The sequence below is a fragment of the Sparus aurata genome, chromosome 17 (genome assembly GCF_900880675.1).
Source record: "Sparus aurata chromosome 17, fSpaAur1.1, whole genome shotgun sequence".
Taxonomy (NCBI): domain Eukaryota; kingdom Metazoa; phylum Chordata; class Actinopteri; order Spariformes; family Sparidae; genus Sparus; species Sparus aurata.
The window spans coordinates 34,968,578-35,040,666 of NC_044203.1; the positions used below are offsets into that span (position 1 = coordinate 34,968,578).

Here is a 72,089-nt window from a genome sequence, read left to right on the forward strand (position 1 = left end):
AACTCATCCTGAAAACAATCTAGATCAATAAATATGTACTTTTGATGGTGTGTGGAACTGAACCTTTAACATCAGACCGTTGGTGCGTCAGGTAGATTAAGCTTCTGGACACACTTGTACATGGTTGTATTCAGGAAGTGTTATGTGTTCAGGTAGATGTTGTGAACTGGGTGCTACTTTTGTAGGTAAATTGTTGTTGTTTCTTATTAGGTTTAGATTATTTATGGTAACCTGATAGCTGCATTATATCGTATATTGCTCTTCAATTTGCGTTCCATTTAAAGCAGACTCATACAAGTTTTTTTGGTTAATGTTTTATTATGGAGTGAATGGTACTGCACAACATAATGGCTATAGAATAATGACACCATCAGCTTTTAGATTGGTTCCTTATAAAACCTTTCTCCCACAATGCAATTTTGCCTGCCACGGGGCATGAAAATCTCCCAGGAAATGAACCGGTGATTCAGTCAGGCTGGCGCCCTGGCACCATTTTCTATCTGCTTTCATGTCTCCATTTACGACTAAGAGAAAGAACAAATTCCCAATTTGCAAAACAACTCAGTTGTCTCTCCAACCGTGAAAGACTCTGCATGACCGTCAGGAGCAATTCAAGGTTCAGCATTGCCAAATGACACGTCAACATGTGGACAGGCCGAGCTGGAGATCGTGCCGCCAATCCTGTGATTAGAAGACAACCCTGTCCACCACTCTTTGTTTGTGTTTCCACCTGTCCCATTTTATGTCTTCAAATACAGACCAAAAACCATAAAACTGTTGTTTTGCTGAAACACTTTTCCTGCCTCGATTTGTCACTGATCCGTCTGGGTTTGGTACATATAATTGTTTTTGTGCCATGCCCTGTTTTTTTCCCTAGGTCGGGATCAATGTAATTGGAATTTTGATCCCACCAGAGAAAACAGACAGGGAATCGCCCGAAAAAAAAAACAATTTGGTTTAATCCTCTTTGGAGTGTCACGTACCAAATTTCATGGCAATCCATCCGACGCTTTCAGGATGTTTCACTTTGTAGTGTAGGATCGACTGACGCTGCTGTCCATCGAACCACACGGCTGCTGACTTCACAATTCACCTTTATTTCTCACAGGTAAAACTTTTTTTTACAAAAGCTTTGTGGGAATTCTGTCTCCCTTTGTTAATGGTTAAATATAAACTCACTGCACACGTCCAGTGTTATCCTGCAGCCCACTGGGTTTATATTGATTCCTGCCAGCAAGTGGTGCTACAACCACAAATTCAAAGGGATCCTTAACATTTAACAAACATTTGCCAATTTGTTTCAATTAGCTTTAAGTGTTTTGTTAGAGGGAAGTCTTTAGTTAATCATTAAGACAAGGCCAGTTTTCGTCTTTAGCTGTCTGCACACACAAACAAACACATACACACACACACACACACACAATATTAAAATACCCCTTTATAAACGAACGTCCAACCTGTTTAAATCACATTGTTTTGTGTTTTGTTTCTTTAAACTGAAGGTTTCAGGTTGACCTCTTACACGATTGTATTTCTAAATGCCTCTGTGTTTTTTCCCCCTTTGTACCTGTAATTAACTTATTTTATTTGAGCTTTTTTAAAATCTAGGCTGCAAAAATAAGGAAAGTCCATGTTTATGAACCATTCATTACCATTGTATCCTTAATGTACATCACTGCGCTTCATTATTTCATTGCAAAGCTGACGGAAACAAACATTTAACACAATCAGAAAACAAAGTTAGTTGATGTGAGTGTTAAAAGAAATAACAACAACATGTTTTTGAGTTTGGCGGTGGGGTGATTGTTTAACTATGAATCACAGGCTTCTATCTTCAGTCATTACGCACAAAAATAAATAAAATCCACCCACCTCCAAACCCATGCGATCCACTTTCCAGACTTGTTTTTATGCCGGCTTTTACAAAAAGGAACAAACAGACGAAAAACAAGTTTGAATGGCGGTGATTCAGCGCTGAATGCGGAGAAGTTAATTGACTCATCTTCTCCTGAAATTGTAACCTTGAGCGACAAAAGCACAGCAGGTGATTTCACCAAAACACCTTCAACAAGAGACAGCTGATCGGCGCAGTCAGCTGCTGAAGGAGGCAGAATCACCAGCTCACAGTGAGGACACACACATTGAAAATCCTACTTTTGCTGCCATCTAGTGGCTGAAATCTTCTCACTCCAGCGTTGCCCTCACTGCATAATAGAAAATGACATCACTGTTGAGTGAGGTCATACTGTACTTGGCAACGGACTCGAGCGTTTAAACATAAAGAGCAAGATGTTTCACCGCCTCTCTGCGTGACTGATGTGAACCCGTGCCAAGAAGCCAGGAAGAAGATCACTTACTGATAAAGACGATCAATACTGTGACTCACAACATGCAGCGAAAGGCTTTTTAACTGTATTGTTACTGACATGACAGAAATGTGTGTGACGCAATGAGTAAACCCACTCTGTTTGAGTACTAAGATGCTTTCACATCTGAAGGCTGCATCCTTGACTGACATTAAAGTTTTTGATTCGAGAGGCGACACGGAGCGACGATTAAAGAATTCTAAAGATGATTCAAAAAGGGGGGAAATTGCTCCCCTCCTGCGTGGGTTCATCACAGGTTTGTTTCTAACGAGGAACCACCTGCGTGTGTTATACAGAGCTGGATGAAGTGAGGAAATACAGGAACGTCTCTCCTCACTTCTTCAGAACCGCCTCATGCTGTTTTTGCCCTGCAAGCAGCTCACTGCTCACAGATTCCTCACAGAAACCCAAAAAGATGCTTTAACACAGGGAGCAATGTAGGAGGCTGCCCCTGTAATCATCACATTATAAATACATGTAAGTATTATTGTCAGTGTTGGAGAAGCTCCTTTTCAAGCGTAACTTGTAAAACTACATGTAGTTCAGCCTGGCAGTAGTTCGAACACACTGCATTTCTACCCCTGGAGAAATGTAGTTTGTAAAACTACTGCTAAAAAAAGTAGCTTTAGCAACTACTTATACTCATTATACTCATTTAACTCAGTGTTAAATAAATCAGAAACAAAAAATTCACATGCCAGAAGAAATATGCCTCTCAACTCGAGAGGAAAAAGTCGAAAAAAGTCTTAATTATTGTTGTTTTTGTCTTGCAGGGCTCACATGTGAACACGTAAGTCGTGTCTGTAGATGCATCTATATCCAACATGTACATGCTCAAATATGGCCGTGGTTGGGCTGGCGCGTTCTGAGTGCATCGGGGGTAACAGGAGGGCTGTCCATGACATACTTGTGCCATATGAGCTCTGCCTTCCTTGGCACAAAGACCCGCCCACTCTGTGAAGTATTTGAGTGCTGCCAGGGCAAGCCAATCAGAGGCAGTGTTGGCTTGGCATGTCATGACATGTTTCATGCCTTTTTTCAAAGAAAAATTAAAATAAAATGTATATTATATAGGTCTTTTTTAAATAAAAGATATTTCATGATATTGGTCAAACTTGTAATTGTAAATTGAATAGTTAAATTACAAAAAATGACCCCAAAAGTAGTTGAATTACTTGATGCAGCACAACATATGAATGTAGTTTAACTACCAGCAAGTTACAGCAAATTGTAGTTAAGCTATGTAGTTCAACTACATGTAGTTTACGTCTCCCCAACACTGATTATTGTGTTACAGCCGCATTATAAACAAAGATGAGAGTTCAGCGCCGGAGGAAATCAACTGTCTTGCATAGTGGTGCCCAGAGAACAATCGACTGAAAGGAGGTAACGACACACACCCGTCTGCAGCAGTGGAGCTCAGGAGGAGCAGGTGAACAGTTAAAGGTAGGAAGATCTTCCTCTGGGATGGTTTGTGCACGACCTGGGAAAGAAAGCGCTCTACCTGTACCATCCACAGAGCATCAGTGACGTGAGATCTATGGAAGACAACACCCACCTCAGCCACAGTCTGTTCATCCTGCTGCCATCCAGCAAAAGATACACAAGTACTCACTGCTGCACCTCCAGACTACAGAGCAGCTTCGTTCCCAAGGCTGCGAGGCTCCTGAACTCAACACGGCCTCAACCCTCCATATAATAGATGTAGCAGGACTCAAGGACTCCTACATTATTAAATCTACCTTGTACCTTTTGTTATAATCTGTCTCAAGGCCGTTTGAATAACGAGAACACGTTGCATCTCGCTGTTGTTGAAGCCAGTCTGGAACTCAAGAGTCATCAGAATAATGAATCCGGCGGAACAACAGCTCCTTGTACAGAAATAAAGGACGAGGAAAACATCGATGCTGCGCCACAATTATGTTGCAGCTGAGGGTCCCGCCTGGACCGTGACGAGGCAGTTCTGTAACTCGATCGGTCTGAAAAGATATTTGTGATCAAAGCCAAAAGAGGGAAGGCCAACTAAAGGACAGTGGACTTTCTTTTTAAAGCAGTGTAATAACTCGTACATTCCTAATCGTGCTCAGTTTGCTCAGACCTTCTCTGCCTGCAGAAGTATCCCTCACTTTTTTGGGGGGGGGAATCTTTCTACAACATGCTGCTGGAGAATGGGAGCATCTGTTTGGTTGCGTCCCACTTAGAGGCATTTGCCATTTAGAGTGGTTCCATTTCTTCAAATTTGACTCAATTAACTTCACAAATGCAAACGCAGCACAGCCAAACTGCTGATTCATTCCCATTCAGGCACTCGGGCACTATTGACACATATTGATTAGACATTACAGTAGAAGCAGCTGCTGAGGCAATATCATTATTGGCAGCTGGTGTGAGGGCTTGTGTGCAAACAGTTAATGGGCCCCCGGCCTTTAGGCGCATATCACACCTCTGTATATCATATGGAATTATGAAATGTAGTTATTCCACACATACATCTGGATGTGCTGATTGTAAACCTTTAGATTTTAAGCATTTACAGCAATTTCTCTTCTCCATTGCTGCAATTTAAATATCACTAGAAGATGAAATGTGTTAAATATTTTCAAAAAGCTGCAACCTGGATCATAACATTGCATTCATTTTGGCTCATCGATGGATGAAAAATGGAAATCAGATGGAGAAAAACATGAGTAACAATTTTTTTTTTTTTTAAAGGTGCAGCCGGATGCAAAAAAAATAAATAAAAATCTGTGAAAATCATCTTTCACTGTCAGCAACAGGTATGACGCGTCATCCTGCACGCCTGCGACCCAAAGTGATGCGTTTGTGGGCATTTTATAATTTTTTTTGTGCAAATCCCACTTCTCACTCCTGCTCCCTCGCTGAGCGTCTACACTCCTCCACCCCCTCTTCCTCTCTCTCTCTTGTGCCTTTTGTTTCCGAGGTGGAGCCTGATACCCCGACTTCTCCAAACTGAACCGCCGGCGGAGCAGACGGACGCGATAGGACCGGGACCAGCAGTCGGTGGCACAGATCTGGCACGTAGCGGATCGGGGAGGGACCGGGTTTTTTTTGCAGGGACGCTTCTTAGGAAAGAAGAGGTGGATTTTGTGGACGGGTTGATAATTTTGTTTTTTCAAACACAACACACGGCAGAGCTCCAAGAAAGATGAATTCGTTCATCCTGCTGTCGCTCCTCGCCACGGTGATCGCCGGAAAGTCACCTCGGCTGAAATTTGTCGTACACGGTAGGAAGCGCTCTGTTCTTTTTTTTTTTTTTTTTTTTTTCCCCCCCCTGGATGGTTTGTCAAGTCATTCAGCCAATTATTTGTTTTTCTCATCCGTGTTATGTGTGATGGAGTAGATGGAGTGATGGTTGGATGAGTGGATGGAGTGGAGAGTTTAGTCTCGGAGGAGATGGAGCCAGTCACCAGTGTTCACATCCTTTTTTTTTTTTTTTTTTTTTTTTTTGCAAGTGATGCACAAATATAAGCCAATAAAGCCACATCGAGGCTTCTACCTCTAGATTAATCTCTTAAAACACCGCCTCCCCTCCCCAACCCCAACCCCCCACAGCCCCTCACCGAGCGAGTAGTAAATTACGCGCTCAGGCCCCGCACACATGTCCCCTCAGACTACAACAGGATGAGCATCTGGAGGAATTATGCTGTGTGATCTCAATGTTAACAAGAGCTCATGTGCAGAATATCAACTGACTGTTTTTTCTTTGCGTTAAATTCCTCAGATTGGCTCGTTTTGGCACAAAAAAGGCACATTTGAATAATTTGGATCAGATTTGTGCAACTTGTGGCTTTTTTTTTTTCGTTCCTGTTTTGTCTTCTGGACAACTCTAGTGTTTTGATTTATCTGCTCTTTAAAAAAAAAAATGCACAACCGCTGGCTGATTGTCAGTTTTGGGGGCTCTAATCTCTAATTGACGACCACCTCGAGGCGCACGGAGCGGAATTGAACCCTCCCAGAAGCGCTCCAGAAACAACCTCTGCTCTGCCTTCTGGTGTGTGTGTGTGTGGTGGGGAACATGGCGCCAATTCTCCCCTAAACGCACCATAGCCTTTTAACACCCAGCCTGCCACCGCCGCGAAGCATTACTGTGAAATATGACTCTTGTGGGGGGGTTTGTCACTGGAGCTCCCCGCGTCCTTGCGGAGCTGCAATGCGGGACAAGGCTGCTGCTCCACACTGCAGCAGCAGTAGCAGCAGCAGCAGAGGAGAGGAGTCCGGCTCCTGGGTTGCTGTTGGAGCAGCAGCCGCCATAAAATACAGAGGTTACATGTCCAAACGCACAGGCATGAGAGGGGAGGAAGGGAGGAAGGGAGGGGGACGGCGATGAATGGAAAATTCCAAGCCGGCTCCCTAGTTATCTATTCCACTCACGCGTTTTTACACCTCACACGGTCCTCTAATGTATTCAGCAATCAGTGGAGATGGGGGCTGTGTGTCAAGTTATCTGTATCTGTATCCCTCCCCCCTCCTCTCCTCTCCTCCCCTTCCCCTCCCCTCCCCTCTCCTCCTCTCCTCTCCCGCGGATGAGCAGAGTACAAAACGCACAAGATGACGGCCCGGACGTGCGTGTCATATCAATCAAATACGTTGTTATGCAATTTTCAGGGTGAGCCTTTAAATGCCTGTCGTATGAGACACACACACACACACACACAGAGCGCGCAGGTAACAAACTGTCAGAGGAGATCCATCAGAGGCTCGGTCGGCTCTGTTCCAGCACCACGGACAGCGCCGAAGGTCCTCAGACGGTGAAATGTCCTCGCTTTAGCGGGCTGCAGCCAAATGGGGACATTTGGCACGTTCAGGCGCCTTCAAGGAACCGTTTGATGGTTGTTTTAGGACCCAGGTGAAAACAAAAAGATGCTTTATTTCAAGGGGTTAAGGGAGGACACAGAGATACTGTAGAGGTTAGAGGAGGTGTTACACTGCATTGCACTGCGCTGCACAGAAGGAACAAGACGTGAAAGGTTGTAAGTGCACACAGACATAATAAATTCTGCCTTCATGAAAGTTACACATGCAGTGGTATTTACCAGTCTAGATTGTTCTGGTCTGAGTTGCAGAGTTTTGGAGATATCAGCTGTCCAGACGTCAGCCTTCTCATCCAACTCCAAACCTCATTGTGCACGGTTTCATGTAGGAACTATTTTCTTTCTACCAATCTACACCTGAAAACCGAATCAGCGCGCAGATGTAGGTGTGAATCTACTCATGGATGGACGTAAACAATAATGGCACCTTTCTCACAGGCCCCCAGGAAGAGCACCAGGCTTTGAGGCCAACTTTCCAAGTGGCCAAACCGTGTAATTATATCCTCACGTGACGTACTGCTGCCCAAAAAGACTTTTCCCCATAGGCTTACATTGTAAAATAAGTCTGTAAAACGTTGGATACATTTTTTAGGGCCAAAATGACCAGTTTTACTGTCATAACTTGATCCAGTCCATTCAATAAAATGTTGGAAAAAGATTTAATCATTTTATCTCCATCCAAGTTAGCAGACGCTAAACCAGATGTTAGCCGACTCGATCGATGGACTCTATGAGCCACGCCTCACAACAAGGTCTGCAGATAATCCTGAGCAACCAGGTCTTGATTTCTGGAAACAGACATTTCTGTTGAGTTGTTCAAATTCAAATGTTTTTGGCACTTTGAGCACCAAAGTGTCGTCTAGCTCCATTTTATTGTAGAGAAGGCTCAATGGCTGATAACTCCAAAACTCTGCAGCTCACACACAGATCGAGACGGATAAATAGCGCCACAAGTCAGGAGAGAAATTTGCATTTTTGAATTTGGGACGAACTGTGCCTTGGGATATATTGCAGTAGTTTTAACCAGGTGTGCTTCAAATGGAAGCTGAGTGCAGGCCGACATTGGGTTGTTCTGAGACCGATACATAGTAACAGCTCCAATACAGCCTTAAATACTGGATCGGATAATATGTACCGATCTGACACCAAGTAATTGTGAGCTAGTGGAGCACGGTGTGTTTAGATCATCCTGGAGTCTGAACCGAGCCAAAAGTACTTCAGCGTTAAGTTGATTTGTCAGAGCTGTTCTCTCTGAAACCCGCTGCCTGATTCTGATAGAAACAAAGTGACGGGGAGACCGAACCCAAACTGAAAGCTGCAGGCCCGTTAGAAAAAAAAAAAAAAGAGGCTGAGCTGAAAGGCGCTTAAAAACTCAGCAGCACTAAGAGGAAGTGCAGATAATTCTGTGAGAGATCACAATCAACCTCGTTCACTATACACAGATATTTGAGGCAATTACAACACGAACAATAGTCACTTATTATTCAATGTATACACAAGCGTGTGAGAGATTGGGTATAAAGGTTGGTCAAAGTGGGAATTTGTTGTGCCTCTGCTCACTTGTAAAGGACTGCACTGGGATTAGGATTTGGCTCGGGTAGCAGAGAGTGAGAGAAAAATGAAAGTCTGCCCTACTTTACTGTACGTTATGTGTACACACATCCTTTTCACACCTCCCTTTGAATGTCTGTTGAGAGTGACGAGCATATCAAACAGCAGAGTGAGAGGCAAAGCAGGACGAACACAAAACGACAGAAAAACAGACAGTAAGGGAGAGGAAATATAAACCAGACGACAGAGGAGGGACGTCAAGACAGAGGGTGAGTGAAGGACTGTACGAGACACAACGGAACATCTCACGGCTAATTTGACGTCTGCAGCAGCATCCAGAACGTCGTTAAATTATGCCAAAGTTCAGCCAGCATGTGTCGACCTTTCCTCTGAGCTGAGGGCCTCAACACCTCGATTCAAAAACCCTACTGAACCACGCGGCCGATAGATTTTCTTGTCAACTTCATGATGGAAGACCTCGAGGTCCCACATCCACAAAACGACTGTGCATTGAACGATTCTATGTAAATGAAATCAGGATCTGCTGGCGCTCAACAGAAAACCCTCAAAAGCTTCTCGATTTAAAAACATGTTTGACTTCGCCTTCGCTGTTTTTTTCAATATCCTGAATGCTCTATTCACGTACAAATGCAAAAACATCCGTGCTTTGTGCTTTTGCTCTTACTGCAATTTTGGAATTCGTTTCTTTAAAACTGACTAATTCAAGGATTAGCTGCTCCTCAGGGGGGGTGAGGGGAACTCTGCAGCCCTCCAGTTTAATGAGGCCTTTCTCTGGAAAACAAGCTAAAAAACAAGGCTGTTTTTCTTGGTTTCTGAAAAGCTGACCTTTTTGAAAATTCAAGGATTTCATTCAGCAGCGACTGAAGGTCTGAAGAGAAGGGAAAAGGAAACACATGCTCACACATAGAGAGCGCGAGAGAAAGATGTTAGCAAATCAAATTCAAATAATACGAAGGTTACATTCCAGTTGTATGCGTGTGAACCTTCAGAAATAGTGCAAAATGAGTGTACACTCTTTTCCTCCTGTCTGCTTTTGGTAGTTTAAGGGGTTGGAAGTTATACTTTAGAGGTGCAGGTTTAGGTTTTTCTGATATTGCCGTGTTGGTGTTGTTACAGGACCATCGTTTGAATCTACAAAGAAGCAACATGTTCTTACTACCAGCTCGTCAAATACGACAGCTTGGTCTCAGTGGACTCAAGCTTCGAACTGCATCAATAGGTAGCATTCAATCTGGTCAGACTTCCGGATAAAGCTCTTGAGTCTTGTGCACAATCAGGACACAAATCACGATCTGTGTGGTGAGAGTCCAGTGTATGACCCATCCAATCACCCCAGTCCCCCCTTTCTCTGACTTTTCTTAGTTTTTTACTATACTGTGAGAGGGTTAACTACAGTGTCAAACCTTGTGGTGTAGGGTCAGTGACCAGGCTGCTGTATTTGATGCATTGGAAGTAAGAAGGGACACATTTGGTACAAAATGTGATCGCTCAGTTGCAACGATGGTCCTGGAGTTTGGTGTTGTCTGGGAAGTATTTCCTGTCTGAACGTGACAGCGTTTGCACCGCGTTGACACGTCACATCCAGGCAGTTTATACTACTAATGTGATCAAAACCAACCTGGGCATCATCCAGCCCAGCGCGAGTTTGGGTCGGGTATCCATGAACATTAATTATGATGTTCCAGGAACAACACCAGCACAGCGATATCAGCTTGTGTGTTGCATTCACAACAAACTGTGCTCGCATTTTATTGTGTTTGTGCGTTGAGGCCTGACAAACTGCTTGATTGCATTTTCTTCCTCATAAAACATTCGCAAAAGAATGAATTCTGCATTGTTTACATCCATGTTTACCTCCAACAGCAGCAGGCTTCTCCTCAGCTTCCAGTGCACGCTGCCTGTTAATCAGTGGAATAGATTGACTCCATTTGTGGGAGTTTGTACCACGTCACCACTGTGCTTGTTTGGGGGCATGTGTGTCATCATGAGTGAGCACAGGAACTAATTAAATGGGGACTCACCCATGAGAACGTCAACAGGAATAGCATAATAGCGCAATTAGGATTTAAACCGGTAAGTTGAGGAGAAATTAAATAATTGGCCGTCAGCTCCATGGTAACTTTTGCGTCACGAGGCAACGAGCTCGGCTGTCTGTCAAACATATGAAATCAAATTAAAAAGGGATGAAATGTATTTTGACATCTTTAGCAAGCCGTTTGATTGGCTGCCATTTAAGTGTGATTAGTGTCAGTCAAAGCATAATAAAAGAAATTAGATTTAGACTTGTTCTTCTCAGTTTGAGTCCATGAAGAGCTTTGTCAACTTTTGACAGGGGACTGTACTATAGTGAAGTTACTTTTATATAAGATCTCGACATAATTAGCTGCTGGTTGGGCAGTAAACGAAATGATACACTATTTTCTATTCAGCGATTGATTTTGACCTTCTTTGCGCTTGCTGTAGGTCTGTCTAACAGAAGATTAACCTTTTCTCTGTGGTTGTAGCCAGACAGGATTAAAAGAGGCACACTTTGGAGGCTATGAAGCTCTGCTTGTTAACTTCTAAAGGAAATATTTATGCCAATCTGTCGGTTTGCGTACTCAGCTAAAAGGGGTGTTCCTCTCGAGATCGTCAGACAGGGAAATTAACATATATTTTCCAACACAAGCCATCAGCCACATTGGCCTTTTCTTGTGCCTTCCTCCCTTGCTTGTGAAGTACAAGCTTCATCAATTAGACTCCCGCCAATCACAGAGGCCACAGTTTCCATAGAAACTTAGTTGGTTGGCTAGCAACCTGTAACAGTGATCAGCAGCACTTCATCCTGGCTTTGCTGTCAGACTGGATGTCTTTTTTATTTCAGGGATGAGAAGAAAATCATTACAAATGCCATGAAACGATGACCGTGTAATGGCCTGTTGTCATTATTAATACATCCGTTTATATTGAAAAATCAGCAGCAAAATGCATCATCAGTTTGGAATGAAATAGGATTTTATTTTCTGCTAAAGATGTTTTTGTTAAAAATGAGAGAGAAAATACGTCAATCAGTTGTTTGCTACTTTTATTCCTCTTTGTAAATGTCCTGGTCCTCTATATTATATTTTCTGCTACTTAGTTTTCATGCTGAATTATTTTTTTCCCATCTTTTGTCAAAGGCCTAAATAGGTAGTTGGTTTGATACAAAGCTTTTAAGCTCTTCAGAGTGTAACACTCTGAAATATCTGTTGACCAAATAAATGGAGAAATGTACTTCTAGTGCAGATACCGAGCAGAATAAAGGACTAGCTGGCGTACAGAACTCACAGAACATCTTCCACATGCTGTATTCGGTCACGACTGTAACAGGCAGTGACTTTAAAGGTGAATTTATTGATCACAAGAATGATTTCGCTGGTAGGATGAGACGGTGAGATGGAGCGCAGGCTGAGGGCTCCCTGGTTGGTGCAGGTGGAGGCTCACGGTTTACATGGGAGGCTTGTTCAGGCAGTTGAGGGTTGTGAGGGGTGGCGGAGGTGTGGGAGGCTGGGTTGATGAGGAGCTGGTTCTCAGGTATGGTCCGGTCACACTGGCGAGTGAACGCAAGAAGGCTTTCTAAATACATAAAGTCAAGAGATACTGAGAGCAATCAAGTGCCACTGGAGCTGGTGACAGTAATCTGGCACCATGCAGAGGAAAGGTCTGGGTTTAAGTGCTTGTTTAAGTTGATTATACTCAATGTGCTGCAGGTTTGTGGACCAGCACAGCTCTGACCAGAAACAAAGCCACGCCCAGCCTCACCAAGCACCTCTGAAACCTCACAGACCACAAAAACAGGTCACCACAAAGTCCAAATCAAAACAACGTCAAATTTTATATAGATAACTCAATTTGGGTAACAGGAAGGTCCCTTTTATCAGGGAAAATAGTGAGAGAAACTTCAGGAAGAGCCATCAAACAGAGGATACAAATCACGATGACAACATTTCTGACAGACGCAGATGATGAAACAAATGGAAAGAATGTGGATCCAGGAGGCCACTGAGCTGCCTCAGGTGTCGCCATATGGGAGAAACTCACGCTGCTTGGATGATCGTGGGAACAGAAACAAAAACAGGGTTAGAGAAATGCAGCAGTTATTAGAATGTCAGAGCTAAATCCTATCGGCGGGTTAACAAGAAATTAATCAAGACTGAGCCTGACTCATTTAAAGGATATTGGAAACAGATATGAGGGGCTGAGCTGATCAAATACAAAGCGCTAACTGAAAGTTAAAGCAAAGACATATCTAAGTTCCGATTCAAAAGCTTTGACAGAGTCAGATGGTCTGATATCAGCAGGGGAGATTATTCCAGAGGAAACGAGCTCAATGGAAAAGAGCTGCCGCCTGCTGACTTCTTTGTAACTCCGGGGACAGCAGGAACTCTGTATTCTGAGAGCATAATGCCCAAAATGGGATACAGGTTTAATTAGGCCAGGCAGCACCTCAAAGTCTGACCTGACATTAATAGAGCCAATGAGGTGCAGCTAAGATTAGTGTAATATGTTCAGATTGTCTGGTTTTAGTTCAGAGTCAAGCTGCAGCACTCTGAGCAGCTTCTCACACCAGCAGGAGGCTGACTGGACAACAAATACATGACAACTCAAGTCTGGAGGCGTGAATTCAGATCTGTGCTTTGCATTTTAACCATGTTGTTATATAAGCAGAAAAGGCGATATTAGTGTTTTGAAGGTTCGTGCATCAGACATGACACGACACCTACATGAAGTAGTCTCTATGAATGTTTCTGGCTGTTGTTATTAAGTGTCATTTGTTCAGTCATGTCACTTTTAATGTCATGTTGACATGTCTGAGATGTCTTTGTAATAATCAGTGCAAGTAGGGCTGATTATCAAACTTAACATTACCTTAAAACGTCATTATTCAACATGTTCTCACTTCCAAACACGTCAAATACAGCAGCACTGTCAGTGGTCTTAAGCTTAGAACTATGGAGCTTTACCTCTTTAGTGCTAGTTTTGAATATGAAGGGCTTTGCAGTCCAGTAAGCAATGATATGTAGTATGCAATCCTTTCCGAATCAAGCAAACAGTTCACATGTGACATATCCTGACATTTGGACTGTTAACAGTTTGGTAAGTTCCAGAAAAGATTGTATGTTGGGTTAAAGTCGCTACGTCTTCTTGTGTAACTTGCATCCCCTAAATTATGTGACTTGAGTGACTTCACGTATTCAAATCTGTTCTGTAAGTGTGTCACTATGGGGCGGCTGTAGCGCTGGTTCGAAACCTGGCTCCTCCTATAGCTGCATGCCGACGTGTCCTCGAGCAAGATACTGAACCCCAATTGCTCCTGATGAGCAGTTGGCACCTTGCATGGCAGCCACCGCCATCAGTGTATGAATGTGTGTGTGAATGGGTGAATCTAAAGTGTTGTGAAGCGCTTTGAGCAGTCAGTAGACTGGAAAAGCACTATTTTACCATTATTCGTGTAGCTTAAGCTACACAGTTTACATACGTTAACTTATTTAGGTAACACAACTTAAAACCATATCACCCTTGATTCTTGGTCCTGGTCTTTGGAAGGAAAGTCCTTCATATGATCCATCCAACTACCCCAACTTGGACTCTTCTTGCACTTTATAGTTCTGCACCATAATTCACAAACAGTTCACCTATTGTTACGTATTATCTTTTGACAATTACTAACATAATCAAAGAGGCAACAGTCCAACTTGGTAAGGTTTAGGTTCCAGAAGTAGGTTAGGTTTAGGAAAAGATCATAATTTGGCGCCACATTACGTACTCTTGGTCACAAACCAAACAAAACCCCCCGTCCAATGTATGGCCCATACAACCAACCAACACGACTCAAACTAAAGTGTTCCTGTGATTTCTTCAGCGTGCTAATTAAAAAATAAGGTCAACGATTCTTGGAAGTTCAACAGTCACTCTTGATGAATGTGTGATTCCTCAAACTGGTGTCACTCAACATTTCAGTTTTATCAGATTTTGGGAGATGGCAGTAATGTGGCATTTACTTTTTCCCACAGCAGTCTTAAATAGCAGCAGTGATCTTAATCTATTTTTAAACACAGTTGCAGAGTAGTTAAGTGTGAGCATCATTGGATGGATGAATCACAAATGCCAAAATGACGTTTGAGCCTTCTGGAGGTGTCCGGAGTGTAATTCAACCGAGCGTCTGTGATGGTATTTGCCCACATGATTATTTCAGTGATATTTATGCTTCCACCAGTGCCCTTTATCTCTAACACCCAATCCTGCACAGGCTCCCTGTTAAATCTAAAACCACAAAGGCCAGAGACGTCAGATCGAATGTTTTGGTAAATCAAACCAGCTCGCTGCGAGGAGTCCTGGAGCTGGCTCTTATATCGACAGCAGATTAAATGTAGATTAAAATCCAGAGGTTTGGCTCTTTGCCATCAGGGCTTCTAGACTCAAAATTGACCTGCCTGAGGAGCTTAGGGCGGATAAATCTGGATCATCTTTTTAAATAACTTGCCTGAAACTCAATTTTGCTTCCATGCATCAACCTTTTGTTATTGTGTTTGACCTCTAACATATGGATTTTTTATTACAGTACCTCGTAGCTTTGATTGCTTTTGAACTGTGTCTGTAAAAATGCTCTACTGTATTTATTCTTCCTTCTTCTCACTCTCAGGTAATTACTTAATAGTCAATATAATTAGTCAGAGCTCTGTTCTGCTAGTTAAATGTGAAATGGTTTTCTGGTTTTTCTGTCTTGTTTCCTGAAGAAATTTAATTGCGTTTGGTTCATTAACATTCATTAAAATTGTATTACCTCGGGCCACGTTTTCATTGCACCAACAAAAACATACATTTTAACAATTAAATCAACAACAATGCAATCTAACGAGGCTCACGACCGCCAGCTCGTCTCACTAATATGTTTTCTTATGATCCGCAGAGCCCTCCAGGTTCCACTTCAACAAACCTGAGAACTACATCAGCATGTACCACCAGGAGGGGAGCGACACGCTGTATGTGGGCGGCCAGGCGATGGTCTACGTGCTGATGTTCACTAACAGAGGTGTCCGCGAGTGGCAGGTACACTTTACCATTAGCTGATTTTGCTGATGTGCCCGCAGATGCTCTAAAGGGATGTTTTTTGTGGGGGTTTAATCTCTCAGTGTCAGGCTTTTGTTACAGGGGAGCTGCTCTGCTGGAGTTATGAAAGACTGCCAAGCTTTTAACTCAGTCCACTTCAAAAGTCACTTTGGCAACCGACCACAGCTCGGATGTGCTGTTTGCACACGTTAACATGAAATCAGGGAGCTAAAGGTTGAAGAGACACACCTGTAACTAGAGTCTAAGAAGAACATGCACACCTGAGGAACACTGATAAATGTTTGCTGTTAATTTGTGAGGCGTTTTTGAACATTGTAAAGAGCTCCTATAGCTATTTCCCTCTCCTTTCCAGTCTTTATGCTAAGCTAAAGTAGCCTGCTCCTGATTTCAGCTGTACACCAAACACACAGACATGACATTATTTGACTTTTAAATCAAATTCATCCCTTTTTTACCTGAAATCCTGTGAAATAAGCCGACAGTGTTCAGCAGACTCTGCTGGACAACAACAAACACAGCCGCCCTCGTTCCTGCGAGGGCAGCGCTGCGAGCCAGAGAAGGCAGCGAGAGAGATGAGACGGCTGGCCCGCCACTGACCCAGTTCAGCAGCTCAGGGTCGAGGAAGTCGGGTTGTGCATACATTAATGAAGCTACACCTATCTCTCCCTGTGTGGAAAGAAAACATAATTGACTCAGCTAATAATGTCAACATAGGCTCCAGATTACACAGTGTGTGGGCTGCAGTGTCAGCACCGACTCGCCTGACAAATTGAAGAGACTGTAAGCTTGATGTTTCATCCAAATATGACTGTGCCCTATTTTTGAGAATGATTGCAGGCTTAGTGTTGGGTTTCCCCTCCGTGGAGACAAAGAGACAGGTGGGAAAAAAAACAAACAGAGAATGGTGATGTGTTTGGCATTGAGAGACTATTTTGATGTTTGATGGTGTGTTTTTCTTACTCACACAGTTGTGGCGTCTTGTCAGGCTGAGTCATTCCCAGTGCAGGCGCAGGAGCATAAGGCATTATTCAGATCAAATCAGGCGTTGCAGGGATTGGCCGCCGCGTCGTGTGGCTGTGTGTCACTTTATGGCCTGTTTGTCATATGTAATTTGGTGAACTTTAACCTCAATGCCAATTCAGAAAATTGTGGTAAAATGCACCTCAAATCAGTTTTGTAAACCACCACTGAAAAACCGAAGAGGAGCTGCTATGTTGCTCTGCCACTAAGCTGCTGGTTGATTGTCCAGTTCAACAGATTATTAATGAATACTTAAAAATCCAGGATGCAACATTACAGCGGGTTTGAAGCTCGTACACGAGACCAAATTGTGAGTGATTACAAGCAAAACATAATGTTGAACACAAAGAAATGTCTATTGTCGTCAACCTGTAGCATTTAGCAACGCTACTAGCACGCCTACAAATGACACGTCCAACTGATGGGGGTCTCTGATGCGGGCAATGTGATTTAGCTTGCTGGTTCTAAAGCGATTGTCCGCCTCAACAGATAAAAAAAAGGCCAAATCGAGTGAATAAACATGAGACAAAACATTATACTCCATTACACTGGCCTTTCATTTAGTCCTCCACACCTAGGGTTAGGGTGTCCCGATTCTTGCTGGTTTAGAGGTGTGGGGTGAAGTGCTGGAGCTACATGGTCCTCTAGATGGAGTTTTTTTCCAAGGCAATCTTTAGACTGAGGGTTCTGGTTGTTGTTCTTTATCTGATAACTTCTCTGTTTCGTTCAGACATGTGGCAAATTATGATAATACCAGCATTGCCACAATAACGCACGCGAAATCACCACAGATGACGACGGCAAATCGCAAACTTCCTGTCACATCTGATTACATAAGCGGCATCAATGGCGACTGATGACATACGTAGATTTCCACCACAGCACACATTAGATTAAACATTGCGATGGGAGATATTTATTAATAAAGGGTCAGCACAGTCAGGACACTCAGTTATCTACGCTGAAAAGGAGAAACGATGCTTGTTTGACTGAAGGACACGACACTCAGCAGCATTATCATGAGGATAATTTCAGTCTGCCTGTCTTCACACCGCTCTTTCTATTGCTCGATCCACCTACATGTTACTCGGTGCAACAAGTTCATGGCCTTACTTATTCAGGTTGATGAAAGGAATTTTGAGAGACATGTTGAGGATGCACAGGCGTAGAAGATGAGAGATGGCCCATTTCATGAGAAAATTAGTCCTTGGGTGCCGCGAATGTCACAGAATGGATTTAAGATAACAAAGCAGATGTTTGTGGTGCGGATTGTGTTTTAGCAGCAGCAGCAGCAGCAGCAGCAGCAGGGTCACTGTTTTCATGCTCAAACAGGGGAAAGTGAAAGAAATTGGCACAAACTAACATTTCTTCCTCCTACAGATCCCGGCGGCATCCGATCAGACTGCGATTGACACCTGCAAGGCCAAGGACGCACCACTGGAGGTAGAGGTTCATCCTCACTGACTGCATCTTCATCAGTGTGTCATCATCACCGTCATCATCTTTATCTTCATCACCGTCATCTTCACTTTCACAGCAGTAGGTTTGATTCTGTGATTCGAATTAGGTTAACGCGAACGATTAAGGAAGGAAGGCGGAGGGCAAAATAACACGGTCAGATTTGCATAAAGGCACATAAATGCTAATTTATACAGATGAGTTAAAATTACACAGGAGACAGCTTCACCTCAAAACAAATAAACCGAACGCTGCGCAGATGAGTGAGCTGTTGACAAGCGCATCCCCTAATTCCACGAGATTCCATCGAGAGACTGAGGGAATACTGGCAGTCGAATATGAGATTTCAAACTGAAATGAGTCTAAGAACGTGGAAAAGCTTCAACCGTTCATTACGAACGCTCCGAGGCAAATGAATAATCTTCAGCAGCGCAGGATCCAGTGCCTGCTAATATGCTGCTTGTCACAGAAAATAAAGAAGTCCTAATGACAAAGAAAGGGCGAGAAAAGGATGTGCTTTAAATACCAAAACCATTTTTATCTGTTTTTTTTTTTTTACATAAATGAATAATTCCCACATCCATTTTGACACAGTTTTATAATTACAGGAAATTAACCAGATCGCTGGAGCTAATTTTCCATTTTTATTCCGGGTCAGAATCTGCATTTACTCGATAGCAAAAGTGGAATTCATTTTCACCTCTCTGCTTAGCCGATAGCCACACAGATTTTGTCAGCAAGAGATCGTTTCTGGATGATATGTACTGAGCCAAATGTGGAGAAAATCAGCAGCGGGTTGTAGCTGGGGGGTGATTTCGCCGTAGCTGATTGGCCAGAGTCGATATAAACGGGACACACTTCTGGCTCAAAAAGACTTTCTTCTGAGAATATCTATATCCATTTCTCTGAACATCACAGCCCAAACAAGATGACTCTTTGTGTTTTCTTTTCAAAAATTTGGGAAGTTTATTATTTTTATGTCAGTGATATTTGAGAAGCAAGTTATGATGATGTTCTGCGGCCACTATTCTCAAACTATTGGTGGTACGCAGAGGAATCCCACAGAAAATTGAATAAGTAAATTTAAAAACAGTTAATAATATAAAAATACTGCTTCAGTTTGATGCACGTCACAGGTCAGTGTGTCATCCACAATTACTGGAGTTACGAATCACATGCAAACTTTATTATCAAGTCAGAACGTCGATGTAAAGAAAAGTTGAAAAACACTCCAAACATGGCTCCAAATAGTAAACTGTACTTTACATTGATTGTAATATCAGTTTTTTGGGGGGGCTTTTATTTTTTTAAGTTGTACATGATGTATAAAGTTGTGAAACTCTGTTCTACGGGCTCAAAAGCTGCAAGTTGGAGGAAAATCCCAGCATCATGCGCCTGCTGAGCAACTCTTGCTGGCGTGAGCGGGGCATCATCTTAGAGCACAGCCACCAGTTCTCTTTAAAAGAAATTATAGGGTGTGAGGGGTAGCATTAATACCTCATGATGACTCGTCTTGAAATATTTTAGCTGAAGCTTCAGTCGATGGTGGCTTGTGTCCGAGTGCTGACAGCAGAAAAGATACAAACAGCGGCTCACAGCTCTCCTGTCTCCAGGCCAGCAGCGTCTGCCAGGCCCATCTAACGCAGTCGGGTTTAACAAAAGAGTGTTCTTCCTGTTTCAGCACATGTAATGCGATGTGTAATAAGCTTGCCGCAGGAGACGGTGTTACACAGTGTTCGAGCATACACTGATTACATTTCTTGTCCACCACCTCTGCTTTTTTTTTCATTTAATACTTATCCGGATGATGATGCTGCACGCTGCAATTAGAACATGAGAGTGTCTGTTCTGGACGGCAGCAGCAGAGTGAAAGCAGTCAGATTTCACTAGTGATGTGAGGAGACTAAGGAGAGCTGACAACATGATGATGCCAGAGGATTTGTCGTCATAACGAAAAGGGAAAAAGTGCCGAATATATGCCTATTATATTTCAGATTTAAACCCGACGCTGACAGGTAACCTGATGAGGGGAAATGAGTGTGTCGCCTGCAGCTCTTCATCAAACTGCTCACTGTGGCTTCTCCTTGATCCATATTTCACACTAATCCCCTGTCAACGAACTCCCCCCCCCCAAAAAAATAACCATTTCCATTTGTTTTGTAGATCGATGTTTGATGAATTATCGCCGTAAGTAACTACGTAACTGACGGACACATTGATCACCCGTACTGTGGCTATACTTCATAATAAAATTAAAGTTTAATGAGAAGGTGCAGCACTAGGAAAGGATTGGTTTGCATTAGCAGTAACTTGATACAGAGCTGTATAGACGGTGAGTGCCTTTTCTTGTAAATCGTATGGTGTAATAGGATACAGTAGTGTTGTGACAGGTTTGCTAACTGGCAGGAACATTTCCTCATCGTATCAGCTCGGCTCTGTCACGGCAGCGTGTCAGTTTGGGTCTATTATGGCAACCATTAGCGTGTTGTCATCAGGAAAAGGCCACTTTTGCAATTGAGCTGGTTTAGATTTTCTTCCATTTCAGTGTTGTCCACATCTCCAGAGTGATGACACAAAACATAGAGGGCACTGTTTTCCTCGCACAACCACGAGGAAAAGCCTCTAGAGGGTCAGGAAGTGGAAGATGTCGGAAAATGAGAACATCCTGATCTTCCCCAATGAAGCTAATGATGCCAGGATGTGGCACTCGAGGCAACAACTTTTTTCAATAGCGAGCCTCACGGTTTGTAGAAAACTTTACTCCGTGTGTGAGATGGAGGCCGGAGGTTATCAGTAGGCAGCAATTTAACAGACAGACTGTATTTCCAACTATCTCTGAGTCCACAATGTTCAGCTGCAGTTTGTCCAGAGCACACACGGCCTCCGAAAAGCTGAGCCCAGAGAGCAAATACACCAACATCAAACACGGTTCAGGTCGAGCGTAACAAGAGCAAACTCAATATTAATTTACGCTAATATTATTCCGCAAAATCATCACCCTAAACGTCCAATCAACGGCTGTCACAACGGGACGACCAGGTGGAGATTAGCCCAACCTGAGCTGGAGAAGTTTGCTTAAAAAGGCTACTTATCTCACTGTCTTTTGAAGAATCGCTCGACTTTATAGAGGTGTAGTATGAATAATAAATCAAACAGCAGGATGCTTTCAAGACAACAGCTGTTCACCCTATTCTGAACCCTATCACCAGATAATAACACGTACTAGATACTGGAGGATCCTCAAAACCTGTTCAATTATGTAGCTGCTTTTTTTGCCCATGCCAACTTTTTGAAAAATCCTTCTTTGTGCAATATTAGCCAGGAGTTTCACAGAATAACTGAGCAGCTGACTAGTCGACTATCAAAACCACGAGTCTACACTGTGCAATTTTTGTAGATGCATCATACATCTGAGATTTTTACCACCGTGCTGTAATAATAATGCATCATAGGAGGCTATTCAGAGCGAAGACTTCTACTGTTTCTGGGAGAAAGCAGTCGTGCTGCTGCTGCAGTCAATCAGTGGCCGGGTTCGGTCCATTTGGACTCATTTGTAAACACCCTACCAGAGCCAATCGAGGAGTCTGCTATTTCTAACTTACCCCAGTGCAATAAATTCAATACCGACTCCTTTTTGGGATTGTGAACGCCTCAATATTGGTGTATGGTGACTATGACATGGTTGCAGTTATGAAACAAACACTTGGTTAAGGTTAAGACAACACATTCTCCCAACTCGTCAAATTCTGCAGCTTGGTCACTGGCTCCAAACTGTGATTTTCCACCTACTTCCTCTGGCGTCAGTTTTTGACATAAATGGCTCTGCTGTCAAGTGAGCAACAATCTGTAATATGCAACAACCAGATCAAATATCCAGACTTTTGGACTGTAACGTTGTCAAACAGTCATGATTTGATTGAGTTCATGCACAAAAACTACTCAGTTAGGTTCAGGTACAAAATATACTTGGTTAGATGAAGAAAAGATCATATTTTGGGTTAAAATAACAACATTATGTCATGTAAATTACATAACTGAACCTGCGTAAGTGACTTAACTCATGTCAGGGCGATGTGAAGTCCAGAAGTCCAGTTTATGACCCATTCAGCCACCAGAGGGATGGTTCAAGACACGATGCCAGAGGAGCATCTACACTGTCAGAGTCAGAGGCGTAGGGCCGCTGACCAGACGCCCGTATTTGATGCGCTGGGAGCGAGAACAGGCTGAGTGAGAGACGTGAACTCTGATCGCCTACAAGAAAGTCCGATCCTCGCATCCACCCCCGCTACATAAAGGCCACACTCCTGCCTGCACTGGCTCTGAACATTGGATTTGCACATAAATGATGCGGTGTGGAATCGCTGAATATGGATATAATCCGTCGGGATGCTTGGTTTGTGTTGCAAGGAGCCTTGTTTATGAGCAGTGTTGAGCTTAACTACACAACATGATGCATAAAGTCTACCGAAGACGAAAGTAGCTTGAGGTTGACATCAGCCGTCACTAACTCTACCCTGTGTAAACTTAACTCTAATGTTCAAATCCTCCAAGATCTTTAATGTTCGACTATTTCCCTCGATACCAGAAATACAGTATACAAACTTGCATAGGCTTACACACAAATTACCCAGCCCACCCAACTGCCTACCCATCCACCTACACATCCACCTACACACACTTACACAAGCTCTGGCCCTGTTTGTTGGACTTGGCGATGTTCTTCCTCCGGCTCCAATTTTATCTAAACCTTGTTTCCATCAGAATTTGTGACTTGATTGTTTTTGTAAGAAAGCTGTTTTTAAATATTGCCCAAAAAAAAGGACAATCGCTCATGACTCAACATGAGCAGAATTTGCTCCTTCAGGGGAGTGTTCGGTATTCAATTTCACCCTCCATCCCATAATGTCTTGGAGATAGCAGTCCATTTTCCTGTACTTAATAAATAACTGATGCATATGGAGTATTGTAGTGCTGTACTGCAGGGCTAAGCCTCGCATGTGCCGTCTGCCAAAAAATGTTCCGAGCATGGATTTCCTCCAATTTTCCTTAAATTGCTCTCTGAGCAATCCGCTCTTTCTCCTCGTAATCTGCTTTGTGTTGTACTCTTGCTTTGATTTTTCATCCCTCCATTCCACCTTCCTCCCCTCTCCTGTTTTGTTTGTTTGTCCGTCCCCTGGTCTCTCTCTCCTGTGTTCTCCCTCTCTTTGTGTTGTCTCTCCCTCTCTAATCACTTTTTCACACACTCTCCACAGTTTCTCCCCTCTCGCCTCTCTGTCTGTCTGCATCTTTAATCCCTCTCCCAATCTGTGTATTTTTCTCCCTCTTGCCTCAGCCTCATTTTCTGCCTTTTTGTCCCCTTTTCTCTTTTTACCGTCTCTTTCTCTCACAGCTGGAGTGTGATAATTTCATCACCGTCATTCAGAAAGTAAACGATACGATCATAGTCTGCGGGACAAACGCTGGAAGCCCCAGGTGCTGGATGCTGGTAAGAGTTTCTTCAGATCACTTGAAATGCTTTTACATCCCGATGCAGCTGCTCCTTGAGTCGAAAACTCTCTTAAGATCGATTGTAATTAGCTTGTTATTTATTAACTCACTTATTTTTTTATCGCCTGGCCAGAAGTTATTTATTCTCACTGAGGATGTCTTCACTCAGTGCTGAATATGTGCCCTCAGTGGAGACTTTCTGAAATGTGTGTGAATTTAAACCAGGCTCAAACGTCCTCCCTCTCCTGGCAGGTGAATGACACTGTGCTGACCGACGTCCAGGGCAACGGGCAGATAGCGTCGGCCTCTGACATCTCGCCCGCCTACCCTTCCCAGAGGTCCATCAGCATTCCTGCAGGTAACAAATGCAGGAGAAAAGTTATGGGTCTAAGCTGCAAACGGGAGTTCACGAATCACTGGAAGGAAAAACAAGAAAACCTTCGAAATTGCTATGAAACCATTTTTCACAAAGGGGATTTTTGTGGGTGCTAGTGAAGCTGATAAACCTAGATAATAGGCAACTAGAGGGAGATAACAGCTGCAGTTTGCTAAGATAATTGGGTCCTGTGTGGGCTGAAGTGAAGAATTGGTAATTTAAAGCTTATTTTATTGGATGATTCATCAGATGGGTGTTCCCATTTGGATACAGAACTGACTTGTAGAGCTTCAAGGTTCCCCCTGTGTTCTCAAACCTTTTGCACACTGGACAAAAAAGCCCACAAACACCTGGTATTCGTCTTCAGTGGGAGAGGGTGCAATCAGCAGAAGTCTGATATTAATCAGCTCCAGCTCAGATCGACTGTGATGGAAAACACGGCACCCGGGTGGACACGCTAATTTTCACCCCCTTTTTTCCGTTGCAATGCTATGACGTGCGTTGACGTTCCAGACATTTGCACGGAAATACTTTGAAGCAGAGCTCAGATATCATTCAGTCGATGTTGAGTTTGAAAGAGAGAACTGAGGTAAAAGATATTAAAAAAGTGGACCTTGGCCTCCAGGCTGCTGTCTACTGTTCCTTGTTTTCAAACTCAATGAAACATCTAACTTGATACAATAGAAAGAAATAAAAAAACAGAATGAGAAACTTGTCTTCTAGTGTTCGAAAAGAAGTCACTGCCTGTTTTCAAAAAACCTGATGGTGATCATTCCAACGCCTCTCCGTGCCAGGATCTCATGATGGCATAAATCTTGCACCAAACAGAAGTTCTCAAAGTAATCAGAAATCATTAGTTCATTGAGGCGGAATAGTTTTTCCTGATTGAAGTCTAAATGAGTTCCATTTTGGTGAGATTGCGTGCCACCATCCTTAAAGTCTCAACCTTATCCTCGCCCAAGGTGTTGCTTCTTCGTATAACTTGTTTTGGAACAAAGCCATCTTTCCAGCTCTTTATATTAACTTTACTCATTTGAGTCGGGAGCAGCCGAGCAGACACTTGTGAGCTCCCAGGAGCAATCTGTCTCTTATTATCACTCTCTATTCATAACATGCAAATGAACAGGAGACGCGTTTACGTAAAGTGCCTGACAATATTCCAAAGAGCCTCGACAAGATAGATGTGTTACTACGTTTTAATAGATCATGTAGTACTTGGCTGAAACATACGTAGGCCTACTCTACCTTAAACGAGATCGAATATGTTGCGTGCTATTAGTCAAAGTAACCCCTCAATGCTAATTGGAGAAGATCTGCAATTCAAAACACATCACAGCTAGGCTTCTTTTCTCCTGTGTAATTCTTTAATGAGGTAACTTCAGGAAATCATTTCTGAGTTACAACAAAGACACTTTAAAATAAAGTTCTGCAGCTTTGAAATCCATGACAAAAAGAAAGATCTTCACAGTATTAAAGGTTGTTGAGTGAGTTGATGCAATTCACCAGATAGCTGAATCAAACTTCAATAAACTGACAATAAATAATCAGTTGCATAGGGAACATGTGGAATAACTCCCCCCCAGCTTTTTACCATCATCCCCCCAAAAAACAAGCGACAACCGAACCATCATGGCTCAGTGATGGTCGTGGAGCTGTAATGAGTTTATTCCTGTTGCCCTAGCAGATCATATACTGTATGTAATTTTGTAGCATCACCGGGGGATCGCACCACCCTGAGTGCCAAACACATAAGAGCCAGCCATCTGTTATTCTGCGCATTCACATGGAAAAAAAAAAAAAGAAATCACGATGAAACTGAGCTGTTGTCTGCATGTACAGATCCAGACAGAATTCAGGCAGAAGTTTCCACCGACTCTTTGATGCTAAGGAGATATGAAGAGGGCTGCGTGAAGGTTACTAACAGGAAACTTGTTCTCGGGATGAAACATAGTAAAATCAAAACACTTTTTCTTCCACAGATAACCAGAATACCCTTTGAAGTCCCAGTACTTTTGATCAGGCAGGCAGGTTCTTTAAAAGTGGTCTTCCATATGTATGTATATAAGCCCTGCAGGTTTTGTTTACTTCCATCGCTTCCCCAGTGTGGAGGTATATATGTGAGGAAACTCAATATCTGGCCACACTTCAGCATCCAGAGACTGCTGACTGTCTGGCGCAGCGTACCCGTCATTGTTGTTGCCAGTGGCAATCTTTTCAAGGGTCTCATTGTTTTCCTCCCAGCATCACAGCTCTCTCTGTATCCAAAGCAGCCACTGTCGGTTCATTTTACCACACAGCGACGGCGGCGAGAAAAGGCGGTCGCACATGAAGACGTGACAAATATGAGCGCCAGTGTTTTTGTGAAAACACAGGTCTGCTAATGGGATGTTTCTTTTTAAATCCAGCCCTGCTAGACTGAATAAAAGGCAGTTGTTGGGGGTGTAATTGATCAATTTCACGAGGTCGCCACATCGGACTTCAGTGCCTGGCATCCCTCCACAGGGAATGGGAGCTCTTAATTGTGTGAATGTTGAGGAGTCTGTTTGTTAAAACATCTAACGCAGATTGATTGTTTGCAGAGACTCTCAGAAATTAGCGAGAGGTTAGTTAGCACAGCGAGAAGCTCCTCGAGATGGGAGATCGATTGCCGAAGCAACAAGCCGTCTCTTCGCTGGAGTTGAGCAGCATTCTAATAACGATCTGTCCTAATTAAGGCGTCACTAGCACGATTTCAAACGCTTCCCCTCTGCATCGCTATGGAGACAGAACTCTAAGTGAACACGGTGATTGCTGGCTGCTCATCAGTGCAGACAGTAAGCCTGCCTCGATGTCTTCCTTGCTCTCGCTGTCTCTCTTTATTCTGTGTCCCTCCTGGGCCTCCTTTTTTATGTCTTCGCTCTCCCTCTCTGTGTTTAATGTTCGCTGTATCTTCCTCTCCTTCCTCACTCTCCCTTCTGTGTCACTCCAATCTCTCTGAACCTTGCACCTCCTCATTTTTTCTTACCCACTTCTCACTATATCTTCTCTCTGTCTTTTTTCCCCCTCACTGTCTCAGATGGGAGTCTGTATTCTGCTATGTCGTCGGTGACGGGTCACGCCGGCTCGATCCGGCGAACGTTCGGCTCCCAGAAACTCCTGAAGACGGAGAACATTTGGCTGCTGAGTGAGTAGGAGGAGGGGAGTCATGCAGAAACCGTAAAGGTTTACTAATGAATGTGGAGCTGGTGGGTGGTACTTTCTCTAGATCACCCACCATCGTTCCTAAGGGAAAAATAACACGTAGGTGTGTTTACTGCCATTATGTTTATGGTTTGGGTCACCTTATTTACAGCATTAAAATGCTAATCGGAAACATTGAGATCAGCCATTTACAGGCATGTGGAGTCTCATAATGCCCTCTTTCTTACATTCAGTTAAATGTTGGCAGTGTGTCCTCAAATGAGGCACTAGAAGACAGTTTCTTGACCCTCAAATGTCTCTAGATCCACAGTTTGCGGGTGCAGCCATAATCCCATCCTCGATAAAGTTCAAGGAGGAGATCTACTTCTTCTTCAGCGAGTTCAACAAGACAGCCCGAGTGGACGAGGAGCCTTACAGGGCCCGCATCGGCCGAATCTGCACGGTAAGGAACCCACTTATATGTGAACAAACCCGGGTGTTTTCCCACTAGGACATATCCAAAGATTGGTTTGCCATTTTGATTAAGGGAATTACTGAAGGGCTACCAAGTCGTTGTTGTTGTATATTTGTAGAAACATCCCAATATCAATCAATCAATTTAAATGCCCTGGTAGGAAAAAGTAAAAAATCTGGTGCGTCTGGCTGTCTCGGGCCTGAAGTCAGTGACTCAGTTGCACAAGAATGGAAGAGAAGGTGCAGCCAAAGTTTCTCAATGCTAAGATACTAGCAACAGTAGCCATGTCTGTTGTTTACATTCATTATACTAATGTTAGGTATTTTCTGATATGCGACTGAGATATGATGTAGTTTGATAGGGTGAGAGAATGACAATGATGTGCTGCAGTCACAGTAAACAGCCCGTAAGACTGTTGTTCAGCAGCTAACACAGTTAGCACAAAGCACACAGCAGTTAGCAGAAACTTCCAGGCCTGGTTGCCTTTTTCGGACTGAGGTAGATACATGATGGCTAATGTGCTTTTGTTAAAGTGAATGTGGCATTTAACAGAGCTGTTTATTCCCGTATTTATTAGAGTAAAAAAAGTCAAAAGAACTTGCTGCTAGCACATCTCCCAGCTACCGAACGAGCACGGAGGGGCTTGTGTTTTGGAGGAAAAGACCTGAAGGGAGCGAGTGGGATTTTTGTTTTGTTTTCTACAATATTACTAACCCCAGGTTTAAAGGAACAAAAGTTTGAATGCTTAGAAATGAAGAATAAATCCTAAATGTGATGAGGGAAGACGATACAGTAGACCTGTCGTCATTTATGGATCAGTTTCTGTCTACTTTATATGTTTTAAATGTCTTGTGTGTTACACTGAGCAGTATATCTGCACAGAATATTGGATTGTTGGATTTAGAAAAGCCAGGCACAGTTTTGAACCGCTGCTGCACTGCTCTGGGTAGAAACATGTTTATCTTGTTCACTTGCTAATCAGGGATGTCAAACAGATGTTTCCATATCAGCCGTCAAAGGCAAAACGCCTGCTGCATTAACCCCAATAATGAACCTCAGATCTTATAATGATACCTGAATCAAAGGAGAAGTGATAAGAGCAGAAAAGCAAGGTTTCATTTTCAGTGTGGTGTGATTAACTAGCTCAGGTATTTGCTAATTTAAGGAGCAAGAAAGCAGATCATTATTTCACCGAAATTATTCTTTCAGAGAAGTCCGGAAGGCGTTTACCTTCAACTAACTGGCTACAGCGACACACATCGCTTTCTCAGAGGCTAATAAATGAATCATTGCATCCATAAATCACCTGGATTTTCTTCACAGTTAGGAAAGTGTGCAAAGAACAGACAAATCTCTCTGGACCTCCAGCTTTACAAACTACTAAGGGAGGGAAAGGGAGCTCTTGTATCCATGTCAGGGCTCAGTGTCACAGCTTGGCAGGCGACGCAAAGTCAAATCCAATATCAATCAGAGCGAGCTGGCTGCTCTATCATGACTTTGTTTGTCAAAACCCGTATATGTCATTTTCAGGTGGATGAAGGGGGCATCAAAGCCCTGCTGGAGAACTCCTGGACCACCTTCATGAAGGCCCGGGTGATGTGCGGTGCAGGAAACACTCAGCAGCAGTACAACAACATGAAGCAGGCGGTGGTGCTGACAGCGCAGGACAAGAGGGCCGGCGTCATGTACGGCCTTTTCTCCAACGCCTGGTGAGCCGAATTTTTATACCTTCACGGTTTAATTAGCTGAAGGGAATTACAATATTTTAGCGATTTGGGAATCTAAAACAAAGAAGGAACAATGAGGCTTTGTTGTGCTGCATGAAGTAGAATCGTGCGTCTCTTGTCTCTGTGAACTCATTCAACAACAACTTGATAATTATGAAAATACAGCCATGTGACAGCAGTGCACGCTCGCCCACCTGCAATCCATAGAAGCATTATTCCATTTGAGACATTGCACTGATTTTAAAGCACGTATTCTTGTAGTATTACTAGGGTTAGTATTACTATTGGCGCCACTGTTGCAAAGACAGCACTAGCAAAAACAACCAAAATAATCGCAATTTGACCTGATCTCAGTGCTGTGAAAAAGGCTGGCAAAACACTTAATGTGTTAAGTAGGCAGGTTTTAGGTATTTACTGGGAAAGAATGCAGTATTTAACCCACGCATATCCCCTAGCTAAGGTTAAACACATGTCAGCAGAGGTAACAGGTCTTGACACAACACCGGAGTGCTCTCCATTGAGTGAACACCCATCCGTTCCCTGTTGTTTTACCTCTGTTTCTATCACTCTCCCTCTTCACCTTCTTTGCATCCCCCATCAGCAGGTTTCTACTTATTATGCAGTGCAGGGTTTCCACAGTTGTTCCAGTTGTTCTGCATTACCTGGGGTAGATAGTGACCGGGGGAAAACAATGCCTCTTCCTGTTTAGTTTCCCAACGGCAGATGCGCTTCCTTTGACGTGTAATTTGACTGTTGCGTTAATTGGAAAATCAAGCACCATAGCAGACGGAATAACTTATAGGGAACCAGTCCACATGTGGATGGTGTAATTTTCCACAGTTGTCTGTTGCCAGTTAAATATTAACTCATATGTCAAGGTAAAAATGTATTGCTTGTTCAGTTGTGTTCAAACATCAACGTGGCGTAATAACAACATCACACGCCATCACTCTGAGGAACGTTACCCATACAAACCATGCTTTTTCCCTTTGAAATTAATTCGCTTCAGGGAAATACCTGATCGTCTCACACCTTTCACACACACACACAAACAATCTTCTTGTCTGAACCAGTCAGACAAAACACTTCTGTCATCATTCTTGAATGATGCAGCTCCTTTATTTATTCATTCATTTTTATGCAGACTTTCTTGATGTAATTTTATTTCAAGGACAAGAGAAAGCAAAGTGTACAATACAAGTTGAGGATGTACAACTGCAGCACTGAGCAATCCTGGTACATTTACATTTAATATTGTCTTGTGTTCTAAAAACTTCTTCTGTCAGGCTCAGTGAAGACCGATCGTGCAAATTATACAGCGAAACGAATGTGATAACACAATAGATAATACAAAACTAAAGAATCACGCAGTAACTGACACTCATCTGCCCACACAGCAGTACACACCACATACCAGCAGCACCTCCTGACACACACATAGACACATAACACACACTCCCACACGCAAAAGTTTAGCATCATTTCAGATTCCTCAGCGTTTTCGTTTCCATTTCATTTAACTGTCACAGCAGTAACAGCAGTGGGAATGAGAAGTCTGACGAATAATTTCTCACATAATGTAAGTAGTGTTCCAGCGATATCAGCTGTCGTACATCTGATGATGCAAGTACAAAACAGATTGTGTTATCATTTCCTGAATGGCTTTGCCAAATAATGTCTCTAATTGTTTACAAAAAGAAACACCGATCACAGTTTGTCATGTCAGATGTAGTAATTGTATATATTTTGGCATGTTTTCAAACTGCAGTACACGCATGCAATTAGTTCGTCAGCTGTGTCAGCGAAGGTGTACATTTGTGTTGCGTGTTTGCGTATTTGGCAGATTCTTATTTCTGTATTTTCTCCTGTAATTGTGTGGCTTTGAAAACATTAGAATACAAACATCTAAAAGAAGGACTTCATTAATTCCCCACTGCCCTGAAGAGAAACAATTTTATAATTGTTCAACTTGTAAATGATAAATGAATGTTGCAATTTGCTTCGAGCTGACTCTTAACAAGATAAATAACAGTTCGCCCTACAGCAAAATTGAAGGTTTTTTTTGATGAATTCTACTCTGTTAGCATCAGAAAGACGGTAAAATGGCGAACTTGGTTTGCAGGACACTGATCACAGATAAACAAGATTAATAGCTGAAATAAAAAGAGTGATTCAGGTGTCCTCATACGATTCAACAGGTCGATTCCCAAAGAGATCATATGTCACTATTCCCAAAACTATGTGACCGTTGGAGCATACTAGCATCAGGCGTACCAGATTTTTGTTGTACGCTCGCCATTTGATTGGATTTAGGCGATAAAACTACCTGGTAAGGTTTAGAAAAAGACATTTCTTATGCAGCTTAACTTTCGTATATAAATACGTAACTTAAGTTAGAGTATTTCATGCACTTTGCATTGGTTAATGACATCACTAAGTTAAATAATTTAGCGGTCTCTTGGGTGAAATTCCTGTTAGTTGGACCCATCCATCCATCTTAAATTTGGATCGCAACAAGCTGCTTGCACATTCAACCTTTATGGTAATTTTTCTGATGAGGACATGTTGGTGCAGAAAGATGGAAAATCTTACTTTTAAAGATATTTGAGAATTCCAAATAATGAAGGAAAGTGACTCCTGGTAACTGGGTTAGACATGATTGTCTTTTCTTTTTAGGGGACAGAAAATTAAATTAGACATTAGCAATAAGGGGTTGCTAGGAGCAAAGATAGAGCTAACCAGTATCTACTCATTGTCCCTCATTTCATTTGGATAGATCTGACAATTGTGACCTGTTAATTCAAGAGATTTTCTTTTCTAGCTTTCTGACGAGTCTGGTGCCCCAGAACAAGCCAGGGATTAGAGATATTTACTATTTTAGGGCCCTGGGTTGGATGAGAACGCCTAGCTGTGTCCCTGAATCCCTCATAATGACTTGCCCTGCTTTTATTGTCAATGTAATTACTCTTCTCTCTGCCTTCATTCAGGGGCAGAACAGTGATCTGTGCTTACTCCATCGAAGATATTGACCAGGCTTTCTCCAATTCCAAACTGAAGGGCTACAGCAGTTCATTCATCGGCAATCGCCCCGGGATGGTAAGAAAAACCAACAAGGTTTTTCTTTTTTTTATTAATCACAGCAATCTGGAAGAAACAGCGCTGAGATATTAATGTGCGATTGTATGAGTCAGTCTTTGTTCTGGTGCAGTTCTGGAAAGAGAGTTAATAAAAGAGAAGCAATTTTGAGCTCTTTGTCCAAGGGCATTTTGTTTATTCAAGAGCCCGACCGAGTCTGAATCGATTACATCACTTCTCCTCTCAGTGCGTCCGCAAGAACTCAACAGCGGGAGGTCACAACGACATCAAGAACCTCGGGGTGATCAGATACCACCCGGAGATTGAGGATGTGATCAGGCCCGTCGGTGTGGCTCCGCTCGACCTGCCCACAGATGACCAGATCACACACGCTGTGGCGGACATTGTCCTGGCGGTCAACGATGAGCACTACAGCGTCCTCTACCTCGGAACAGGTGTGTGAATGCATGTGCAGTATACAGTTGGGTCCAAACGCCTAAGGTTCATTCTTTGAAAATGTCTTCAAAGAAAGTTTCAGAATCCCCCTTTTTGCTTTAATGACAGCATGAATTCAAGCTGGCATTGTGAACTTGCAGAATACTTTCTCAGTCGTCAAGTGCCTGTATAAATGTTCAGTGTGGTTGAGGTCAGGTGAGTGTGGTCGAAGGTCGTCTTTGGTCTTCAAGTAGTTCTTCCACAGTGTCGAGGTGTGTTCGGGCTCATTATCCTGCTGCATTATGAATCCTTCTCCACAAAAATGCAAAACAGAGTTTGAAGCATGTCCCTGAAGATTGGAGGTGGTATTTCTATCTGGTCAATTTGGAGTCAGTCCAAGTCCAGAGGAGGCAAAACAGACCCTTCTGTTACTGACATAAATCTCAAACTTGGACTCATTAGTAAATAGAACTTTGTCCAGCCACCCACTGTGACATTGTGGTACATATTGGCCCAACCCCAAGTACTTGGCCTTGATAAATGAGCTTGGACTGCTACGAGACAGCCTTCTTTTGATAGAGCTGTTGTTGATTGGCGTCCCGTGTTCTGCATCTGTGAGGAAGATGCTTTTCCATTGATGTATTGATCTTCTGATGGTGCGATCACTTTGGGTCTGCCTGATCGTGCTTTGGATACAACTGATCCAGTTTCTTTAAAGCGTTTTAGAGTTCCATGCGCTGCCCTCTCAGAAATCTTTAAACCAGCCGTGATTTGACGCTTAGAAAGGCCCTCTTTGCCTGGAATAACAATTGACTTTCTGAATGAGTATTTCCAGGTTTACTAAGATTTTCAATGTGGTCTCAGACTTTCGGATCCCATTATATATGTGGGCAACATTATCATCCGACTCTATACTGTGTGTTTAAAGGTCCACTTCGTGGGAATGGAAATATTTGAGATTGGTTCCAAACTCGCCAAGTACTGACACTTTGGGATTGTTGGTCAGGACGGCGGCCATCCCAAAGTGTCAGAGTTCAGACTGAGACTCATAGATCGACTCTCTTACACAGTGGACCTTTAAGCTGGTTTGGTCTCCACAAAAACCCTGGGCTGTATTTCTAGCAAGGAGTTCGCTTACCTTTCCTGTTTTCCTCTTGGGGCTGGCAGGGAGTGCACAGTTGATGTGTCAGAGCCTTTTTTGCATAAAACTGCTGCCTACTGCTCTAAAATGGGGTTGATAAGAAAGGTGAGACTGGAGAAAAATGAAACTGAGCTCAAGAAGACAAAAAAGCTCTCAAGAGCTGCAGAAATCATGACGATTCAAAATGAGAGCACTTTACACAAGTACAAAATACTTGATGACCAAAACTGCAAAAATTGGACTACAGTTCTTAAAAAATCCTTGAGAAGGGCAACTGAACCATACAACTCAAGATTCTACCCGTTCAGCAGCACAACGCCATGAAAAAGCAGGATGAAATGGAATAAATGAATGAGAATTAAATTAATTAATGCTCGAAGACAGTTAAGAAAATAAGCCTCGAGCTGAAGGATATGATTGAATTGCTAATACCAGCACCAAATAGTGGAAAGTGTGTTAAATTGACACAAGGTCAAAATCTATTCAGTTAAAAAAAAATCTATTCAAATGGTGCCTGGCTTTCACACGACGACTGTTTCTGTTTGATCAAAGCAGCGATGCCGAGACGCTTCTGTTGCCCGTAGCTGTTACTCCAAAAATTGCCTTGCGCCGCGGGGAGATTACTATGGCAACCATCACAAGTCATATGCTCGTGTGTGCATGAGCCTCTCGACGCGCTGAAGTTCACCGAAAGATGAGAGCGTGTCATCATATCCACCGCGGAGCAATCTCTCTGTCGCTCCGGCAGCTGATGATGAGTCCCTGTCATTTACAGAATCAGGCATTTCTGGGTTGTCTCTAATAATAACGCGCAGGAAAACAATAACGTGTTTTAAAAAGACAGGATGATGGCCTCTCGCTGTGGGCTTTACTAACTGTGTCATTAAAAGGAGGGAACGGATGGAGAGCTATGAACAGCCACGGGTCTCTGTGGTGGCCTAAAAAGAAACTGGAGCAGTTTGAGTCGCGCTGGTGTCTGAGGCCAGAGGAACAGGTTGCACTGGAGATCTGTCATTTTTTTTTATTGTTTTCTGTTTTTTTTTTAATTTTCAAGAACAGGCAATGACACGTGAAGGAACGCGGCTGTTCTTCCTGAATAATTATGCTCCTGTGCTTTGAGAAAAGAAAGCTTGGACGCCTCTGATCTTTTCTCAATCCCCGTTTGATCGCCTTCCTTTTTTTTTTTCCTCCTGTTCAATATTGCATCCGCTTCACTTGAGGACGCGAGCCATACATATTCACAGGCTCGTTCCAAGTCGAGCTCATCAGGCCGCATCGTTAATTTCAAACGTGCTCACGTATCTCTGCAAATGATTGGGAGAGGCTCTCGGCTTGAAATAATCCAATCTTTAGTGAGCGAGGCAGACGGACAGACAGCTCTTCCTGATGAATTGTTGCATTATAGCAGTTTAAACCAATCAGAGGAGCAGAAGCGGCGAGCCAGGCTCCACCTCTGGACCAGCGACAGTGAAAATCGAAGCAGATGCATTTCGGCTGGCCCTGGGACATTAGTCATCCCTGGTGATGGAAATTCCAATAAATATCCCGCACAAAGATGAGCTCAGAGCCAAAAAACCACACCGTTAATCTTTGTTCAAGAAAAGGCGATGTCTGATATTAGTGCGGTAGCCTTGAGAGCAAATAACACTGAGCGTTCGGATAATAAATATCTTTCAACCGGATGAGATCAACCTCAGAGTAGTTCCCTCTGCCGAGAACCAGTGTCGCCTAAATTCTCACATAATCTATTTAGTGCACCCTGGTGCATTTTCCCATTTGTTCTGGTTCATTTGAGTCTGGTGGGAGGCACATCCACTAAATTTTAAAGGTTGACTCAATGGAGTTATTTGGTCTACATTAAACAATCTCTGCTTTGTTGGTGATTAAAATGCGAAGCGGACCAGCTGCAGATAATCAGTATGTGACACTTGCGTAAACCCACAAGCTGAACCAAATATATTTACTTGATTTATGGCAGCCATTTTTCCTCATCATGTCTCCTCCCACCTGAGTCTGTTTGCCAGAGCTGCTGTTGCTGCTCTGCTTGGATCTCATTGGATTTCTTTGGGTGACATGAACATCCTTAATTTAAAAAGATCAAAATGGGGACTGTAAATCTTAAAAGCAAGAAACAATTGTGGGATTATTAAACTACTCTCTGCAAAATGTCAAGGTGAAATATCTGACATCAGTGCTACGTGACCAGAGCAAATAGAGAAGGGGCTGTGGCATCGGACCAATCACAATGATGTACATCTTGAAACAGGAAGCAACAGGGCGGATGGTGGGTAACAAATGCTCTTGTACGACTGCTAAACAGCACACTGAAATAGGTTTTTTAAAAAAGCTAGTCAGCCAGAGAATCTTGATCCATACTTGATTGGCACGCCTCGTTTTACAGTTTATGTTTTGTCGATCTGAAAATCCACTTCTGTGGTCTCCGTGTTCTTTGGGGCTTATAAAAATGCAGAAGTACAAGATGTAGTTCAACATGTGGGTCTTTTTCAATTGGCACTTTTGGGCAAATCAAACCAAGCTGTGCTGATTTGCTCAAAGCAGGCGTCGGTGACATTTAAAGAATGCAGCCAACCTTCCCTTCCTCCTCTCCAACAAGCCTGTACTGTGAAATTCAACTCATGTCTTTGCAGAAGACCGATGAGAAAGACAACTCCTTGTGTTCAGCTCTCAGTAGTTATGTATCTTCTAACCAAATCTCTTGAGTTTCTCTCCAGAGTTCCTGTTTATAACTTCAGTTATCTGCTTCGTTTCACTTTCAGATGTTTCCGGAGTCGTGACACTTTTATACTGGGAAACATTTTTTAAAACATGTCAGTCACTAGTCTTATAATACTGTAGTCTACAAATACTTCCCATGGTTGTTAACATTGTTGTGTGATGTCAAACAACTGATCCCTACCAAAGTCGGGGAAGATGGATGTGACCCAAGTTTACAAGTAATTCCGGCTTTTGAACGATTCAGCATTGCAGCCGCTAAAGGCCCAATTTCAAGCTGGTAGCCCTTTTGTGATGGAGGTGCAATTTACCGCTGCACGGTCTTGTACATTTATATGGAAAACGGCCCAATGGAGGGAAGTTTACCATCGTTCATTTGCATACACAAGCCACGTTGTAATGATTGAAATCTGGTAGAAAACTGGCCCTGCTGTAATCCTTTATTTACACAGTCTCGTAAAGATCGATATCAGTTTTTTTCCAAGAGAGACCCGTGCACAGGAGTAAACATGCACAGTCTCACATTGGTTCCATATGCAAGGAGACAATTTAATGTGGCATTCAGAGACATGTGACAATAAAATGAGATTTGTTGCTTATTCCATTTATAAATGAAGGAATTTCAATACCAGCACAGTCCAATTTAAAAGCCCCCTCATGACTGATTTGATTCAAATCTGAAGCCCACGAGGGAACCTGTGGCGTTTTTGACCTTTTAAAGTGCTACTGAACAGAGTGGACCCCTGTTTTGTTTGCCTCCGCCTCAGCTGATCAGAGCAAACACTCATTGGTTGCTCGGCACTTAAGCTCGAGTAGAGCGACTAGACTGTGCAATGCACAAGGGCACCTTGATGCTGGCTGTTATAAAAGTAGAGAACATTACTCATCTAATTTCCTCTCATCCAAGGCCCCTCACACACAGAGGCACCTATCTTGTTTATTCTAGTCGCAGTCTTCTGGTACTCTGATGTATCTGCAGGCTAAAGGAATTCACTTTATAGTGTTGACCTAGACGAAACTGACAGGACGGTGCCATTTAGTTTACCGAGTCCTAATTAGATAAATAGCTAACCGTATACTCTGAGTTTAAGACCTGTCTTACTAGTCTCAGTGGGACTTCACTGTAAGATGCAGGCTGACAAAGTGAAGTCTTTTGATCGCCAGCCAGCAAATAATTCAGGGGAATTTATGAATATAATAACCAGCCACTTCAATGTCTGTCATCTTGAAAACATGGCAGACAAGGATATTAACTGGAGGCGGCTGCAAAATTACTTCCTCGCTCATAATAGACTCGAAGTAATGCCGCGGTTCCGCCAGAGTGCTGCCCAGCGTCTCATGTTTCCTAAAAAAGAAACCCCACATTTAGTTCAACTTAAATCAAACTGAAATAAAGTCCTGCGTTATTTAAGTTAATCTGGTTGTGACCTGATTTTCTATAGATAACACTCAGAATATCGCTCTTTCTCTGATAGATATCATCCTCCAAACATGCTGGGGTTGAATGTCCCAGTTAATGGTTGGTATTTTAAGTCTTTTCTTGTGGGTCTGCTCAGTCCCAGTTCCACTCTCAGTCCCTTTTGGTCAGAACTGGTCTGCCAGTCCAGCTGTACACAGCTGGAAGAACAAGTGGAGAGACAGTGCTATATTTAAAGATCAGAGTAGAGTCTGGGGATGCTCAGGGACTATTCCAGTGGTAGTTTCTACTCTGCTGAGCTTGTGTCTATAAAAGGATTCTGGTTAACAAGTAAGGTCAGCAACAAGGTTGGTGAAACATTCTGTTCAAGGCAAATATACTAAACTGAGGCTCTGGTTGAGGTCTTTCCCCTTTCCTTCAGCGTTTTATATTTGTTCTTGAAAGTTGAAAATCCAAAAGTGCACGCCAACCGAGTCTTAACTTTCCCACTGAAAACACTGCTTCTGAAATGCCTCGTTACCTTACCCTGAGGTATGGTCACAAGTAACAATTATTTAGACAGTTATTCCATTAAAATATAAACTATCTTGACGCCAAAAGATGGTTCATTCACCATCGTCAGTAACAAAGAAAAGCAGCAAGAAGCTTGAGCCAGCAAATATTTGGACTGATCGATGCAGCTCTGCTTTAAGGACTCTACTTCCTGTATTGTGAACTGTAAATTTGCACAACGTGACCCTCAATCCCAAGATAGCAGCTGTGCAGAGCAAAGTAAACCATCTGAACGCACGAAATGTTTGCAGAAACATCATGAAAAGACAAAGAAAACAAACTCCGGTAGCTTTTATAATGCCACTGATATGAAAAGAGTCAGAGGTGACAACTCAGGAGAAACAGAAATTAGATCACTGATCCGCGAAGCTGAACTGCAGTCAGTTAGCTCTGCTGACACGTGCCAGCTGGAAGCAACACAATCTGCAGTCGGCTACTTAAGTCCAACAGCCCAAAGCCGTCTGTCTGTGAGCATGTTGTGTCAGGGCCCTTAAGAGTCTCTTAGATTAAAAAAAAGCAGCAAAGGAGGTATGAAAGGTTGAAGACGCTTGAGAGCCCGAGGAGCAGCTAGTCCCTGAGGCTGGCGATGGCTGAAAATGGAACAAAAGGAACACGCCGGAGTGATAGACTTCCTCTCCTTTAGTAACTTACTGACAGATTGACCACCAGAAGAAGTAAAGCTGCTCAGACCGTTTCAGTCACGGAGGGCGATACGGCAGCAAGCTCCCCTCGAGGACAGAGGAAATGTCAGAGCCTCGCACTTGTTTCAAGTCGACTTTATGTTTCAGATCAAAAGCTATTTTCTTTTTGCACAGTGTGACATTCGAGGTGGCAGCAGCTTAAAGGTTAGAGAGGCAGACCAAGGTGGGGGAAGGTAATGACTGTAACTCAGTGTTAATGTGAAGAGGTTGCACCCCAGAGAGAAGAGGAACAGATCCTGTTAGCATAAGAGGGCGAGTCTGAATCTTTAGTCCAGCAAGGAAAAATGAGTATATCAGCCTTCCGTTTGGGAGTCTTACGAGCTTTTAGATAACACATGTATGGATGTAAAAAAAGAAAAAGGTAGAGTGGGAAATGTTGACCGTAAAATAATATGAGCTCAGCAAACGCCACCTGGATATTTTAAACCAAAAAACAGATTCTCTCAGCAGATGCTGCAGGAGTTCAGCACCATCACCCTCCACCCCTCCTTCACAATGACTCCCTGCTATTTTTGTGCTGAAACACTGTTTTGATAAAAGAGCTGAAAATAGCCGTAGACGGGCCTGAAGACACATTTGAGAATAAACTGGATGAAATGGGGAGCGTTATCTTTGACTACAGAGGGGAAAAAAAAAAGATTTTGAAGTGTATGAAAAGGAGATGAGACAGTTTGAGGACGAAAGAAGTGACAGCAGAGGAACCTGCCTGCCTAATTACAAATGAGAAAAGGGCCTCATGGAGGGTGCATTCAGGAAATGAAGATGTTAGATAAGAAAGGTATCACTCCAATCACATTTTCACAGCGGGGAAGGTGAAATAATCTCCAAGCAAGAAAAGTTAGAAAGTCTTGTTGAGTCTGTTGAGTCTGTATTTGTGAAGGAAGGAGCGGTGGTCTGGAGGCGGAGAGTTTGGGTAAGTAGAGGAACACTTCATGAATATCTCTACAACCACAAAAAGGCTGAGGGTAATAATGTTGAAAGAGCGTGAGAGTGTAAACAGTCTGGGAGAGTGATGCTCACAGCTGGAATGATGCCGCCGCCAAGAAAGCACTTTTAACCAACAGGGCAGATCTGAAACAAAGGTGTACCAGCTTTCGTCGAGTCTGTGAGTCCGCTGGAGCGCTTTGTTTGGATAACAACAGGGAAATCAATTTAATTAGGCAGACTTCATTTGGACAAAATTAAAAGTTGGAGTTGTGACCAAGCCTTGGGAACCAGACGAATCTGCAGGCTCATCTTTCATTTACTCTGGCAGATACGTCTGGCCAACTTCCCGCTCAGACATATTTCCCTGCGACTCGGTTCTTCACAAATTCATCTAATATGAGGTGCGTTTGATTCGATGACCCACAAGGAAGCCTCGTCTTCTCAGCCACGTTTTGACTAAATGTTGGACTATGCTCGTGTGTCCAAAATTACCAAACTGCCAAACTAAGCAGTGCTGATCAAATCTGATTCAAGATTCTGTTTCAAATTCTCCAGCATGACATGTTTTCAGAAACACATTGTAGTGTAGAGTTGTGTAATGGACGCTCAAACATGCGTCCATGTAACATTTTGTTGATCTGATTGATTGTAGGTCTGTCCAACTGCATCCAAAGACATTTCAGACTGCACCACAAATCAAAGCTTAACTAAAAGCCTCCAGACTAATACACATTTGCGAAATAGTCTGGCGAATCCTAGGCAAGCTGTGACCATAGCCCATGAACATTTTGGCAGCTAGCTAACAGAAGCTATGCTATTGTTCCAGTTTGTGGTGGATAGCCATTTAATACGCTTGTTCATTTTACTTTTTCTGCGTTGCTTCTGTATTAAGAGCAGAAACAGATGTGCATGCAGATGCCAAATGTGACTGCAACCAAGCTGTTAGCCGCTAACAGCTAGTCATTGCAGAAAAATACCAACTAGCGATGCTCAAAAGACAGTTTGGCAACCAATTTTGTTTGTCTCCAGATGGGAAATTGAACATAAAACTTCAGTGTGTTGTGGATGAATGACCAGATTCATCTCAAATGGGACGAATGGACTTATTGATCCACTGTAATTTGAGCCTATGTGCGTCTCCGCCCCGGTCAGAGCGCTTGACTTTACCGTCAGTCAATATTCTGTGGAAAAACATCCATCTGGACATGAACAGGCTCTGGGGAGGTTTCACCCTGCACTGTTTTGTGTGCCTATTGTTATTATTTCTTGCCCTCTGTCTATCAGCAGTGAAGACCTTACAGCCCTTCCTGATCACACAATCTTTGTGAAGATGGTTTCTCCTTTTTTCCCTTTAAAAACAAGATCCTGGAATTTAATTGATGTAGAAAACGCTCTCCCACAGCAATTTTCTCCACGCAATAATAAATTAGTTCCAGAAACAGGACAAAATTTCTCACTGAGCGTCTTTTCCATCCGCTCTCTGTGCTTGCGCAGTTCTTCAGTGTAGGATAATTACCTGGCCTGAGGTTTGCTGGGTCGTAATTTGATTTAAAAAAAACCCACAAAGCACAAAACTGCAATAATGAAGGTCTTGAGACCAGACGTTGACACGGTGCTACAATTAAGTGTGACCCACCTAAAGGGTTTAATCATGTCAGTTTATATTGTGGTTTAGCGGTGCATATTCCCAAATATATATTATTAAACTATCACAAACCAGTTGACATGCAGTCAGTCTGGAACCTTTCAGGGCCTGATGTTCTGAGGCCAAGTGTTAGTGGCTGCTTTACTCGACTTCCAATCCAGACGGATAGCGTTATGGCCAGTGGGTTCAAATGATTCAACATAATGAGTCGAGAATTAATGAGAAATCGGATTTTCCGTCCTATTGTAACGTCAAATGGCACTCGTCTGATGAAGAGATGCCCGCTGGAGGCAAGAATAAAAAGCTTTAGGGAATTGAGAGCTCCATTCGTTTCAGTCAGGAGCAAAAATCAGTGTAGAAGTTCTATAATTGCAACGTAATCAAAAAGTCAGGCTACATGATTTCCATTACTTAGTGTGTTCAAGGCAACACAGTCGGCAATAATTGTGAGCTCACGATGATCCTGCAAAACCACAGATTCAAGCTGTATGTTTCTTGAAGGTGCATCTTCACCTTTTTGGTTAGAACGAACATGCTTGGAAATGTCCTGAGATTTCCTTAAAAACACTCGGTTTCGTCACCACAAACACGGCTGTAGATGGCTCCACTTCCTGTGAAAAATATACGGGTTTGGTCACAACAAACATGCCTGAAAAAGTCCAAGCTCTAATTAAAAAGAGCTAGTTTTGTTGTTGGTCTTGTTAAAAAGATCTGTTTTGGTCAATACAAACGTGCTGTAAATTTCCCAATGTGTCCTCGAAAACGCTGGGTTTAATCCCCACAAACATGCCTGGAAATGTCCTCAGGTTTCCTTAAAATATATCCAGGGGTGTCAGCCTTACACTCATCCACTTGACAGCGTTGTCCCCTCCACCTCGCAATGTGACAGTGAATTAATAAACATGTATGTGAGAGTGATTTGGCACGTTTTGTACGAATGTCAAAATGCTACGTAGCCTATGCCACGTACAACCTTTAACATATCTGTGGTTTGCAGAAACATAGACTGCAACCTGACCGGGCTGTTCAAGGAGTCCAACCTCTGAACGTCACGCTGCTATCAGCGCCCAGAGTAAAACACATTTCCTCGTCTGTATTATTGTAGCCAGTACCGTGTTTTTGGATCCATCCATTGAGGTTAAAACAAGAAAACTTAAACTGTTGCTCTATCCGGAGGAGCTCTGCCTCCACAAATGCCTGTTCAAAAAAAAAAATCTGAAATCAAGCGTGCCATTTTGCTGTCAGCCCTCCAGCCTCCTTTTAAGAGTGGAAGCTGTCCAAGTCAAATCCACATATTTATAAGAACGCTTTGGACGGCAGAACAAGGGCCGCACATCGGGAAAAGAAGAGAACAGCAGAATGCACAAATTTTTAACACATGACACCGAGGATGTTTCATGTCTTTTTCTGTATTTGGCAGATGTGTGTGTAGAGGACGCTCCACTCCGTTTACACTGTCTTCTCCTTTATTCCTACAGAACAAGGCAAAGTTCTCAAAGTTCTTCACACCAGCGAGGGGGTCTTCATCATATCTCAGTACTCCATGTTCCACAACGAGGGCCCGGTTCTAAACATGGCCATCGACTCCCAAAAGGTACGAGGAGTAAGAGACGGTGTGGTGGAGGGTGATGTAAGCTGCATGCTTCAACATTAATAATGCATCGGGGCTGGGAAGTGCAGACATATAGGCTACATAAATCACACTGTAGCTGTGCAGCATGTTGTAGCTACGAGGTAACCAAGGTCTCAATCAGACGCACAAAAGAAAAAGGAGGAGGAGAATCTTAAGTCTTTGGTAGAGAGTTAAATCTGAAACAGTTCCTTTTTTGGAAGAAAACCCAATAAAATGGCTCCAACAGCTCGTAACAAGTCTCCAGCTGCTTCAGTTGTGTAGCAGAACGCTGCAGCGCTGTTTTGCTTTGAAGCTCCCAAAATACTTTGTGGACTTACAAACTTCATGTAACTTTCCATCGACCCGGGGGCGAGAAGATAATGACCGAGTTCTCAGTTTTGGGTGGACTGTTATTTCAAGATGGTTCGATGAAACCACATTTGGTGGATTTTCATTCAAGGCAGTTTGTTTATAGTTGACATTTCTTGTGATGATTGCGTGGGACATTTCTGCTAAATTCAAAATGTGCACCTATATCTGAGAACCAATATACTTGCATGGATGGACAAGGCTGTTTAATCTTTTATTTTTGGGATTATATTAGCTCTTGTGAATTATTAAATATCTTCCAGTCATGTCACCCGTAAAGAAATACAAATTTGGGGTTTTAGTCGAGGCTTTTATTCTCCAGGTAGGTTTCAAAGCATTGAATAGGCTCCTCTCTCATAAACAGAAGACTATAGTAAACTGCTTGTAATTATTTATATGTTTTATTTCATCAAACCTGCCATGAATAATAGAACAACACTGGCTGATTTATTCCTGTAATACTGGCGCTGGTCTTATATACCCTGTTGCTTCTTCTCCTCCTTAGGGACATCTGTATGTTGGTACGGCGATGGAGGTCCAGCGGCTGCCGCTAGCCGACTGCAGTCGCTATGGCGACACTTGCAGGGAGTGCATCCTTTCCAGGGATCCATACTGCGGCTGGGACAGGGCCAGGAGGAAGTGCATCCCCATCCCGCCTGGATACAACGTCACGACTGGGTATGATTGGTTATGAGGTCACTGCTGCAGAGCTACATGTATCGCCTGGTTGTTTTTTTGTTTTTTTTAACACTAGGCCAGATCTAAGAGCAGAATTAAAGAGATATATTCTGTACTGGGATGTTCTGAACGACAGTCATCGGCTCAGAGGTGATGTAACTCGCTTTAACTGTGAAGAAACTGCAGTTCAAAGGGAAACATGACATCGCCCAAAAAAAAAAAAGAAATATTCACGTTGAACTAATAATGTGTTTCACTCAGCCTTTAAATTGCTTTGGCTTGAATGGATTTCGTGCATTTCCAATTTTAAGAGAGAATATAAAAATCAATCATGTGCTGTAATAAGCCCCCCGACTCCCCTCTCTTCCCCCCATACCGACATTGTTGAGTGATTTGTCTCTGCATGTTTTAATTTGTGAGTTAACAGTAGCTTGATGTGGAGCCATTTGTGAAACTATTTAACTCTGCTAATTTATTTTTTTCCTCTGTTATTTTCCAACAGGGCCCTCACTCAGAATCTGGACCATTCCAACTCCTCAGTTTGTGGGGAAGCTGCTGGTGAGCCCTTATCTGCTCTCTCCCACTCACAGCTGCATCTTAATTAAACCAAAATAGGAACCTTTCTGAGCAGCTACAGTAAAAAGATGATTATCATATAATTGAATGGAGTCCAAAACCCTCAGGGAGAGATTTTTTTTTTCTTGCATTATGCTTTGCCCTGTTTAAAAGCTCAAAAACCCTGTTATAACCCTGAATGATCACGACAATTACTCCTCTCCAAAGGCAGGGATATCTCCGTAAGGGATCGGATTTTAATGCTGTATTTATTTCCAGAGGTGCTAGTGGTCCTGCCCGTAGATACAGGAGCGAGTTTCCATCTGTTTCCACCTGAAAATAATACTAAAGATGATCTTTAACTGATAAGTAGCTAAAGAACTACACATTGCAAAGTTTCATAAAATCATTCCACTTAAGGGTTTGAAGAAATATTGGTTCTTAAAGGGACAGTACACCCATTACCTAGTATTTATCCATCTAGATTGTTTTGGTGTGGACATATCTGTTGTCTTTTCTCCAACATAATGGAACTAGATGGCACTCGGCTTTGGGCGCACTAAGCTCCAAAAAAAACGTCAAAAAACTCAACAGCATTCAACTCACAAGAACTCACAACCCTGTTACTACAGGATAATGCACACACCTCGCTATGAGCTGTTTCATGGAGGAACTATTGTCTTTCAGCGTCACCATGCAGAAGGAAACGTGCAATTATTCGCTTACTAATTTGATTTACTGAGCTAACTGAGCTTACTAAATCAAATCAGTTTTATTTATACAGACGAAGATAACAATCACACTGCCTGAATGGGCTTTATAATCTGTGCAGTGAACAACATCCTCTGTCCTTAGAGCCCCAAAAACCTCCGTAACAGGGAAGAAAAATAGGAAAAAATCTTTTTACCATCTCAACCAAGGAGCATGCTGTTTACATTGCTTGGTTGGAAGATGTAGTTCAGTATAACATAGTTCCTATGTGAAACTGCTCATAACAGGGTCTGTGGACTACCTTGAGCAACCTGGTCATGATTTCTTTGAAGAGACAAATGCATTGTTCTTGTGTTCAATTCCAACCTTTATTTAAGCCTCGAGAATCACAGAGGTTTCCCTCATTTGATGTTGATGACAGAGCCACAGAAAATATGCAGAGTTGAAACATTTCAAAAGACCAACACTCAGTGAAAAACATTGCACACTGAGGTGAAGTGTTTTTAGATCATCGCCTTGATTTTTTCACTTGAACTGCAAAGACTGCTTTTTTAATATGATACAATGACATAATAAATTGGTCAGACTCTCGCACCATCTGTGGCCGGTGTTGCACCAGCTGGCCCACAGTTTGGTTCAGCAGAAAAGCATTTTGAGATAGTCCTTGCCATGACCTCTCTGGCAGCAGTGTCAGAGCTCCATCCTGATGTTTACTCGTCAGTCACAGCGAGGTCGACACTTTGGCATCTTCTTTAGGGTGAAGCTTAAAATTTCCGATGCAGGCGTCTTGATTTCGGTTTCGAGTTGTTATTCTGTCATTCCAGCAATGCAAGAAACTTAGAACTGCATTGCTTCAGCGTGACTTTTTATCTTCTCTTGCAATCATCATGGCTGGATTAAGTTGCTCGGGGGGCCCTAAACCAAAATTGAGGTGCGGGCCCCTCCTGACAACTTGGCACAGGGCCCCCAACCCGACAAGGCAGGAGATACTGGAGAAGACGCTTTAGAGCCGACATCATTTCTATTGATAATGTGCCTTGTGGTGCATATTCTCAAATTAAATTGCAGCTTATCAAATAGCAGCAAATCAACTGAAACAAAATATGATAAAATGGTGACTTTGGGTACCTCGCCGGCTCTGCCAGGTTGGTAATCTAGTTTGGGCAAATATCTACAAAACAATTTGTTTTTTTTGAGCAAGGTGATTCATATGGGCTGGATGACTTTTGAGTTAACAAGTTTCACAAAGTACAGACAGTATCTGCAACAATAGTTGTCAACTTAATTAAGGCCAAATATGTTGATAATCAACCAATTGGTTTATGTACTTATTTAAATGCAAAAAGTAAAAATTCTGTTTCCAGCTTCTAAATGTAAATAAGTTCTGTTTTTTTCACTCCTCTATGACAGAAAACAAACATTTGAAGACGTCATCTTGGGCTTGATGGATATTTCAACATTTTCTGACATTTTATAGACCAGTAACTAATCCACTGATCAAAAAATAACCAACAGATTAGTGGACAATGATAATAATAGTTGGTTGCAAGCCTAGTACAATCAACATATACAATTTGAGAGGACTACTTTTGGTATAAAACTCATTGTTACTTTGTCCCGACAGCTCTGAAGCAGCGCCGAACTTCCCCCAAAGAGGTCTTTGTGCAGTCCAACACCACCGTCTTTCTGCCTTGCCCTGTTCGCTCCTTCCATGCCACCTACCGCTGGGAGAAAGATAACTGCGTCAAGAACTATCCCTGCCTCTTCTCCGGGGACTTCTGCGTCCTAGGGCCGGTCGTCGACACGCCCCTGAGGGAAGGCGTCTTCCGCTGCATGGCCACCGAGGACGGATTCAAGGTGGAGGTTATCTCCTTCAGGCTGAAGAACAACGGCAGGCTGCTAGCCGCCGCCTCTCTGGCCTCCACCTTGGGGCCGTCGCTCCTGCTTGCCGTGGCTACCCTGTGGCTCCATTAACTGCAGCTAATACTAATGCTAACCCCTCATCCTTACTGGCTCCCAATGACAGGAAAGACATGGAGCTGCTGTTAGGAGGTTAGGTTCGCAGAGCATTGAAGTACATGGCTGGGTTAAACGGTGACAACTCACCTTTTTCTATATCGATTTTTAGAGAGTCACGAATACGTCGTTACATGTTGATTGAAGGATTAAATTCTGTAGTTTTTGCATAAAGCACCATAGCTGCAGCTTTCTTAATGACACCAGAGGTGGAGAAGACATTCATTAACAGACTAAAGCGACTGAGCGTTACAGTCCATAAATTGGCTTCTTTTGCAAGTTCGATCTATTCAGCCATAATGAGGTGCTCTACGAACCTTTCCTCTCTGACACATAAAGATAAACATATCTAATGAGTGGGGCAAAAAAACACCAATACCAGGCCAATTCTTTTTACCATTTCTCTACTTATTTTGAAATTGACTTGATTGTGCTTATTTGTGAATATATAAACCTTTAATACCACTCATACATCTAAACATTCATCTCGTTGACCTCCATTGGTATAGCTCATTAGTACTTAGAAAAATGTCTGGTATTGAGATTTAAAAAGCCTTAACACTTCTGGGACATAAACTCCTAAGCACAATTTTGCAGTCGAGGGCAGAATACTGCAGACTCGGTTGGACTCGATGCTGTAATTAGTGCAGCTGAGTCTAACAAACATCGCTGGGAGGAAGTGTCAGCTTTTTGACAGGAAGTAGGCGAATGGGCAAGAGCTCCTTCTCGAACATCACTGTGTCTCAGCACCTCCTCCTCAGACGAGGCAGATTCTTGCATCTTTTTATCAGATGGTATCAGACATCGTTATTACGCCTTGTTCACAGCTTTGTCCGTTGTTTTGTTTTTTCCTTTGTACGCGCCATCTTCTTTCCTCCTCTCCAGAGCATCAGAATCAAAAAAGCCGCTTTTACAGGATGTGAAAAACTCATCGCCTACAGCTCCTTTAGAAAAGAGTTTCTCAATATTAGCAGGGCGCCTTCAGAATCGTCCAACAGGAAGGTTTTGATCTGGGCTAACACTTCAGTAAACAGGTCTGCAAACATCATGTTAGATAGGTGGTAATTATCTAACATCATATTTGAAATTACCTACCAGTTTAAAAAAGGCTGGTAATTTCTTTAACACATTTCGAGGACGCTTCCAACTGGTTTGTTCTCATCTTCTACGGATCATGCCATTTTAATTTCACACTAGTTTCTGTCAAATTGTTCACTTTAATTTACTGACCAGCAGAAGTTGGACAGAAACTAGCTGAAAATAAGTTGCGACACCTCTCTTCAATTAGTGGCCTGCTGAGGGGAAGTTTGACAGAAACTAATTGGAAGTTGAAATGACGTGATCAGCAGACATTCAGCAGAAGCAAATGTATTGTTGGAAGATAAAACAGAAGGTAATTACTATTGCGGTAATTTTGTAAGTAAAAAAATATGTTACTTGGAAATTACCACCGACTGACTGGGCAACATGCAGATCTGTTAAATGAAGTGTTACCAACTCTGGGATATAGGTGTTGAGGGGGACGAGGCTTGGAAGCTATGTGACGCAGCAGCGACCTTTTTTGATAATGGTGCAAATCCCCAGATGTCCATTAGTGTTCTTTTAGGAAACAGAACCGACAGTGAAACGAGGGGCTATTCTGCTGCAAACGACATCAAGTTTTTGGCAACCACACAATGCGTAAAAGATGTGAACAAGGTGTTACGCTAAAGCAATTTCAATAAACACATAATTACATCATCATAAAAGGGCAGATGAAGCTAAATGGAACTGCATATTGGGCTTGTGTTTTATAGTTTGCTAGGAGGAAAAAAAAAAGGCTTGTACTTAGATCCGTGAAGTTCGTTCAGTATTTTTATTGCTCTGCAGATGCTGATTTCTACCATTGCTGCCTATGTATGTGAATGTTTGTCTCAATTGTTTGGGTTTTTATGCCATAGTTATAACATGATATGTAAACATTGACTGCTTCGCCTCTTTCCCCAGGAACAGTGCAACCAGACAAGGAAATAGTCATTATTATTATTTTACTTGTATCTTAATGCTGTGAAACAAAAAGGCTTGACAGATTTCCACCAAGACGCTTCACTGACGTACAGCAGCAACCACAACCAGCGGCGGCTATAGGATTCCAGCATCACCGTTCTTTAACCTCTCATCTGATAAGACGAAATGTATCGAGAGTACGATTAAGGCTGAATGTTAAAGAGCTACAAGGTGGGAATGTAGCTGAAGTTCAACAGCACTGAAGTGCCAAAAACTAAGATCAAACCTTATGAATACTGATCAGCTGACTGAAGAAGTAGTATGCTTGTGCGCCGATGAATTATGCAGCGGATTAGCATGTTCTCCAGAGCATTGCGAATTATCATTCAGTAATGTTACATAAATCTGGCCGTGCCGAGCCTTCCACTGTGGCAGAAATGTCATTAATAGCCAATTAGACAATAGAGCTGGCTCGTCATGCGGCTTATTAAAGAATTTATTTTACACCATCAGGGATACGAGCGGCGTGTCCTCGGCTGTGAAGTGATGTCGTGTTTCTCACTCAGCTCGGTTGTGGGTTGCTGCTCGGGGATCTTCTTGCTCTCTGCATTGCACTGACGCGGGTTATTGACTGTGCCACAACAACAAAAAAAAAAAACAAAGCTGCGTTGAGCCACTTCATCCGCCTGCTGCTTCTTCTTATGGTCATCTGCTAAATCCCTCGCTCCTTACCTCGCAAAATAATACCTCCCCGGCAAATTCTGAGGACGTGTACAACCTCTTAACAACAACTCAACTCACAACTCAAAAACCCGACATGCATACTAATCATTCTTTGTGTCTCTGTGTCGCCACCTGGGTGGGAATTAACACCAGCCACCAGAGCAAAGTGTTGGTAAACACTTAGTAACGGCCATTAACAAAGTCCACGCTGCCAGAGACTTTTGGCAGGAAACTAACTCAACATGCTCAGATGTACTCGAGGCATTTCCTGTGACCTCCTTTATACTGGACCCATAACTGCTCTGTAACTGTTGTGAATTGACTCATCAACCTGTTATCACAGAGAGAAGAGGCCAATTCTAATTAGGCAAACAAAGCTTGTATCATAGGCTCTGTCGCTGTGTCCCAAGTCCAAACTCTATACTTGCAGGGAAAATGACAGCATTGGTCAAAGTTTTATCTGATAATCACTTCTCTGAGTAGCAAAGACAGAAGTAGCGTGACAATGGTACCGCTGCAAAATCAATTAAGTAAATGGTAAGCAGACTCAAAAGATAGATGTGATGGACTCTTTTGTTCAATCCATTGGATAATTCTGAAGGTACTGACGACCATTGCTCCAGAGATAAAAGTATGCAAACTTCAAAGTTACTGAAACCATCAGCTTAGTAAAGCTATCATGAAAACCAAGTTATTCAAATCTTTATTCAAATGTACAACAAGGAACTTTCAAGTGGTTACGCTTTACGACCTGCAAAAGCAAATTAGACTATCAGCAAGAAGAATGGCTGCTTCTGTAAAGTTACTATAGTTATTAAATAAGCTGAAGATCTTTTTGATGAGGATAAACTGAGGAAACAAGTTGATCTGTTGTCTGCACTAAAACAAAGTTTACTTAGTTCCACTTTTATCCACAGGAGGCGCCAGAATCAACAATAAAAGAAAGCTCCTTGTAGCAGCTTTAATTATGCATAATAAGTATATCGAGAAGTTTTTAACATACATATAATGATTCCATTCAAAATGTGTTAAATATGCTGCAGCAAGCAGTATTTTTAATTGCTGTGGAGCTGAGTGTGAAATGTTTGTAGATTAGGATTTGGATAAAAACTCTTTAATTCCAAAGTTAGTGGTAAATACAGACACCAGAAATACGAAGTGAAAGAGGAGGAAAAGTGTAAAAGACAGGGACGAGCAGACATTCTCATGAACTTTTTAGATTTATCATCTCCTTAACACAGAAATTCTGACAGTCTGACATCAACACGAACCGTCCTTGAGCGTTTGCACAATGTGCCAAAGCATCCTTTGCCCAATGTGATGCAGATCAAGGAGAAGCCTTTCTACCAAGGAGAAATATTTCTCTCAACAATATCAACAGTTACTCTATTTTATCTTTAAATCTGTTATTTAATCAATTTTGCAAAACATTTTGCTTGTCTCAGCTGTTAATAGCTGCCAGATATCTGTTGTTGGACAGAAGTGTCCATCAGCTCGACACTCCAGCCTCCATGCTGGTGATTGAGTTATTGTATTGCTGTTGTTGCACACAGAGCAGATTTGTGTTATAGTGTGGTGGATTTGGGACACAGCGTTTGTTTCACCAGGAGATCTGACCTCATATAACAGCTTGGTAAAGGTCAGACGGTTGATGCTGTGCAGAGGTGATTGCATTCCCCCTCTCCACGAGGAGCGGTGGTCCTCAGACAGCTTGAATCAGATCTTCATCATTCAGCACCACCCTATCATCCTCTTCAACTCAACAAGGCTCCGCTTTAATATCCACACTTTTTCCCTGGCCAATGTGTGGAATTTTGATTTATAGCATTTACCAACACTCGCTGTCTTCAAACATCATCTCCTCTGTGTTCAAGTCCTTGCTTTGATATGGATATTCACGCCGGGCGCTTTATCAAAAATCCAGTTATCGCTCACTCAACATCCGTCAACGTCAGCCAGTCCGGGCCAGATAGAGGCTAATCTCCATCAAAGCAAGCTCTTGATTTGCCTTCAGGAAACCATTTTTTTAGTGGATCACGCTATCTGCTGTAAACGAAATCGATGTCGAGCGAAGCGGGTCGCCGTTGTGTTTGCTCTGGGGTTTTGAGTGTTTCAAGTTCTGTACATGATGTGTGCCCACGATTATGTGTCTTGATATATCTAATTTTAAAAAGTAACATGCCAAACTCTACTATTAATGAAAAAAAAGAGAGAGATTTATATTGGTGCCATGCCAGTTTAATGCCATCTCATAACATGTATTTTTAAAAGAACAGATATCTATAGTGCAATAGATATTCATGTAACAAATCCATATTGACATGTGTTTCCCTGAACATGTGCGGTGAAAATTAATAAAATATAAGTATAAAGAAAGGATTTATTGTGTTTATTTGACATGATGATGATTAATTTACCCATCAGTAATAACAAAATTGATATTTTAATGGGATTTTAAGGAAATAATTGGATTACAGTATTTTAAAGGGTATGATTATACAAGTTAAGCCTTTTTTTAAGGGTATAACCAATTAAATGTACAAATTAAGGTGTCGCTGTAATTGTATATAGTCAATTTTGAGTTTTACCCCTTAAAAAAAGTTAATTCATGCAGAAACCCCTTTCAAAATTGTATTAATTACTAAATTGACACCTCAGGTAAATTCATCATTTGAATTCTAAACTCAAATAGTTATTGAAGATATTTTGTATTATGACCAAAATGCCAACCCAAATAACACTAATTGATGATTAATTAATTTGTCAAATATTTGAAATTTATGTGAAAATAAAGGAGGAAAGTACACTTTAAAAGGAACAGTGATGAATTTTTTTTAATTCACCCCCATGCTGATGGAAACAGGTGAAGTTTTGTAGTCTACAAAAAAATGTCTGGAGCAAAACAGCATTGCAGAGTGTCCTAACTTGACCTGTTTTAGAATTTAACCAAATAAAATAACATAAAATGGATCCAGTCAGCTTCTTCAAGTTCAAGAATGGATTTGAAAAGATGTTGTTTACATCTTTGGGCTCCTGCATCCACTTTAGACGTCATGCATGCTAAAGCTTTTAGCTCAGCAGCTACAGTGAAGATTTTGAATATCTGGTCTCCAGCTGCTTTAGTTGTTTAGCAGAATGCTGCAACGCTGTTTTGCTGTTTTACTTCAGAAATGTTTTATGGACTATGAAACCTCACCTGACTTTCCATCAGCATGGAGGTGAAATATTGACTGATTTTTCATTTTTGTGTGAACTGTTCCTTTAAATCTATTCAATTTAAGGGCGTTTGACATTTTGAAATGTTTTAAAGGGTGTATTTCTCTTCTTTTCAAATTAAAGGACACATTTAGGGGTTTCTTGTACCACAGACTTGATTTGGATAAACGTGTTTATCATATTTAAAGGAGTAAATGAGGAAATGATTAAGGGCGTATTAAAGGTTTGATGTTTCACAGTGTGACTTTAATAAAAGATAACTTTTTCATCTTATGTTTATTCAGCTGGTTTTAATCAATCAGTCTCCTCTCTTTATAAGGAGATCTGAGCGAAAGATCTGTTGTGCACATTAAAAGTTGTTTAAATGTCAAGAAGGTGCATTCAGGAGATCTGCACACAACACAAAATGGCTGACACTCAGTTGGGGGTTCCTGTCAAGATGAGCAGCACGTTTCATCACCATCTGCTGGCCAGTGTCTGGTGTATTGACCAGAATATTTAAAAGGATATACAGACTATTGAGTATTTAAAATCCACTGATGTCACCCCAGTCATAAATCCTGCCTCTGCTGGTTATATCACATGCACCAGGAGTCCTGTGTATCTGGCTGCTTCCCCTTCTGTTGCAGCCTCCTCCTTCATGATCAAGGGCATTTTACAAGTCTGGATCCAACACGAGCATCTCATCTCCACCAGTCGGCACTGAAATGACACGAGCTTAAAACCTGTCTGCTCCAAAAATTGGAGATGATGTAGAAGTAGCCAGTAGACTGATGGGACTTGAAAAGGAAAACCAGCACGTTTGGAGTGATGAATGTTTCAGAGAGGAAATATCAAGTTAATCCAACTGAGGAGTATTTAGTGAGGCTGCTGCCATCCCTCTTCATTTTCTGATGAACTGAACTGGCACCAAATTAAGTACTGATGTCTATTTGGGGAGCTGATCACATGCATAATCATGGAGGTTGAATTTTCACATCAGTGTAACGTCTCTTAAGACACTTCAGTACCACCTTTTAATGTCTTTACCAATTACTTGAACAAACAAATAATACTTTATGCTCCTTAAACATGAGGTGATAATTACACCTGTGACTGCAAACAGGAGCCACCATGAATACATAAGTGCTCAAAGAGATACGAGCAGATGATATTTATTAAATTACATGTTAAAAGCAAATCAGATTCTAAAAAAGCACTGATGTTTGGAAAAATACATTTCAGATTTGTTCTGATGTCCGACGTAGAGGAAAATGTGTCGGCACAGTGCACAGAAACGACATCCAGAACACGGTACATAAACAAGAAGCGAGCTAACATTTAAAAACATCACAGTGTGCTCAGGCTTTTCAAAGCCCCTTATAGCCGAGAACACAAAATTCCTCCCAAGGCCTCTTTTTTAAAAGAGATGTGTTGTCTGCACCTGCCGCCTGAGGGAACGAGGGTGAAGAACGGGTTGAAGGCTGAGAGAGTTTGTGGACGGCAGAAGTCTTTGTCGGCCGTGTTTATGGACATATGTGGTGTGCTGATGGAGCTCGGTTTATTGTCTCGGATGAAGCCGAGGTACTTAACGCTCCTCACCATCTCCTCTGGCTGTCTGTGTCAGAGATGAGCTCCTTCATCTCTGAGACACTGAGGAGGAGGTGAGGACACTGAGGAGGAGGTGAAACCGACACAACACTTTATGTTTAACCATTTGTTGGACCTTGTTATTGTCCGCTTGCGGCAGGAAAAACTCTGTGGATATGAGGTGACGTAGAATCAGATTCAAGCTTGCTCAGTTAACCTCACACTGTCTTATTATTATTATTATTATCATCATTATTATGTCATTATGTATTATGACTGCATTGTATTCTCTTTAGTTAACAGATTATAGTGTACTATCTTCAGCAGGATGGTGAGGCAACAACAGATTGTGGTTTCAGGGGGTGTTGCCTTAGGCTTCAACAAACTGAGCTAAGCTAGTTCCACAACTCATCACACAGACATGATTGCTGTCGAATCATCCATTCTAATCTCAGAAAGTAAATAAATGTTGTAATGTTCATTTGAAAAAGGCCGCGAAATACACTGAAACAAAGTCCTCGTTTGACAAATTAATGATTTCTTTTTCAAACCACACTAAATAATAACCAGAAGGGAGGAAACAAAAAACGTGTCCTGGACAAACCTGACTGACTTGGCCCAAGACAACTGCATGGCAGACTTCCAGACAGTCATGACTCATGAAAAGCTGAAGAAAACCTGTGACTAAGCACAGACTCAGTGAGCAACACAGAACTGAAGGCATGACAGTGTAAAAAATATGAGTCAACCAACACCAATGACTAACCAAAATGAAATAACTTTAACCTGCGCATTTATCCATCTTTTCCATGTGATCAATGACGTCAGACCATTGGCACCATTGTTGATCCTCCACTTTTGTCCAGAAAAAGATGAATCCTACTGACGCTGATGATCCTCTCTCTTCTCCTGTAGCTCCCCCAGCAGGTCAAAGCTCTACTCATCCTCAGAAATATCTCAACAACTACTGGATGGATTGGCAGAACATTTTATACAGACATTAATGGTTCTCCGATGATGAAATCTAATGACTTTGATGATCTAAATGTTGCCATTAGCGCCACCGTGACGTCCACATTTGGCGTTTTCAAGAGAAATGTTGTTCGACACCATCAGCTCTTAGTTTTTTGTTAACCACCACTGGTCTGTGATTAAATAACTGCAGAGCTAATGAGATTGCAATCAGACTCAGCTCTACTTTGTAATTAGCAGATGGTAATTCACAAATGTAAGCATGCTGATACGCTTAAAGAAGGCCATGCATGTGGTAAACCTTCCTGTAGTGCATCCTTCACAACATGTTTAGCCTTTCTACATGCTGCATAATCATCAGAAGTCAATCAATTCCTCAAGTTTCTACTCAAGAACAGAGAGGCGCTGCTGTCGAGGACCCTGAGTGGGAGTCTCTATCTTACTCTGCAAGCTCTCTGTTTGCCTCTAAATCCCCTATTCATATATTCCGGCTGGAATTGGTGCATGCATTAGCACAAGGAGCCACTATAAATATAAATCCTCTTTTCTTTTCAATTGGTTTGGCACATCCATTTTTCTGCAGTTATCAGGAACATACACACACACACACAAACAAGGTCAGTCTCTTTTCTACGCACACAAACACACATCCAACAGAGTCGTGTCACATGTCAATCTTCTCACTGTTCGCGGCGGCGGGAACGCGGCCAGAAAACGAAATTCTCAACCCGTGCCAGGAAAATAAATCAAACCATATTCCATTCTAATTGTTTCCAGATGTCATGTCTCTCAGCACAATGAGGAGTAAAGACAGTTAAATGGTAATCGGAGCGTGACAAATAAAACTATTTACAATGTGTTTTTCTGCCAATATACAATATTTTCTCAATCATATTTTTTCCAGCAGTATCTACCAGTGGAGACCGTTTGGGTTTTAATTGCCTGTGTTTTGAGATATTTGTCTCCTGGACAATTTTGATTGGAATTATTCATTTTAGTGTCACAGCACAGAGTGTAATAGACCCGCCAATCCACCAGACGATACTGTGTCAGTGTCAATGTTTCATCGTCTGTTCTCTGGTACCTGCTTATATCAAGACAGGATTCTAACTATTGAGTGGTGGACTCTGTTTTATATTTCATCTTTCTTAAGTGCATCCAAGAAGGAACTTGAGCTGCTTTTCCTCTTAGCCTGCGCAAGAACAATGAAACAGGTATTTATCAAATATGCACTTGCAGGTAGTATGCACACTAGTATGTAATCAGTGTTTCTAAGAGTTGTATCATAGGTTACTGGACTGGTTTCAGTTCCTTGAAGAAGTTTGACCTCTCATCCAAGAGGCCTCTTCAGTTCCAACTAACTGGAGGAGGACTCAGATGCAGTCAGTGAACGGTGTTGACAGGCTTTTATTTTGATGGTTTTTAGAATTCTCGTCAGAATGGGCGACAAAACAACAGGCTGTGAAAAACTAGACTCACCTGAACAGACGAGGACGAAACACAAGAAAACAAAGAACAGAAAATCACTTCCGAAGGAGGAAAAACGCACAAGGTCTACACTAATCTTAAGAATAAATAAATACACTATGAAAATTACACAAAACAAAAAACCACTCTCAAAGAGGGAAAACCAAAAGGCTGGAAACTTAACTGAGCTACACTGAATTGCAAAAAACTACAAGAACAAAAGACGCTCCAAGGGAGGAAACAAAAGGATCGTCAAACAAAACTATTTTCAAGGCTAACCAAAAAAACTATCACCAAATAAGGTCACACTTCTTAAGAGGAATTGAAAAAACATGAAAATACAAACTTGACAAGGCACGAGGTTCTTGACTTAGGCTGTGAAATACGCTGGAGATACTCAACACGACGAAATACTCTAGCAACAAGACAAGGGAAGACGAAGACTATATACACACATGAGGGAGGGGGACACAGGTGGAAACAATCAGGGAATCAGGGGAGAGGTCAGACTGGTGAGACAGGAGGAAGGGCAAGTGACCTGAAACAAGAGGAGGATTAGATTTTCAACATAAAACAGGAAGTTCGCCAGACAAAAACCCCAAGACAGGACATCCCTCACCACGGTGTGACATATTCTGACATAGTTTGTATCTGCCATGATGGCTTGTATTCTGTATTTATCTTTTGTCTTTTGATACCGATACGTTTTTGTATACTTTTTATACATTTTTCCATTTTTGGAGGAATGTTGTCACTGTTATGTCGCTGTCGATGTCGTAAATGCTGTCTGTGTGTGTAAGCAGCCAATTCTTCTTAACTGCAACCAAATCTACCCTTGGGTACAAATAAAGTTACCTTACCTTACCTTAATCTCAGTAAACTGCGACAGTCACTTGTGTTTCTCAGCAAGCTTTATTTTGAAAGTCTATATACACGCTTACTTTACAGCTAAATGAGAACACACTTTTCACGCCTACAGGTGAGGCAATACAAGATCATATCTTTAGTGTCATACCAGGTTAAAATATTCTCAACCAAAGAAATTCTGTAGTCATCAACAGAATGAAAACTGATGACATCATTTTCCTTTGATAACTCAAAGCAGTCCTTAAATTGGGCTGGTTATTTACACCTGTATCAGATGAATTCAGCCATGATGGGATGGGAACATTTGGAGCTTTGATCACAACGACCTCACACTGCGCACCATCACCTCCTGCTGACACAAGTCTTTGAATGAAAACTTATAATGGCCAGAAATGTCCTTGTTGAAATGGATTCAGCGTACCAAAAAAGAAAAAAGTGAAGTCTGACTCTCCATCACTTGATGGAAGTCTTTTAAGTAGCTGAAGTGAAACTCACACTGAGGATACATGGGCCCAGTTTGCAAACTGCAACCAGCCTGCAGTTGTCCCTTGTTTCACATTCTGTTCCCCCCTCAGATAATACAGCACTACCCTTCAAATACTAATTGGGGTTAGGGTGAGGCTAAGCATTAAAATGACTACAAGGTTTATGGATATATCAGGGCTCTGGTTAAGGCGTGGGGAATCAAATTGATGAGCGGAACAAACTTTGACACAACCCTGGACGGATTCATGTAAGACCAGTGGTTTGACCCGTACCTGTGGCATTATTAAACAGGCTCAGAGCTGGCTACTGTAAAAGCAAAAGCTCAGTTCACCAGAGTCCTATAGCGGTGTAAAACAGTGTGGAAACGGGATAAAGACAAACAGGAAATAACACTGAGATATGTGCAGATTTGCAGAGACAAAAGCAACCTCCACATTCTCAGCAGATTACGTTCACTCTGCCAGCACAGACAAACTCGCTGGCAGCTGTGCACACTCAGATCTCTGCAGAAATCCTATCTTTCTTATGCGCACCTGGCACAGCATGGATATTTTCATTCATATTTTAGGGCTTGCAAAACAGGATTTAAACAGTACCTGACTCTCTGCGTACGGCCGAGCTGTTCCAGAAGATAAGACCATCTGGAGAGTAGCCAACCACTTTTCTACATTCAGCAAATCTTCAGATCTCAGTTTCTGATGCTATAGAGTGTTAGAAATGATGTAAACACTCATCGACTCTTTTTGTAGTCATTTTCCTTTCCACCCACAAATATTTTCCACCATCTTTAATATTTTTAACAGCACCTGTCGGCACATGTTGCCGTTGATTTTGTAAACATCTACGGGTTCATTTGTTGGGTTCAAGGGAGAAATGGATCCTGACCAGTAAAAACAAATCTGTCCGCAGGGCAAGAATGTTGGCCACAGTGCAAAAAAAGGCTTCTGAAGGCAAAAATAAATTACTTCCCCTGATACTTTCCACATACCTGAGCATTGCAACACACACACATACACACAGATTTGCCACAGGCTTACTCAGCCAGTGTTGAGTCACTTCTCGTTCTCCTCTGAACACACAGCACGGGTGAAAGCAGTTGTGAAAAGTCAAACCGACAGACGTGTTGAAGCTGACTGCCCGTCTTGAGGTGAGTCCAAAGACTTTTTTTTTTCTTTCATGTCTGTTTCAAACTTGTTTTGGCTCTTAAAGTATAAAAATGATCTGGTTTGAGTTTGTTGCAGTTGGAATTTGTTGGATTTCAAAACTTTCTGGACCATCTCTGATAGATTATGAAACAAACATCACACAGTAATTATTCTTCTGTGGCTGATGATGTGACTCAAGTGAACAAACATTTGGAGGGTTTTTAAATATGGTGAAGCAGTGAAACTGTAAACTGAGATATCAGACTCTGAATAAAGGCCAATTCATCAGTCATCAGTCATCAGTGGCCCATAAATCTGTCACAAAGACTCTAAAAGTAGGAACTGTTCATCAATCTTCCAGGCATGAGGCTTAGATACAATAACAGTGATGAATAATCAAACAGACTTACATTGTTTTTTTTTTTTGTCATTTTAAAGCATCATGTCAAAATGTTTTGGGAACAACAGACTCAGATTTGAATGTTTATTTGAAAGATGCTTATCAGAAACAGGTTGTGAAAGCCTCGATTAGATTCACTGGTTGATTTAACGGGTGGTAGTAAACATTCAGGTGAAAGTGACTGATAACGTTTGCTTTTTGCAAGTCAAGATAAGATGGACTGCTGGTGGGTGAAATAAAACATGTCATCATCAATGAGGAAAACATTACATTACCCGAATTATAAGAAACAATAAATATGATGCGTCTCTCAGGTAACAGAGCTGTGCGGAATCAGTTTAACTTTATTATTTAAATCTCTCGACAAGTTTTAGCTCTGTTATGATAAAAAAAATATTATTGGCATTATTGGCATAGATTCATCTGAAGCCGACTGACAGCTGATCCAACTGATCGACTGCAGCCTTCATCAGAAACGGATGTGATACTTCTCATAACCACACGACTATTTCACACATCCATGGCACCTCCCAGGCTCTGTAAAGGTGAGTATTTACTACACAGTTATCTTACCTGTTGGCTGACAGCCCAGCCAACTTGGTTTAGGTGTCACCTTTACAGTACCGTCTATTTGCTGATGAGGGTTTCAATATTCCAGCCAAAATAACCAAAGGACAGTTGTTACCTTCCCAGCAACATTCCAACTGGCTGACAACAAGAGAGAGTTTCAAACAATGATTTCAATAATTTATTGATACCCGATAAAAAGTGTTTTCCGGCTTGGCTTGTACATCGTGCACAGATTAGTTATTAATCTCCTGTTCACACAAGTTACACCTGGAGGCTGTCACGGTTTGGAACGCACCTTGGTTTTGGGGGTCACAGTTCAGGAAGACTTTGATAAAATAGGGGAAAAAAAATCAAAAAGCATGAAGCTGGGTTTCTTCGTCATTTATATTCAACAGACAGCAAGTTCGGTTGTTTACTGTCCCAAGACTATGTCCCTACAGCCTGTAGTGCATCTGGTGATAAACTGAATGACACTGATGTCGACCTGGCTCACAGTAGTTGCCCTGTGTAGACTCTTGCTTTTATCAGCTAATTCCCTGAAAAGACCAATACCAACAATGAACATCCACTATCAAGTATTTCCTGTGCAGCCAAAGCCAGTTATAGCTTATGTGTCTGTGTCATAAAACTCCATTGTTGTGCAATAAACTTCTGAAATCCAAAAATAGCTTTGACCGGCCGATTACCATAAATGTGACCCAGAGTTTTGGGTCAGAGTTGGGTTTGTCGAGAATGATAATAACATAAGATAAGCTAACACCAGTCTCCTCTGGAAATCCGCCTGCTGAGTCGGTAGCACCTGTGAAGCTCCAGCAGTGAATGAGCTCATTTCAGGCAGGTGTGAGCAGCTGTTAGTCAGTACTGATAATGTCTGGAGCTCCACTGTGAGATGCAGATGCTTAACTTGCACTTGGTAAACTAAAGTCATTTTGAGATGCAGGTTTTAATGAGAGCGATCAGAAGTTAAGCCCAAGGCTCTTGTGGTTTCATGGGGATTTGTTTGTATCCTGAAGTCATTGCTGCTGTTCTTCCTTTTAGATTATTTCAAAGTTGTTCAATTTGAACACTGTCAATTATTTCAGACTTCTTTTGAATACGTTGTAACTTCAATCTTTAAAGGGTTGAGTTGAGCACTTTAAAGCATCTTTCGGTCCCCCGGGGAGTGTGTGTCAGCCCCCCTTTGTGTGACTGAACCACGATTTTTTTTTAATAATATAATATAATGTGACGCTTCACATTAACATTCCTGTTACAAATGGCATGATGACTTTAAAACTTTAAACACTTCTACATATTCAATTAATAAATAACTTTTCTCCAGATGATAAATCCAGAGCTCCATCAGAGCCGTCTAAAAATATTATATTATACTATACATCAGTGCTATATCAGCACAGATCACAGGAGTATGGTACATAGGTGGAGTCAAATCACTGCAACACAGGACACATTGTTCTGTGTTGAGCATTGTTCCCTTCTGGAGGTCACACATGAGACTGAACACCTAAACCTTTTTCTTTTGACGCTTTGAAATGCTGTTATTGGCTTCATACATTTTGTATTCATGGAACTGCTTCCGTAAGTAGATTTTTACAAATTCCTAAAAAAAAACAACTTTAAGTTGAAAGCAAAATCTGGGGTTCCCCATGAGTCCCATGTCATAGAGCTTTCTCTGAGTGGATATTTTGTCTTGTCATGGCAGGAAAAAATGCTCAGGTACAACAAACTTAATCAACAATGTCTCTGTTCCAAATATGTAAAGCACTAATCATGAGCCAGCATGTGTAACAATAGAACCGTGGCTCTGAAACACCAAAATGGAATTTAGATGTAGTAATCGTTACACCTGTTTCCCGTGACAAATGCAAGGAAGTACAAAATATAAATTTCCTCATGCAACTGCAACTGCAAAACAAATGACAATGGGCTATTGACATTTTGAACAACACCATGACATTGATGAACCTATTAGATACACCTGCTCTTTTCTTGCAATGAAAAATGAAAATATGTGCCGTGACAAAGGTCTGCAACAATTACAAGACTGCTGCTCTGACTGAAATTGGTTGAAAATGGAAAATTGGCTGTCGGTAGCCGGGTGGATGATTGCTCCTTGTCTGAGTGTTTCAATTAAATCTCAAATGAAAAACGGGTCAGAAGTTAATTTTTACATTTTCTGTTGGCATCAGAATAAGGAGGAAGTGTTTTCTAGGTTTTGTCCTCAAATGGGTAATCAAAGTCTTCATTTTGTTTTTCTCTGTTTGCTTTGCACCATTGCTTCGCTGTCAAATGGTCAGCATCCCGATCATGCCAGAATTAATTAAGGTAAATCTTAAGGGAATAAGCAAATATTGCAAGATAATAACTACACAACTACATGTCACTACCTTTTAAGAAGACATCACTTCCTCCAGTCTCATGTGATGTGTAACTTTAAACATAACAGCTGAAGTTAACTCATTGTCACTAAGATGCTTGGCTTATGTCGGGATATTTCTGGTCTAATAAAGTGATTTGACAGCGCGATTAGGAAGTTACATTTTCATTGAGCTTTGACTTGTCACTTCCTATTCTGAAAGAGGATTTCTGCTCCCTCTAAGGGAAATGCAGCAGCTTATTTTCTTAAAAGTGAGGAAAAAATTAGTGCTTTGAGCAGCGGAAATGATATTAAGTTGACCGTGTGGTGTTGGCAGCAGATTTTTTTTTAAGGGATGGCCGTATCCAAAACTGTATGTCTAAATACTGCCAGAGGTTCATGGGAAATTGTTACCAATCACATAAGCATGTAGAGTGTCTGCTGGTAAGAAGGATGATGTATATTTGACATAGATGTTTCATACGTAGCATGTAAACGCTGACCATCATTAAACCAGATGGAAGGACTCTCATCAATGAAACAAGTCTGCTGCCAGATTAAAACGTCGTACAGAGAGCAATAGGCACAGTGCTGCCATCGTATATCAATGAAAGGGCTTATTTCTAACAATTATTGACTGCTCTGTAAATATCAGACACAGTAATGACATCATTCATGGCATATGATAGAGATATTTTAATCATTGATAGAGCCATTTATTGTTTCTTTGATAGCCTGGTTGGGATTTTACTGCAGGTCGACCACGTCACACTATGGATCCAGGGAGTTGCTATGGACCAAACAACACCGGGTTCAGAGTACAGTCTAACTTACAGAAGTTAAGATACATTTGGTATATTGTCTTTTATTTTAGCCTCACATCTTAATTAGTTCTGGATATAATTGGGCTTATATGCTGAAATCTAACACTTGAAAATCAATGTGAAATATTTGCAAGTAGGACTCTACCATTTTTACACATAGAAATCTGTTTGTTTGGAGTGCTACTGCAAATGTGAAAGAAGTCGTAGGCCTACAGTCTGAATCCATTTGTGGTGTCAGAGGAGGATGTGAAATCTGATAAGCTGCCTCCTGGGTCAGTGTCTGTTGTTGCTGAAGTCAGAAAATGAAAATAAAATCTGTTGGTGTGGAGCCTGAAAGAAATGAGCTTACCAGGCTTCAGGTAGCCTGCTTCTCCATCTCTGCTCGAGTCTGTATTAGCTGCTAATATCAAAACACAACCAGACCTCTGACTCAATTCCTGGCAATCATGTTGCATTGTGGGTAATGAAGGCACCAGGATTTGACAAGGAATCTGAATTCATCACTATGTCTCTGGTTTCGATTATGATGCATCGATTTTGAACCGTGGTTCAAACCTTTTGCGAGTTTGACAGTGTTACAGAAGTTCAGTGCTAAATCGATGAAGAACTATAAAGACTCAACATCCATCGACTTCAACTGTCATTTTTTTTAAACTTCATTATCTTCAGCTCAGCTCAGCACGGAGTTTAAGGCCCCATATTTCACGTTACACAGGTGCTTTGTTTTATGCTACCAGTCTCAATCTAATACAGAATGGGCTTGTCATCTCCATGCAATTGTTTTAATGCACATTGAAGGCATTCCCTTGATGATTATGATGCACTTTTTCTCATTAACTCCACCACACAAAAGGTGTGCTAACTCAAGCTGAAGCTGACAACAGCTTAACAGCTTAACATCTATAGCCAAAGCTGATGGATGTCCTGCCAAGCATCATGCAGCCTGGAAATGAGGAAAACTGAGTGAAGTCTGACAGTATAGAGCCGAGCCCAACGAGCTCAGTCTATGATGTATTTAAATGGCCACAGTCTGTCCGAGGATGCTGTAGCCTGGAAAGTCAGAGTAATTCCCAGCATTCACGATAGCTTATTTTTTGATAGTAGTCTATGTCATTTGCTAAAAGTGATTTGCAAAAGTCCTTTTTCTGACATTTGTTTTTGAGCTACCATATGCTCCATCCTCAACCAACCTAATTACAAGAATATATGTTTGCCAATTATATCTGCAAAACCACAGATTAATTTAAAGTTGGCGCTTCTTTACAACTGCAACTACACACTTCTTTAGGTTTTACCGGGTTAGATTTGGGGCTGAAGAAAACATCATGGATTGGCTGAGAAAACCTATTTTGGTTGCCAAAATACATCTGGAAATGTCCCAAGGTTTTGTTCAAAAACACAGTTGGAGATCAAAAATGTCTGGTGCATGCCTCCACAAGAGCCTGTTCTTTCCAATACAGCTTCTGGTGGCACCTTTCCAGATTGTTCTATGTGACAAACCTTCTGGCTTGTCATGTTATTATTTTTATCCAGTTTATCAGTGCAGCTCGAGTTGCCTGGCTGAACTAGCTTGCAGCTGTTGCATAGGGCAGGATCAACCTATCAAACATCTAGAAACGTGATGGGAAATTGCTAAATTTGGATAATGTCCACTCTCCTTAAAAATATCCAGTTGTTTCACCCTTACAAATGTTAAAACACAGATTCAAACTGCATGTATTGTGAACATATCATCGAACGTAGCCTATGAAACGTACATATTATAGACATACCTGTGGTTTGCAGAAACAATTTGTCTTGGCAAATGGGCTGTCTCAACTTAAGGTCTTACAAAGATGTTATTAATGGTCCGCTGATGACGCTGGTCCAATGATTTAAGATTGTTTTTTCACAATGTCACCCAGTTTGCATGCTACTGATTTCATCATAGGACAGGGAGTGTATCTTTAAACAATAAGAGGCGCTGTCACACTGAAACTTTTACTTGTGGTATTTTTTCTTACTACAATTAACATGAATCATATGTCATCCTTTGGCTGCCACACCTGTTCAACTGGGTCCAAAAATAAACAATGTCATTGTGGTCAGGCATGTCAGCCCATAGATGATATCTATTTTCAATTTTCACATGCTTTGGGGGTTTCCAGTCAATTCAGTATGAACCTTTGCAGTGGGCTTAACCTGCATGTAAATAGTATTTACCAGGAAATGAGCCATATGTTTTTTATCTACATGAGTATAGATAGTCCCACGTGTAAACTGTGTGACCTAGAAATATCATAACCTGTGTGGTGACACTGAAGTGATTGCAACACATCCCTGAAGAGCATGGATTGATTGAGAGCACCTGAAACTCGCCAGCATTTTTTGTGCACATTCCTTTCACAGATAAGGCCGTTTACAAGACACAACAGAGAGGTTTGACATTAACCTGCACAGAGTCAACCAATAAATTCTCTCCATCAGATCGTGACGCTGAAACTCCTGTAGGCCAGGTTAATGTCAAACCAGCTGGAGGTCATAGAGTGACGGGAGAGACAGCTTCTTTTTTTTTTTTTTTAATAACTCGGTTTTGGATTGGATCCACTGTAGGGATTTCTCTGTCTACAAAGAATCTTATTGGACTTTATTGTCTTCAGAGGACGTACCCATGGTTGAAGGGGGGCCTATATGGCAAGATAACAGTTAAACAGACATGTGCCGATGTCAAAACATCCATAAATCAAAGCTGTGAACGTGAGACGTGACCTTTGACCAGAAAGATGCGACACTTGACAACACAAACTGAACAATGCAATTTTGATAAAAGGTGACATTCATGAGAGAAATGTAGTAAAAACTCTGGCCTTTAATCTAAAACAGTGGTCCGACATAGGCTGCATCAAAGTTTGACAATAACAGAAGGTGTGACGCTACAACCCATGTCTAAAAGCTTACTGAAAAGTAGTTTTAATATCCTCAGTGTTTTCCAAAATGGAAACACTGGACTTTCCTCAATGTTACGATCCTGTAGGTTTATGTCAGAGCCTCCAGTTCTTTAAAGAACCAGTCTTCTTCTATGCTACACTTGGACTTGCCCTTGAAAACTGCCATGGACAAAACTTTAACGTAATTTATAAAAGTGAATAAAATCTGGTTGAGAAGGAGCTGAATGTCTCCAACGTGAATACATTTTCAATACTCTTGACAACAGGCTTTGTTATTGTTGGCTGGTATTGCAGCAGCATTTTACAATATGGCCTTTCACGCAAGGGGTTTCACTAAGTCAATGTTATTGATGTTGATCTTATCTACTGTCAATTTCCAGGACCAGCTGTCCACTGTTGACCAGATTAGATAGACGAGGAAGGTGTGTGGTTTCCTCACTGAGGCTGCATCACGGCTGCTGTTTTCTCGGACAGACAGTGTTTATGTATCAAGGAAGAGAGATGACAGCCACGCAGTAAACACAGGGCGTGATCAAGTCATTCAGACAGTACAATCTTTTATTTGCCGTCTTGCAGTTATGTTAACAATGAGTCATTAAGATGAGTGTTGATCTGAGCGGAATGAGGAAAGATTAGCGGGGAAAAGATGTTTTAGATTAGATGAGATAACTTAATTGTCTCTGCAGCACGGGTGGTGAAACAATAAAAACTATGAAAGTGCAGAGTCTATACAAATGTGTTAAGGGAATATACATTTAGATATACAGTGACATTTAACTTAACAGTCCATCTCATTCCTTATTGCTCACATGGCTGAAAATGTCAAAAAAATAAACACATATTTGAATAACACATCAGTTTATCTTAATATTCATCCTCTTCCCCTTAAAATCAGTGTTTTTGCTGCTTTTATTTTAATTCAGTTCCCATTCTGCAAGTAAATTAAATGTATTTCTCCCCCTCTCTGGATCCTTCTGGTGGATGCCCGAGCTGTCACAGATGACCAAAGACAAACATAGAAACAATGCACTTCCAATATCTGCACAGACATACAGTAAATGTTTACTCAGGTTACTTATGGAGCCAATCACAATTGATTGTTTAACGGGGGCTGTAAAGCTTGGCGTCTCCTGCACCTGAGGGCCTAAACAGTGTGTACTTTGGACCAGGAATATAAATAAAAGGTATTCGCAGAAGGGATTTAAGAGTCTGCTGGTGGAGACTTAAGCAGGAAAGTCTTAAGAGGGTGAGTACTGTGAAGTGTATAAGTGCTGTTGTGGGACCACTGAAAATGTCTATTTCATATGCATGAGGTCTGATGTCCTTTTCAGAGCATGTGGTGAATGTAGAGTGATGTTCTTTTGCATTTTATAGTTTATTCTGCAAAGACACGTTTATGATTCAATGGGAAAAGATAGGAAACTGATCAAAGATCTCGTGTCATCTGCCACATCATGGCTCGCTCATCCTGATTTCTTTGTTGTCTTTGAATCATGTAGCTTTTGGGGGTTTACAGGAATTACATGCCAGTTAATTTCAGAGAAGCGATGTTACCACAATGCATTTGTGTGAAATAACAACACATCCTCCTTTGTTCTGCGAACTTTCCTCTGATGCAAGATTAAGATATTATGCCAAGATTTATTTGTGTGTGTGACGCTCATTGAGACACCTTTTTAAAGCCCTCACTTGCATAATAGAACATTACAAAAAATCTGACAGTCATCCTTTTGTTTTGTTTTTCTGACTTTAAGTACATTTTACCTTTGGAAGAGCAGTTAGGGTCATCAACAGAGCACATGAAAAAAGTCATGCTCCATCTCTGTGGCTCTCCTTCAAAGTGACTGATTTGGTGCTTTAAATTAGGGCTCATGAAAATAAATTGTTCCATCTATTAGGTATAATTGTTCATTTCTAACTGGGGTTTCCAAGACCCCAATGTGTTGGTGTTTTCAAGAAGCACTAATTGAGGTCCTATTTGTAAGAAAAGTTGATTTTTGTTTCTCGTTCCCAGGTTGGCCACTGTTCCAAAAGGACCTTTAAAACAAAAACAGAAAAACAATGATGTGAAATCACAGGGAACAAATTAATCAACAGAGTAATAAAACATGAGAATAATACAATAAAAAGTGGGATAACAACAACAACAACAAAGACAGGAGCAAGAAATTTAAGAGACAATAGAAAATTTTGGTCACTGTCTTACCATTTTCTTTATTGGAGTTAATAATACAATGCCAGAATTTCATTTCTCCTTTTCTTGTTTCTTTAGACTACAAGTCTGTCAAGATGATGTGGAAACTGGTTTATTTTAGCGCCCTTCTTCTTGGAGCACTCTCATCCCCAACTCCATCTTCAACCCCCACCACAAACACTGATGAAGGACCCTGTCTCATCTACAACTCTGGCCGCTCTGCAGACTGTCTGGGAAAACAGCTTGAAAGTGTCCCATGGAGACAGTTTCCTTCCACACTGGAGGACATAGATCTCTCTTACAATAAACTTCAAGCTGTCCGTGCTAACGACTTCCTCCACCTCTCTCAGCTTCGCACCCTTAAGCTGCAGTACAATAACATTTCACACATTGACAATGATGCCTTTAAGAACAACAAACTACTGGAGCATCTTAACATCTTCAATAACTCCCTGCAAGAAATTCCTGCCGCAGCTCTGACTCCTCTGTTGAATCTAAAAGAGCTCTACATGTCCAACAATCTTTACAAACATGCCACTTTGGCCGATAGTTTCTCCAAATTTGTCAAACTCCAAGTTCTGTCTATGGGTGGCCCTCTGGTGATGGGTCTAAAGAAAGGTGACTTCCAGCCCCTGAAGAACATCAGGCTCCAAGGTTTTGCCATCAAATGTTCCTCCAACCTAAGTTACTATGAGCCTGGAAGTTTGGCAGTCATTCAGACAAGACAGATGGGATTTGATATGGCCATAGATCAACGGCCAAACGCCCTACGTCACATGCTACGTGACCTCGCCAACAAGACCTTCATCGCCATCCAGTTTCGCAACCTTTTTGAGTTCATGTACTACATGGGAGATGAAGACATTTTCCAGGGTTTAAAAGACATCACAGCATATCAGCTAATATTTCACAGAGGAAAATTCAATGAGAACCTTCTGAAAATGGCTTTAATGAACTTACAAGTTGCCTCTATCAGACGGTTGAGACTTCAGTACATCGACTTCGCCCGTTCACCCATGTTTGTGGATAGTGGAGCAGGTTCCAGTATCACAGAGCTGGCGCTGGATAAGTTGGACCTTTGGTGAGTAGCTTCTAAATTTGGGGCAACACGTGCCAGTTTGAATTATCATTAAATTTGTTCTGAAATTTAGCAATTTCCCATCATGTTTCTACACCTTTGATGGGTTGATCCTGCCCTATGATGGCTCATAAATAGAGCGACACCTGCAAGCTAGTTCAGACTAACTAACTGCAAACAAATAATAACTTGACGAGCCAGATGGTTTGTTACACAGAACAATCTGGAAAGGCGCCACCAGAAACTGTTTTGGAAAAGAACAGGCTCTTTTTAAAAATACTTGGTCAGTAATTGGATGAACCATCTCTCAATTATTGTATATCATGTGCTAACTCAACCAATCAGATCAACAGCAGGCTACGCTAACCTCCGGAGGAGCCGTCATTGATGTTTTCAAACAAATAGTCGCTTCCCTCACTGGTCATCACATCTAAACCACACCTGTAGCAGCAGTCTCTGGTTATCAGTACTTCATCAAAGGATGCCAATTTGGTTGAACTACTGTGTAACATAACATGTTCTTGCAAATCAGCTACCTTTTTAAATAATCACAAAAACCCCAGCTAGATCCTGCTTTTCATTTGCACATACTTAACACCACAAATCTCTGTTTCTTGTAGGTATATCAGCAATCCTGACGTACTGCGATTTGACTGGCGCTTCACCTGGTTCAAGAAAATCAAGGAACTGTCTATTCAGTATGTGTACTTCAACTCCGTGCCTTGTGATGCCTGGGTTGAGATGGAAGGTGTGGAGATTATCGATATCTCCAATAATCGACTAAAGAACGAGTTCATCTTCAACCAGCGGTGTGATTACAAGGGCGCCATGCCAAATCTTCACACCTTCGATATTAACACCAATGAACTGACCAGCTTAAAAGACTTGTCATCGCTTACAAGGGAGTTCAAGCAGCTACGGGTTTTGGACATTAGCAACAACAAACTGGGATCTGCTGAAGACAGCCAGGACTGTGTTTGGCAAAATAATATCACACGGCTTATCGCTCACCACAATCAATTTGTAAGTGAATCCCTCCGTTGTCTGCCTACCACAGTGCACTACTTGGATCTGTCCTACTGCAACCTGGACCAGCTGGACATGGTATATTTTGAGAAAGCCACCAACCTGAAAGAACTTCTGCTGAGTGGGAATAAAATCAAGTTCATTCCATCTAAGTG

General features: G+C 41.8%; 2 protein-coding genes across 2 annotated transcripts in view; both read left to right on the forward strand.

Moving 5' to 3' along the window:
- The first annotated feature begins 5,162 nt into the window (after positions 1-5,162).
- Positions 5,163-53,214, forward strand: LOC115566922 (semaphorin-7A). The gene is made up of 14 exons (XM_030392985.1): positions 5,163-5,611; positions 15,699-15,838; positions 18,260-18,322; positions 23,727-23,822; positions 24,077-24,182; positions 27,256-27,363; positions 27,683-27,822; positions 29,365-29,543; positions 32,549-32,657; positions 32,884-33,091; positions 43,666-43,781; positions 44,674-44,846; positions 45,349-45,404; positions 47,737-53,214. Exons 1-14 carry the CDS (start codon positions 5,533-5,535, stop codon positions 48,084-48,086), a joined length of 1,923 nt encoding a protein of 640 aa, XP_030248845.1. The 5' UTR covers positions 5,163-5,532; the 3' UTR covers positions 48,087-53,214.
- Positions 53,215-69,910: 16,696 nt separating this feature from the next.
- tlr18 (toll-like receptor 18) overlaps positions 69,911-72,089 on the forward strand; it is an 11,819-nt gene continuing 9,640 nt past the window's right edge. The window contains exons 1-2 of the mRNA XM_030394634.1: positions 69,911-70,911; positions 71,529-72,089. The exon at positions 71,529-72,089 is cut by the window's right edge and continues 622 nt beyond it. Coding sequence (XP_030250494.1) covers positions 69,926-70,911; positions 71,529-72,089 — 1,547 coding nt within the window. The 5' untranslated portion in view covers positions 69,911-69,925. The remainder of the gene's footprint in view (positions 70,912-71,528) is intronic.

Coding starts and splice junctions, on each gene's coding strand:
- LOC115566922 (XM_030392985.1), top strand. CDS start 5,533: ATGAATTCGTTCATCCTGCTGTCGCTCCTCGCCACGGTGATCGCCGGA. Junction 24,183..27,255: donor GTCCATCAGCATTCCTGCAG/GTAACAAATGCA, acceptor TCACTGTCTCAG/ATGGGAGTCTGTATTCTGCT. Junction 45,405..47,736: donor AGTTTGTGGGGAAGCTGCTG/GTGAGCCCTTAT, acceptor TTGTCCCGACAG/CTCTGAAGCAGCGCCGAACT.